This window comes from Oryzias latipes, chromosome 11, assembly GCF_002234675.1.
Source record: "Oryzias latipes chromosome 11, ASM223467v1".
In the NCBI taxonomy this organism is placed as follows: domain Eukaryota; kingdom Metazoa; phylum Chordata; class Actinopteri; order Beloniformes; family Adrianichthyidae; genus Oryzias; species Oryzias latipes.
The window spans coordinates 12,936,172-13,008,260 of NC_019869.2; the positions used below are offsets into that span (position 1 = coordinate 12,936,172).

A 72,089-nucleotide genomic window follows, 5' to 3' on the forward strand; every position below is an offset into this window, starting at 1 on the left:
TTTACATTGACAAAACTAATCAGAATAAAAGCCTGATCAGAATAAGAATGTAAAAACGCCATTCTGTATACTTTAGACTGATCAGACTCATTTGGATAACATTTTCTCTCTTATCAAGACAAGTGGGTTACGCAGATTGTTGATCCGATGGAGGTGCATGTAAACATTTCTTCTGATTGTGGGTCACTACTGCACATTTATTTTACGCCACGCGCAGACGTACCTTACGTGGCCATTACGGAACCTGATGAAAATATAGCTGGGCTGTAACAAAACAGTTTTCTTTCTGACACAAAAGCATTGCTGGAGGCTTTAACCCTTGTACTATCTTAGATGACCCCACCCTTACATTGACGTGTTTTCCCTACCATGACAAAGGTGGATAAAGGCGGAAAGATTTCATGTAATCCATGGACACCAGTGAAGATCACAAATCATTGAAGAAAAAAGGTTTAGTGCACTGACTAGTGGGTCTAGATGACCCAACTCCCAATGTTAAAGTGCCTAGGATAGCACAAGGGTTAAAAGAGCTAAAAATTCTAGAGAGACTTGATGGTAGAAAGTCTAGAAACACTGTATTATACATGCAAGGTCGGAATCGATCATGTGAAAGAGCTGCAGCGAGCTCGCAGGAGCGCCGCTCATTTAGGATTGCAACCGTGCAGTTGCAAAATGTTGGGTCCTTTACTCAGTTCCTGAATACACTTGCTGAGTTACCTTTGCGCTCGTTCAATTAATGGCAGCAATGAAACGCCATAGGAAAAGAAAAAAAGAAAGAATGTAGAAGATCTGCGGCAGATCCGTGTCCACAGTGCCTCTCTCATAGTCCTGGAACTGGCGTGGTGCAGAATATGAATTTACAGTGGAACTGAACAGCAGGGCCAAATTCCCAGCCACGCTCACGGTGTTCAAAATATGTTGCGGATTATGAAACGTTCACGTCGTGGACAGAGAGGCACTGAGGACGGATCTGCCACAGATCTTCTGGATTCTCTTGTTTTCTCTGCACACAACCACATATTACGTATGCACTTTAACCCATGAAACTGTGCTTAAGCATACACACACACACACACACCCTCCTGGTGGGTTTACAACTAAACATTAGGGCGCGGGGTGAAAACAACAAAAGGTAGGTACTGAGCTTGCCTAAAAGTCCAGAGCAAAGTTAAAAAGTGTAGCATTGCATTAATTGCATGAAGCATTTCATTAAATGCAACCTCAAGACACAAATCATGCATAAAACAGAACAGTAACCACAAGATCAAAGAGGCAGTACAGACTTATGGGCAGTCTGCCAAGACTGAACATAATGACGTAATTTGGGACTGCGCATGCACAGTGAGTGCTGGTAGAAAAATGTCAAGGGTACGAAGGATTTAAAACACATAAATGGAGCGGAGCAGGGAGCTTGTGGCTTGCTGTAGTAAACGGCATTTTTTCGTGTACTCCTGATTCACAACAATTTGTATAAAGAAATACTCAGAAATGCAATTTTAAGTTTAATTTTCTTTAAATATATGCCTTCCATTGTCAGAAAAATACCACAAGAACATGCTAAAAACACTTTGTGGGTTTTCAAAGTGTTTTACAGTGTTTTGCTGTTTTTAAAGGAGAGGAATTCAGGCCTGTTCTGCTCTTTCTCTGGTCTGGTCGGCTTTAGATTGCTTTGTCGAGTGATGGCTCCCACTGCGTAAGGCTTTGCCACCAGACATATACTCCCCACCACTTTGCAAGAATAACATGAATGGCTTTCATTTCAACTAAATTTGTAATTTTCAAGAAAAGCAAATCCCATTAAATTTTCAAAAACTTTTGGTTTAATTTATCTGCTTTTTTTCCCACTTCAGAGTCCCCAGAGGGGACTTGACTGGGCGATACACTAAGGAAATGAGGAAGAAACCCAGTTGTTGGGACCCAGACCAAAGGGGAGGGGAGGCCGAATGTCACCTTCAAATCGAGCCTAGCGGATTGATTCAGGGCCTTCAGGGAGCCACGGGAAATACCTCGCCCTGACAGGAGACATGAAAACTAAACAACCTCTCCCCCCTGGGAGGCCGCTTTACTGCAGAAAGCCATGAATTACAACCCCCTCTGGCAATTTTGTCCTACCCAAACTTCGTTTTTATATGGCAGAGAATGTGTTCATGTTTTAAACTTACATTTCAATAAACACTACGTGAAGTGTTATAAACGAGATGTTTCCTGGAGAATCAAATTATCCAAGAGAATGGTTCAAATTGAGCCAACGGGCTGGTGTGAAAATACATCGAGAAAGTTTTATTGGAGGAAAACAAATTCATCAAAGGAGCCTTTTTCACTGGTAATTATATCTTGATGAGCTTTAGAAAGAAACTAGTAAAAAAAAAAAGCAATTTGTGATTGTATATCATTCACCACTTAGTATTTGTTTCTTTTTCATCACAGAGCGACATTATTTGCAAGTTAAAGTGAAATAATCATCTTCTTATGATTAAGCTGATTTTATTTGAGCTACAAACATTTGTGAACGACCTGAGATGTTTTTGAGCATTCAATTGCAATTTTCAGTGTATAAAAACCCACTCCTATGAAAACTATAAAAAGTTTTTAACAGGTTCTTGTGGCATTTTTTCCAGATGCTGAAGGACATACATTAAAAAAAGGAGGCTTATAATTGCATTTCTGAGCCTTTCTTTATTTAAGATGTAGTGAATCCCAATAGAAAATGCAGTTGTGGCTGTATGGCAGCGGGAAAGCATGTAAGCAGAGAGCTCTTAGCGTTGGGGAGGGGAACAGAGGAGGAGTTGCTCCGCCCACAAATAAGAGGTGAATTTCTAATGAACTCCTTCCGCTTTGCATGAACTATTTCCGTGTTTTTCAACCAGTGTGCCGCGGCACGTGGAAGATGGTCAAGTGTGCTGTGGGAAATTGCCCTCATAAACGGATCTAACAACATTTCCCAACTCCAGGATATCAGATCTGTGTTCATCCAAACAGGCCCTGATCAAGCATTTGGGATTTTTCTCGTGGCTAACACACTTTTTTGAAAGATGGGTTCTTAAGGTTCAGCCATGCCAAATTCAGTGCTTGTACCACAAAATGCTCGATTTGTCTGAAATGACAACCTCTCATGATAATCATAGTAAAAAGACCCCTGGGAACAATTTAAATATAGCTCAGAAGATGAACAGAGTGGGTTTTTAAAGGAAGCCCTTTATAAGCTGGTATTTGGGTTTTGTATGAAAGAAATACTGTATTAGGAACCTTCAAACTCCTCGATAAAGCCACCTCATGTGATTTCACATCCTGTTGCCTAAGCAAAACTGGATATCACATGTTTACTCTTAAAATCGTCTGACCATACATGGAGTATAGCTGGACACATAGTGGCCTGGATAAGTTTGATTGTTTAAGTCCCCGCCATAAATAACAGTATAGATCGTAACATGCTCAAACTCCAGCTTGATTTATTTCTGTAAGAACCACTGCCAAAAGCATCTAGTCCCTTCTTGGTCTTTGGTCTGTCTTCAAATGAGAAACTAAGAGCAATAAAAAATGTGATTGGGCTCAGTTCTCAAGAGAGAGGCCACAAGGGGAACAGCTTTCAGAGTTTTCCCTCTGGAAAATACGACATGGATGTGTTCGCATGAGATCATTTTACTCTGCTTGTTACCTTAAACCCAGTGTTTAACACTTAGAATGCTTAACACATAAAAACAGCAACAAGCTCGTGTTTGTGCATAAATCATGTTGGTGGGAAAACTTCTATTTTTTTTCAAATGTATTTTCCCCCTCAACTATTTTGAGGAAGCGTGCTTCCTGATTTTTGCCGTTGCGGGACAGCACTAATCAGAAATTTTGACATCTGGTTGTTATCCATGGCAAGGCGAGAAACTGGACGGGAATTCTTCATCCTGCGAAACAGTAGTTCATTCAATCTAATCTACGTATGAGTCAGTTTGAGCCTCAAAGACAAGAGAGACACTCAAGAGACCGAAACCAAAACACGCCAATAGTTTGAAGCTAAAGTGAAAAGTCTGTTGTTTTTTTTTTCTTTCTTTTCTACAGGAGGAACATCACACACTGACAGTCACATGTGAAAACGTCAATGCAGTGAAAGTTCATTTCCTTGTTAGCACTAATCAGTCTTTATTGGAGTGGTGTGTGTCCACCCCATGCATTACCTAAGTCGATGTAGTGTAGGCAGAGATTCGAGCCGCTGATATGCTGAAAGTGGCCACACACTGGGCTTTAAGGCTCCATTTAGCAAAAGGAATGTCTATCATGTTTGGGAAATGAGGGTACACACAGCTTACTAAACAAAAGACACTTTTAATTTAAGGTTTAGGGTTTAGCACAATGCAAGAGGAGGACAAAAACACCAGACGGCAATTTGCTTTGTGCTTCTTTGGGAATATTGATCAAAGGAAGCAAACAACGGCCTTCATGTCAGATGTGTGATGGGGCAACTTCCACTCCTGTCATCCTCTGAGACTTTTGTTTTGCACGCATGAATCAGTCCCGCTTCATCATGCTGTCACGGGAGAACACGGCCGAGAAACCGGATGTAATGAAAGTGTGCTCGGCACCCTGCTGAGATTCTGATCATTCACGCTAAGATTAAGTGAATGATCTCTGCTGCAGTGTGGATTGAATCTTTCATGGCACAGCGGGAGATAAAGCTGGGAGAGCATTTATGATTCATCAGGAAATAGCAGCAACATGAACAACTTTGTAGATGGAAATTGAAAGAGACACAGAGGCCGGCACGACTATCAGAGGAGAAGAGACGGGTTGATGGACTTGTTTAAGGGGCTAAACATGGTGCAGCGAGATGAAGCTGCATGTGGCAGTATTTTATTTTCAAGGCAAGGCAAGGCAAGGCAAGTTTATTTGTATAGCACAATTCGTACACAAAGTAATTCAAGGTGCTTCACAAAACAGAAAAATGCATTAAAATCACAATACATAATAGAAATAATCAACGTAAAATTTACTTTAAAAGAAACCTTTCAGTCATATACACGGCTAAACAGAAATGTTTTAAGTCTAGATTTGAACATGAACACAGAAGAGGCCTGTCTTACGACTTCAGGGAGGCTGTTCCAGATTTTAGCTGCAGAATATTGAAACGCTGATTCCCCTTGTTTAGTTCTGACTCTGGGAATCAACAGAAGGCCGGCCCCTGTGGTCCTCAGAGTACGAGATGGTTCATATGGCACTAACATGTCAGAGATGTACTTTGGTGCTCGGCCATGGAGAGACTTGTACACAAGCAGAGCTGCTTTGAAGTCTATTCTTTGAGGTACAGGGAGCCAGTGCAGAGACCTGAGCACAGGACTAATGTGATCATACTTCCTGGTTCTGGTCAAGACTCGAGCAGCAGCATTCTGGATGTACTGGAGCTGTTTTACAGCTCGTTTGGAGAGGCCGGTGAGCAGGCCGTTACAGTAGTCTAACCTACTGGAGACAAATGCATGAATAAGTATCTCCAGGTCTGGCTTTGACACTATGTTTTTGATTTTGGCAATGTTTTTCAGATGATAAAATGCCGCTGATGTTACTGACTTGATATGGCTGTTAAAGTTCAGGTCAGAGTCCATGATTACCCCTAGATTTCTGACTTTATTTGAGGGTTTAAGAGACAGAGAATGAAGGTAGCTGCTGACACTTTCTCTTTCAAAAGATGAAAACGAAGCCAACGTATTAAAGACCCACTCAGATAAAAAATTGTGATTTTCACATATTCTTTAAGCATTTCTCTGATAATGGAGAACATGTATAAAAAAAAATCAAACTTAAAATTGTGTTTCAGAGTATTAGTTAATTCAAATTGCTGTAAATTAGGAGCAGAAGAAAAAATGCCCTTTGAAAAAATGTGTGGTATTGTCGACATAGAAGGTACAATCAGTGAGCTAGAAGCTCCATTCTGATGCATCCACTTGTAGACAAATAGATCCACGTACGTCTTTTTTTTTTTCCTCATCTGAGCTGGAATCTGGTTCAAAACTGTATGGGTGGATAGCTCTATTATTGCTCACCATTTTTGTTGCACTAGTAATATTATATTGGGGGCGTGAGGGCCTATAAGCTAGCTGAAGAACGTGCAAACAGTTGGTTGATGGGAAGTGAGGGACGGCTTGATACGCACGGTGCTAAATTTCTAATGAACTACTGCCACTGTGCAGAAACTATGTCCTAGAATACAACACAGGCTTTCTAAGTGTTAGCTAAAACAAAAAAAATGCTGATAAAATCCTGAAAATGTTCACTACAGTTTTTCCATCCTTAAGGTTTTCTGACTATGCTTCCAGTAGATACAGCAGACGATATATAATAAAAACAACAACTACAAACCATTCATGGTCCTTTCATCTAAACAGATAAAAGTGTTCCCAAGAGACATGTTTTATAAACTGACATTTTCATCTTTAGTGGAAATACCTAAAAACTCCCACAATGCATTTCTGTCTGGATTGTCCACCATGCTAACAGACAGTCAATGATGTCAGCTAATTGATCATGAGATTTTTGTAGCATTCTAAATTTCATGTTCATGATATTTTTATTCAAACAGTTGACAATATTTTAAACAAAAAGTTTAAACTTTGAAAATGAAAACCTTCACTAGCACTTTATTTTAAAGATTTAGTTACTTCCAGTGACAGTAGTACATTCAGTTTGTTCAGTTCCCACTACTCTGCAATGTGGGAGCAACAATGACATTGCCTGAAGTGTATTTTTACTACACTATGCCATATTCATTTTCAAACTCGATCTTTTTGAGAACAGATTCGAGTATCCAAGTATTCGGATACTCCATATAACCCTAGCTGTCACTACTGTTGAACCCATTAGCCCTTACTTTAAAATAGTTGGATTTGGAAAACTGGATCAGAAGCTTTTATTTTCAACCAGACATGAATTTGTTTGATTTCACACTTTTTTTGTTGGGTTTTTTTTTGCGTCCTGCCCCGTTCCAACCAAATCCACCTCCTATATATAAACACAAACCATCTAAATCAAAATCCTAATGAATCACATTGTAAGGATGAAAACTTGGGAACAGGAGATGGAGAAAGCAGGCAGCAGTTTGGCTGTGAAGACTAAAGAGAAAGACGGCAGGTCAGACCAAACCCTCCCTGATTTCTGGGAAATTGTGTTTGATATACACACAGTCAGGCTTCGTAACAAGAGCAGGGACTTTCAAATAAAATCACACAATGCAGGATATTCTCAAGAGGCTTTTGCGGACATTTATTTGACCTTTGGAATGTAAATGCTGTGAAACAATTGCTAAGTTATGTGCCATTTTTTCCTGATTTACAGCTTTTTTTTTTTATGACTCGCTGCAGCTTCTCTCCATTTTCTCCGAACTTCCTAAAATCTGAGTACAAACAGTAACTTATCATGTACACATATAAATACCAGTATGGATCATATGTAGCAAAACAGAGTTTAAGTGCTTCCATTTATTTATTTTTTCAAATATCTAATTTCATGCTACATCAAGCCAAGAGATCTGTCTGCCAGGACTAAATGTAACTGGGTAAAAACATTATAAGCAACATTAGGTCATGAAAGAAAATAGTTTTTGGTGATTTTCATACAACATTCCACTAGTGACCATATAAAACAGTTACAGTATTTCATGCACTATAAGGCACATTATAGCCTTATTTGTTGTTTTAAAAATGACAGTGTGCTTTATAATCTGGAGCACCTCATAAATGGATTCATTCTGGTTTTGTTTAATGATGTTGAAATGACTTGAGAGGTAGACGGTGCTCTGTCAAGATGTCAAGTCTGTTGTATTTTTTTGTTTTTGTTATTTTACGAGTTCCAGATATGGTTGGGGTTTATTCTAAATATGTTAATGTTGCTAACATGTAGCAGTGTTGAGCTGTGTTTTTATTTTTTCATATCACTAATAAGGTCAGGAGCTAGCATAGTCACAGTAATGATTGTTTTGGAGGTATCAGTCTGTTTTTTTTTTTTTTTTTTTTTTTTAACTTGTCCTGTCCAACAGCTGGGCAGACAGACGAGAGCTGAGGGCCTCTTGTGTTGGACATATTTTGCTTTAACAAGAGGGGTTATTAATCTTCTGACAAACCAAAGGTATGTCTGAATAAACCCCTTTTGTAATTGAGGCCAAACTTTATTAATTTCAATCATGTCTGAAAATCTTTGGTGTTGGACCGGACGGAAAAGGAAAGAGGGGAAGAAGAGAGAGGGACGCTAGAGAGAGGGGGGGGTAGGGGGTGATAATAGGAGGGGAAGGGGGATAAGACCATGAAGCAGCATACAGCAACAAGTTTACTGGTTGTTAATCATTATGGTAAGGTTCAAATGCAGTACAAAAAGGGCGGGGCCCGTCCACACACACACTCAAATGTTATAAACACACCTGCTAGCTGCAAAAATGTCCACCTGTCGACATGTACACAAAACAGATAGTGTTCACACACGCATACTTATGCCTTAAAACCAACTAGTGTGAAATATTTCAGTCATTCAGTCATGCAAGCTATTAGTGCAAAGGTGAGCTAACACCAGTGCTCAGGTGAGGTTTTATGTTCTTCTAAAATGGATGGTGGAACGTGAAAAGAAGGAGGGAGAGTGCCCAGCCATCCCCACCCCAAGACCCCCACCGCAGCAGCAGCGGCAGCCGGAATCCCCCCAACGCCACACGGGAACCGGCAGGGAACAACCGCCCGGGCGACCAAGCCCGCCCCCCAGGCCAGGGCCAGCAGGGCCGCCGCAAGGCCCCCAGAGCCAGAGGCCAGGGAAGCACGGAGGGAAAGAGAGCGCCGCCCCAGCCCAACCAGGAGAGCAGCCCCCCCGCCGCGCCGGGAGAACCCAACGCAGAGCCCCACCGGAGAAGGACGCCCACAGCCCCAAACGAGCACCCCACCACCACCCAGGAGTTCCGGGCATCCCCCCTCCCAACCCCAGGTACGAGCCAGGACCCCCCAAGGGAGACCCGCTCCGCACTCCAGGCAGCCATCCGCCCGGCCCACGGTTGGTCCAGGGAGGAGCGACGCAGGGGGCCCGCCGCCCCCGCCCAGGAGGGGGGAACCCCGGGGAAAAAAAGAGGGCCCACAAGGGGTGTTATAAATATGGCCCGACCAGGCTCGGCCACAGTTGGAAATTTGGCGGGGCCCAGCACTCAGGAGCAAGGACCAGAACCCACCCCCCAGGGACCAGACACCCCCGGCTCAGATGTAATGTGAACTCCCCCACCGCGCGGAGAGAGCACCGCCGGGCCCAGGAAGCCTGCACCCCGGGGACACGGCCGCCGTTGCAAAGGGGCCCGCACCCCCCACCAGGGAAGAGGCAGGGGACAGATGGACCCAGGTCCCACCTTCCTTGCAAAATGTGTGTGCGTGTATGTGTGTTTGAGATGGTGTGTGTGTGCATGTGTGTGTGTTTATGTTGGGATGTATATATTGAGGGGGGAGGGGTGTGTGTACTAAGGGGGGTGCAGTTAAAATTGGCGGGTAGGGCACTAAGGGGACATCTCCTGATTACTCACAGTGACGTCCCCTCACCCTCCCCACCAAGGGGCCCTAAATGTCTAATGTGCGGTTAAAATTGGCGGGTAGAGTGCTAGGAGGACATCCGCTGCTTGCTGGCAGTGATGTCCAAGCATCCCCCCTACCAAGGGCCCTACATGTCTAAGGTGCAAATAAAACCGAAAAAGGGGGGGCCCACTCCATACGGCAACCATAGGAGGGGGGCCACTGCCTAGTAACCCCCCCCCCAGGCTCATCGCAGGCTAAGCCCCCCCACCCCCTCACCCAATTATGAGGTTATATGAGGAAGGGGGTAAGTTGGGGACAGCTGACTGTCCCCCGGTGGTCAAACAGCTGCCCCCCCCCCCCCCCCCCCCCCCCAGCAAGGGGGCCAGGCCCACCCAGCCCAGGGGCCCCACCCCCGGAGGCGCCGACACCCCAGGCCCAGCACCACCCCCCCCACACAGAGAGAGAGGAGCCAGAAAGCGCCGCCCCCCCCCCGGAGCAAGCCCAGGCCCCCACCCCCAAACGCCGGCCCTAGAAGAGCTCTGGTCAGGCCTCGACGGGACCGAGGCAGCCAGCCTCAGCGGAGACCCCGACCCGTCAACCCCCCCTGCCCCGTACCAATAGTGGACCCCCCCCCCTCCCCCAGAATGCCCCCCCACAGGTCAGGGCCGACAAGACCCCCCACCCCACCCCACCCCAGACCCCGCAGCCGTAGCGGAGGACACCCAGAGCGACCGGGGGCCCCAAGAGGGTTGTCCCGTCCCGCCCCAGAGCCAGGGAAGGGCCGATCCGGACCGGTATCAGTCTGTTTTATTGTATGTTGCAAAAAAAGATTAGGAGATATGCTACAGAAACACTGGGCATATGAAGCTTGTTCAAGAACAGTTCTTGAATGTGCTTATAGCCCATGATGTTCACACTGGACAAGCAGGGAGGGGCTTCTTCTTCTTTTCCGTTATCTACTTCATCACCTACAGGTAGAAGTGGCATGGTGCGAAATGTCGAATCATTGAACATCTCAGGTTGAATCAGATATTTAACCCTTGTGCTATCCAAAGACCCCCCCCCCCCCCCCCCCGTTACATTGAAATGTTATTCCTACCATGACAAAGGTGGAAAAATATGAAGAGGATTTCATGTAAATGTAATTTGGCGCAATATAGTGCAGAAAATGGAGTAAACTAATAAATCTTTAAATGTGAAGATCAACTACACCAACTTTAGGATGTTCAATCCAAAGAGTATATATCAGTCCTTCATTTAGCTTGACATAGCATCAAGTTGGAATGTATGATTTCTGTAGTTTAAGATATATAAAAGGTCTTTATGAAGACATAAAAAATGAAAAATCTCTGGAATATTTTTCAAATTATATCTTTTTAAAAAACAAATACTTACATAAAGGCCAAAAATAAAAGGAACTAAATCCTATTTCAGTCTGATATTTTTTTTTCAATTTTGCACAATGCTCATTCATTCATTCATCTTCTTTATCGTTTATTCCCTTTTGGGGTCACGGGGTTGCCGGAGCCTATCCCGGCCACTTGGGCGAAGGCAAGGAATGCCCTGGACTGGTCGCCAGTCTGTCGCAGGGTAAGACTGGCTACCAGTCCAGGGCACAGGGCAATGCTGTTTGGTAAAAATAGTTTAAAAAAAGAAAAAAAAAACACTATTTGGGAAATTGACCAACTGTCCTAGTTAGTTATTTTTCAATTCTACCTTCTGAAGTGCTATAATCACGCAAAGGTCACAAAAAAGTCTTTCCTAAATAGACTAAAGCCAAACAAAGTAAAAGATTAAAGCCCTAAAAACTTTTTTTTTAGTTTTTTTCCAGAGCAGAATTGAAAAACAAACACATGAAATGCTGCATCACTCCAGGAAATTTCCCCTTTCTGCTCTGGACAGAATGATAACAACCCCAGGATTGGTCAAGAGTTAAATCGGGCAAGCAAAAAAAAAAAAATTTACAATAAAAGACAGTGTCCAGCCACCGACTGATGGTAAAACTGCAAATTGAACTACTTAAAGAATCAGGTTGATTATCAGACCACGAAAAATCTATGTGCTATTATTGTAAACTGTGTGGCGGCTGCTTTGGCCATACAGTGCACAACTGCGACCGTGCCAAAATAAGCAAATTTATGTTTTAGGGACACAGACTGAAGGAGAAAAAGTTAGACGGGGAGTGGGAGGGAGGTACGGTTTTTAGAGAGAGTTCTAGAGCGTTTGCTATTGCGGTGAATGGTGTGTATTTTTGTAGCTTCCTCTTTTAACCCCTGCAAACAGGAGTACGGTTGGAGGGAGGGAGGGAGAAAGTCAAAGAATGGAGGGTGGTTGACTGATTATGTGCAAAGGGGGGGGTGTGTGTGTGGGTGGTGTGTGTGCAGCCTCTCTTTCTCTCTTTCTATGGACTTTAAGAGCTTTACCGCTCTTTTTCTGCAGCAGGCCACTTTCTTCTTGTCCAGAGCAACATGTGGACTCCAGCGGCAAAAGCAGACGGCAGTGAGGACAAGAACTTTTCAGAAGAGAGTTGAATGTTTGGATGTCTGCCGCTGGGTTCCAGGGCTGAGATCCATGCACTGGCAGAGTGTTGGAGCCACAGTAGGAAGCAATCCCCCCCCCCTTTTTTTTTTTTCCCCTTTATGTGCGTTTGCTTACGGAAAACAGCTGGGGCGCAAATTGGGCTGAAGATTATTTGGATGCAACAGCACAGAGGACAACTGGGCAAAAGTGGAGAAGGGATCCAAAAACGCAGCGAGACAGTTGGACTGGGAAGACCGAAGTGGAAAAGTCATGGTCTGAAGGGAAATTTCAAAGAACAGAAACCCAGAAGATAAAAATAGAAGCATCCTGTTCCAGTTGTTCACTTGACCGAGTGGCGGAATCTCTGTCTTCCCTTTCTTCCAAACTCCTCTCTTATACTGCCGTGAAATGGGCCGTTTGATTGCTATGACCTTAGCCTACCTGGCATACCTGTTGCCCACGGCGATTGGCGCTCAGAAGCAGCAGCACAGAGTGCAGCACGGACCGTGCAGCTACACCTTCATTCTCCCAGAGGTGGACAACTGCCGTCCTTTAAAGGACTACCAGTTCACTGATGCACCGCAGAGAGACTCCCCACCTGAAGCGGAGAATGACGCCAGCCAATCCAAGCAACGGCAGGACCAAAGGGAAAGGCCTTCATGGCAGGAGAGGAAGCTGGAGAGTCTGGAGAGCGCCATGGAGAACAACACTCAGTGGTTGCAGAAGGTATGTTTTTAGCAAACCTTTGCTTCTTCTGTCCACATGTCTGGCTCCAACGTAGCTTTCCAACTGTCAACCAAACAACATCTACATCGCTGTCAAGCCTTCATTATTTCCCTAATGCTTCCGGTATCTGGCTCCATGACGATGTGTGAGCATGGTTGTATGTCAGAATGTAAGACCACTGGGATGCCAGAAGTTTCAGTTGCATGCTAGTGCGGGGTTTGCAAAGTTTTCTAATATCAAGTTGGGCGAAATATTTTCTCTGAGTAAGAGCCTCTAAATTAGTTTTCTCCCCCAAAAGGCAACAATTATGCAGGCCGTGTTGCGCTCAATTTATAAGTAAAGTCTATCTAAATCTCCCTGTACCAAACTCAGCTTACATGACTTTTTTTTTTTCTTTTCTGTTTAGATATCATAAACTCATTAGAGAGAGACACATTTGGGCATGTCTCCTCACTGGATGTTTGGCCTTTCCTGTTACATTTAGCCCGGATTACGATGGCCTGCATGACAAGACGTGATTAAGTGGCTTCACAGTTTCAACCACTAAGGTCATCTGGGCACAGGATCAGCAGCAGTTGTCTAGGCTGACATGCTACCCCTATCCATCCCTTTTCCCTTTTTCTTTTTCCCTGCTTTCTCAAAACATTTTTGGTTTACTCTAATCCCCTGGAAGATTTTAAATATTTGTGTCAAGTGTTGAGCAAATATGCCGGTTGTGTTTCCGCATTTGAGAATAGGGCATAACGGCAGTCAAAACTCTTTTCTTTGTGCTCCTGTGATTTCCCGCTTAAAACACATCCTCCGTGGTCTGGATTTCTTTCGACAAATATTCCTGTGCGCCGTTTTGCATCACTGAGTTCGTATAGATCAGACCAAAAATCTCAAATACCTTGTGTTTCCTGCGCACAACGTCTTACCTGACAAAAGATAAAAATCTTTATGTTCTATTGTGCGTAACAAGGCTGATCCACTGAGGCTTTGATGTTCACAGGATGCTCTGTGAGAACAAACTGCATGAATGAGAAAGGGGACTGAAAACACACACTTATTGATGTATGGGTTTTAAAAGCCAAAAATGTGTTATATCCTACATTAATCTTGCGCATTTAAACGATTCTTTTTTCAGATTTTTCCTCTGCTTGCATCTTTTTCTTTGTTCCCTGATGCCATGTTGTCGTCCCTGACCAGTTCACATTGACGTTGATTAAAGGGCATTGTGCCTTCAAACCCGGAGCTGTTGTGTAAGCAGCCTCAGAAGGAGATGTGGTTTAAATCCCCCTGGTAACCGGAGAAAAAGCTCTACTGACGACTTTGCTCTGTTGCCAACTTCTTCCACATCGCGTCTGGAATGAACATAAAAGATCCAACTTTTCAACACACAACCCCCAGCAGGCCAAAGTGATGCATAAATGATCGCACTGTAGGTGGGATGTCTGCATAAACCGGCCATGACCCTACAGACACCATCATTTATGCGCACAATTCCAGTACACTTTGACACTTAGACAACAAAGTCTTTCCAGCTCCTTTCGGAGCTCAATAAACCTCTAGCTCATGATTGGGAAGACGCTGGTGGAGTGGAAGCAGAAGAGCTCCAGGCATCCTTGTGTTGGTGTATCTGTGAAATTTTGCGTGGCCTCACTCAAAGCTCCCTTGGGACGCCACAACCCTCTCTGAGCCTTCCACCCAAACCCCTAGAAAGGAAACACACCCCCACGCACACAGAATTTGGAGCCTTCATACCAATTCGGCATGTTCCACAGAGGAGGCTCTGGGGACTATATTAATGCTGTACATATTTTTCCTTGGTGTTTCCAAGAAACCAGCAGTGTTCGTTTTGTTTTGGACTTAATTCTGAACCAACCCCCCCATCTTGTTCCTTTGACCCTGAAGAGTTGAAACGCGGGATGTGAAAATGGGTTTTAGAGGAAGTTTGTTGTGTTAAAGGACTAAAACTGGCTTAGCTGCTAATGACAAACTTTTGTTTTTGTTCTTGGGCAGCTATAAAAAAACAAACTTGTCAACTAAGAGTAACAGTCAAAAACATCTGACAGCTCATATCATACTGGTCTGTAGTCTTTGCTACATTGATAGTGTTAAGGACCTACTACGATCTTTTCCTCTATTAATCCTTGTGCTATCCTATGGGGTCCAGATGACCCGATCCTTACATTGACGTGTTATCCCTACCATGACAAATGTGGATAAAGGTGAAGAGGATTTCATGTAATCCATGGACACCAGTGCAAATCACAAATTATCAAAGAAAAAAGGTTCAGCGCACTGTCTAGTGAGTCTAGATGACCCAACTCCCATTGTTAAAGTGCCTATGATAAAACAAGGGTTATAAGTATTCCTAGTGGTCTTTGAATTATGATTATCTGTTTTTTAGATAACATTTAAAAAATCTGTCGTTTTCTAGGACATAATTTCTGCAGAGCGGCATGAGCTCATTAGAAATTCACCTCTGAGTTGTAGGCGTGATCGTTGTCACCTTGCACCCTTTCCCATCCCCGTGGCTGAGAACTCAGAGCAGGGAGCTTGTGGCCCACCAGTGTATTTTCTATGCCACAAATATGTTCTTTTTTCCAAAAGCATTTCTTCATGTGTTTCTGATTCGCAACAATTTGAATAAAGAAATATTTAAAAAGGAAATTTTTTAGCTTAATTTGCTCTAAATATGTCCCCCATCATCAGAAAAATGCTCCAAGAGCATGTTAAAAACAACAAAAGCACAATTTTCATCAGATTGGGTATTATTGTTGCCACTTGATGCTGATGGAGGCAGATTGGCTTCCGTCTCATAATATTTCTTCCATCTGTAATAAAACTTCACATGACATTATCTCAATTTTTATTAAAAAAATTAAATAATGCATTTATTAGGAAATAAAAAATGCAAATGAGCAATTAGATGCAAAAAAAAAATCCAAATAAATAAGGACACAAAATAGACTTCCAAAAACGATGGGCTATGGGTTGTTTGCTTGATCAGATGACTTCTTAAAATAGTGCCACAATTTTCAATAAAGAAGGATTCGTTTGAAATCTATTTATCCATCTTAAAACTGCAAAACCTGGCCCCTTAGACATAAATCAAAAATTCTTACCCCAGCAAATAAATATGTCAATGGGGTAAGAAAAAGAAGAACCAAGAATCCTTATTTTAAAAAGAAAACTTGTATCACTCTCAAAGTAAGAATATTATTCTATTGAAAAACGTTCTTTAAGATCATGCTTTAATAAACCCTTCAAAGTAAAGTATATCCACATTTATGATAATATATTACCTTTGGCACACTAAAGAAAACATTTTTAATTAGTTATTTTTGCAGCTCATTTTCCCAACCAGAAGTAATTCGACTCAATCTCTGAGGCTCCGCCTTTTGCTCCTTGTGGCGTAGTTCATACTGTCAACCTAGACTCGGCCTCGGCAGCGTGTCTGCAATTCACCCATGAAAACAAACAAAACTAACAAAACAATCAAGTATTTAAGGATAAAATACTGACAGAAGCCTTATTTTGGAGGCAGAACTTCACTGGTCACTTCTATTATTCTCAACTTTAGCTAGCAGTTTATCATCCATTTTGATGGTGCTTATTCCAGAAGTCCTCTCAAAAATTCTAGTCACTCTCCCAGAAAGTCATCACTGCAGACAATGGTCAAGCACAGCATTTAAAATAGCTGATTATAGTATGTGTCGGTTCAGTTATGACTATGAGAGAAACGAAATTGCTTTGGACTTTGAGAATGCACTCTGTGTTTTTGCAGGTCTCATTACATAGTTTCTAGTATGTTTGTTGCAAATGGAATAGAACAGGATTGCCTCAGTGTAAGTTGTTTTTCTTATGTTAACTTTTAACTTGTTGTGAATTCTATAACCTTAGAATTGTAGCACAGGCTGCATGTCAACTGGGTGTATTAAAAATGAATTTTCTGCTGCTTGATGTCTGAACTATAATAATGATAACAATAATGGATTCGTTTTTTTGGGGTTTTTTTGCGCTTTTCCAGATGCTCAAAGCGCTTACAATGTGTTTCCATTATTCATTCACACTTGGTGATGCTACGGCTGCTCTGACCATTACTGGGACATTCATACGCATTCACACACCAGTGGAGCCACGCCAGAGGCACTCCTGCCTCCTATTGCCTGGGAGCAGAAGGGATCGAACCACCAACCCTTCAGTCATTGGGTGACCTGAGCCACTGCTCAAGGACATACACACTAATTTTTTTTGTCTTCACTACAAAAGTAGGCCCTGTACGAAATAGGTCAAGAAAAAATTCTGTGCTGGCAGATTTTCTTTGACTGAGCAAAAAAAAATAAAAAATTGTGAGAAAAGAAACATGTTGTTAACAAGAATTCATATTTTTAAGAAAAAAAATTTTAATCACTAAAAAAATGGTTTCTCAAATTAAAACTATTTTCTTTTAAAAAAACTTTTCTGATTCAATCATTTTTTCTTGCAAGACAGGAAAAATACATGCTTTCTTTAGACAAGGGTCTTTGTACTTTCTTAAGATTCAATTTTGCAGTTTTATTGCCTTTAAAAACAAAAGATAAATTCCCTGAGCTGTCAGATTATTTTAACACAATGTAACTGTAACTTTACAAATCTAAAAAATATGCAAGTTATGGGCATTATAAATTGTCTGTGTTATAAGGAAAACATACCAGGTTTTACAAAATGTAAAAAGACAGCTTTTGCCATTTTTATATATGATAATGTACATCCATCTTTTATTCAAGTATTTATTGTTAAAACAAAATGTTTTTTTTTTTAACTAATCTCTCAAACATTGGATTTACTGGAATTTAAAAATAAAACTTAGTCCACCTTACTAAACACAACCCCACCAATGTTTTCATCACAAATAGTTTGTCTGTTACTGTGTCAAAGTTCAAAGAAATCTATTGTTAGAATGATTCAACCTTATGATTTTCTTGGCGATAATCCCACTTTTGTCCTTCTTCCTTATCCAAAAGATGATTTGATCTGGCCGTTTGGTGTAGCATTTGACAAAGCTGTAATCAACAATTTGGCAGGAAGAGATGAAGCGAAACCTCCAGCACAAAGGCTCAAACAGGAACACTTGTCTGTTCCTGATAGCAGTTTCAGTGCATTATTCCGATTTTGCTGTAGAAGTTGAGTCTTAAAGTTAACCCTTGTGCTATCCTATGGGGTCCAGATGACCCGATCCTTACATTGTTGTCCCTAGCATGACAAAGGTGGATTAATAACCCTTGTGCTATCTTAGATGACCCCACCCTTACATTGATTTGTTCTCCCTACCATGACAAAGGTGGATAAAGGTGGAAAGATTTCATGTAATCCATGGACACCAGTGAGGTTCACAAATCATTGAAGAAAAAAGGTTCTGCGCACTGTCTAGTGGGTCTAAATGACCCAACTCCCAATGTTAAAGTGCCTAGGATAGCACAAGGGTTAAGGTGACTTCAAACCCCTTAGCATTTACTTTTAAATATTTAGGCAAAGTTTTATTTTTTCATCCCTTATGGTCTCAGTTATTTGATGCTTCAAATGTTAGACACGAAAAAAAAAGTTCAAAAAGCTAGAGAAATGTGCCCGAAAACACAAAGAAGTTGTAGATACAATCAAAGCTGCGTTGTATGGCCCTCCCTATCTCACCTTTTGACCTACCCTCACTGGCAGAGCGGCTGCTTCAGCCCCCTCACTCTTCTCTCCTCCTCTGCCACCCTGCTCAGAGCTGCAAGTGACAAATTCATTGATTAACCCATTTATTTTTCCTTTTTGTTGGTTTTATCTCCATAGCAACCATTTTATTTTTGAGTCGTCTGGGGTTGGCGAACAGGTCTATGTCATTTTTAAAAGAATTGGCAGATTTAAACATTTTGATTAGCTTAGCAACTGCGTTTTTTTTTTGTTCACCATGCTCACATTCCTAATATGTTCATTTTATTGTGCAAAAAATTGAAAAATCGCCATAAATCACACTTTACCATAAAATGGCCACCAAGTCACAGGTCTTTTAGCCATCCTATACATTTTAAAAACATTCCTTTGAACATACCTGAGCGGTGTCGTCGGCCTCCTGGGGGGGAAAGGCGGTGCTTGGTGGTCAGTGGTGGTCTTCTCTTGGGATTGGGGGTCTGGCGTCTAAGCGGGGTTCCCATTGGGGTCTTGGATGATTTGGGCAAGGGACCCTGGCTCTGCACCTTGGGGACCGTGTCTAGCCCGGGGAGGGGGACCCCACCGGTCATTGGTGTGGGGTGCCGGGGTGGCTAGTAGCCTTTTTCCCATGTCGGTCTTGGTGGGGTTGATGGGTGGGCTGTCGGGGGTGCAGTGTGGACTGGTTGTGGGTGGCTCTGGCTCGCTTCTGGGGTGGGGGCAGGGCGTCTCTTGTATTCCTCTCGTCTGGGTGGCAGTGTATGTCTCGAGTAGTCGGTCTTGGGTCTGGGCCTGTGACACCTGGGGGGAGGCGGAGGTCCCTGCATGGCTGGGTCCCCTGCTTGCACACAGTCTGCTCCCTTCGCCCCTCGGCCAGAGGGCTGTGGGGGCATGACCTCCCGCTCTGTTCCCATGGTGGAAGTCTAGTACACTTGTGAGGCATTCAACATGATCAAACATATATCAGGAAACGCACACCTTTAATCTAAATGCTCATTCCTTCTGGTTATACGCGGGCATGGTGGATGTTTAATTGTTTTTTTTGTCGGAAGCGTGATATGTGGCAGGAAGTCTTCTATAGATACTGTGAATTTGTATAAATATGATTAAGACTTGTTAACAGTTGTGTGGATGTCAGATGATGGTGTGTACGTGTGTATATGAGTATCAACGCATGTAATGTAAGTTATATATGACACTCATCCCATGACATTTTATTATGAATCCACAAAAGAACACATCTGTTACAAAGGGTTTTATATTAACACACTGGAAGAGTATCAAACAACATTGTAAAAGCAAAACATGTCCATCACAAAAGGAACTCAGCTGCAATCTGTTTGTACATTTGCTGGATAGGAATAAAAATCCACGACCGCGTATTTGTTTTGTTAGTGGAAAAGTGTTTTGGGGAGATCCATTTAAAGTTTTGGAGAAAACAATGGTCAAACACAGCATTTAGAATCGTCGCTGTCCCACTGTGATGTCTCTTTTTTTTATTCATTCCTTTTGTCATGAAATTCATTTTCACCAGACAAGATATGTGCAAATTTGAGGAGGCTGTGAGGATGCGTCGGTGGTAAATTTTCCCTGCAGATCACAATAAGAAAGAAAAATTGCAAAAAAAAAAAAAAATCTAATTCTTGTAATTCAAGACTGCTAAATTCCATTATGGGTTTTTTACACAGATGATTCGGCATTTATATCTAAATTGTATTAAAAAAAAAAAAGTAAAGGAAAAAAAGCTAAATAACTTTTAACATTGCAACACATTAAAGATACATTTGTTCTGGCAATGCTCGTTTATAAAATAAAACAGTGGACCAAGCATTTGTTGCCTGATTTAAATTCTGTTCAAACTGGGATGGCAACTCATTAACCAGATAATATTGAGTGTCGTCTCCTGCGAGAATTCATTTTCCAGTTGTGCGGTTTAATGACTAAACTCTGATGTCTTCTCTCCAAAAGACTTATAAATATTAATGCTTTCTGGTTTGATATTCAACTTTCCTTTTTTACAAAACAAATTTTCATCATTCACTGCAGCAAAAGTGGAATTGAAATTCCCTTGGTACTTTTCACAAAAATCCAACGATAAGAGAAAGTATTTCTTTAAGAAAAAAATTAAAATCCTATTTTTGGTCTTTTTGTGACTAATTGTTTTTTTTTCTCCTGATGATATTTTTCTCTGGTTTTGTGACAGATACTGTTGAAGAGTCTGTACTTGGGATGAAAAACATGAAAATCGTGATGTCAAAGTACACACTTTTTATCAATTCTCCCTCAGATGTGTTCACTGGCAATGGTAGTGGGGATGATCAGGGGTACAGACATGAAGTTGGAGGTGGGCTAAATTTAAGTCTCAAGGGAGGCCCCTAGTTTGCATCTCGTTGACAGGGGCCCTTTTCATGGAGTGTCAAACTGTCAGAAAATTCTCCGTCTGCTTTTATGTCCCTTCAGCTGGAGAACTTCATCCAAGAAAATGTGCGCTCCGGAATGGAAGAAATAAAGAGATCTGCGGTTCACACTCAGACAGCTGCAATGCTGGAAATGGGAACAAACCTCCTGAGCCAATCGGCAGAGCAGACTCGAAAACTGACCGATGTGGAAACCCAGGTGAGTCCATCCAAAAAAATAAAAATCTGGTTAACTTGCGTTAACGTGTTTACACCCGACCCAAACAATTTGCAATGGAGGTCACGTCAATTCAAAAACTAAACTGGTTCTTCTGAAATACCAGATAAATAGCTAATTAAATGTAAATCTGATGTAACCTGCTGGGAAGCCTTGCCCAAAGGTGGCGGCAGCTGCTTTGAAACAGCTACTATTTGGTCCTCGAGGCTACAATTGACACAATGAGCATGGAGCCTGACAACAAGCCAATTAAAACATAAATATCAGTAGCACAACACAGATGTGTCTTCAATCATTCCATTGCGTTGTTATTACAGATAGAGCTGTTTTGGCCCCCATGCTTTTTTTATGGCTTATCAAAGTAGATATGAAGCTGTACAAACATCTGAACTGCCTTGTTGGAGTTTTCATTTCATCTGTAACTTCAAAACATGTTGCAGGTGCTTATGAGATCATTCTCCCTCAAAGTTTGATTATGAGATCAAAGAAGGCAAATTATTGGATTTGTGTTGCGTTGTGTGACACTGTTTATGCCCAAGGATCCTTTACTAGGGAATTGGCGCTCACAAACAACACTCATTTATTCTAGTATTTGTGCATACTTGGTTAAACTAACACCTAATTTTTCACTGATCTTAGGTGTTAAACCAGACGAGCCGCCTGGAGATCCAGCTGCTCGAGTATTCGCTCTTCACAAACCGCCTTGAGAAACATATTCTCCTGCAGACTCAAGAGATTTCCCGCCTCAGTGACAAAAACAGGTAGGACCATTACTTGCAGGACAAACATTTTGTCATCTATGAGCTCTTTGACAGTGATCCAGCCTTGTCAATATTGTTCTAATGACCAGGAAATCTTCCTGTGTAAAGTATTTTAGCTACCGGTACTTTAATTCATAAAAAAAGACCAAATTATCTGGAAACTGTTGACAATAACAACCACCTCTGATTTGGCCATAATAATAACTGACCAGAAAGAAAAAACAAAGTTTCTGCAGAATGGCTAGTTCATTAGAAATTCAACTCTGAGTAGTGGGCGATACTGTTGGTGCATTGTAAGCCCACCCCCCTTTCCATCGCCCAACTTTTTACATTTTCCCCTGCTACCCTCACAGCCCCAACCTAGTATTACCAATACAACAAAAACACTGAGCAATATCAGAGATATCCAGCCTTACAGTTTAGATCCCGATTCCAGCTCAGACGAGGAAATCACAGACATTCATGGGTCTATTAGCCCATAAGTAGGTGCATCAGAATGGAGTAGAGCAGGGTTTTTTTTAGCCTGCACAGGCTTTTAAGGGGCGTTGAAAAGCTTTCATTTTTTTTTTATAAAAATGACAATAGTCCTTAAAATCTGGAGTGCTTTAAAATATGGATGAATTCTGATTATGCTTATTGATAATGAGGTGATTTTAAGAAGTCCCATTTCTGTAAAAATGTTAGTCTTTTTTTTTACAATCTGCAAAGAGGGTTGGAGGTTTTGTAAATAGACGGCTAATGTATATTAGTGTTGGGCTATGTTTTTTTTACGTGTTACTAGGTTTGAGGTTGGCAATGTCTCAGTAATGATTATTTTAGTGGTATCAATCTGTATTTCCATGTGTTTCAAACAAGTTGGGGAGTTACAGGTTTAATAAATGCACTAACGTGGCTAACTGTGAGCTTTAATAAAGTCCCACTGACTAAATGACTTATCTCTGACTCTTAAGTCTCACTTAATGTGCCTTATAAACGTTTGAAAATAGACCATTCATTGATGGTGCGCCTAATAATCTGGTGCACCCTATCTTTTGCTCTGCTCTTGATACACAACAATTTGAGTAAAGAAATACTCAAAATGGAAAGTTTGAGCCTAATTTTCTTTAAATATGTCCTCCATAATCACAAAAATGCAATAAGAACATGTCAAAAGCACAATTTTCATTGGAGTGGGTTTTTGAACACCTTCAGATTACTTTACACTTGGTATGGCATCCTCCTCAGATTCTGCTTCTTGTTATTATGCATGAGCGTAGTTAACAAGACTCATCTTAAGGTGGGCCTGGGTTGACTTGTTCACAGTAGAGTTCAGATGACCTTTCACACCTGCTGATGGAAGGAGAACATGTACTTCGTTAACACGCTAGTTTGGAATAAAGGTTACATGCATTTTTTTTACAGCTGGATTTTATCTGCACTAAAAATCCCACTTAAAGGGATGTTGTTAGCATCATCTGAAAGAGACATTCTTATACATCCTTAACAAAAAGCCACAAAATGACAAACTCGTGCATATTGTGTAAGCATGGGTGCATGCTTCCTTCAGTTAATGTTAGGAGGGGTTTCCCATTCTTCTGTGGCAGAATGCAGGGTCAGAAAAAGGGCCAGGGGGCGGGGCAATGAGAGCAGGACTGCAACCAGTGCGAGAGGCGGAGTGTGTTTTCACTCTTCAAACCTGCTTGTTTATCATTCCATTCATCTGTACCAAGTGTGACCAAGGGAGATAACAGCGCCCCAGCATTAACACCTGTTCCACATTTGGTCCGTGTGGCCCTGCTCTGACCTTTAGGCCTCGTCCTCAGAGGTGCTGAAATGGTTATGACATGTAAACAAATTAATGCATCTGAACTAGGGCGCGCTCTGCAAGAGGCTTGCTGAAATCCAACGTGTAGCAGCAGATTTGCAGCCGTAGATTGAAATGGAAACTGTTTGTAGAAGGTTACAGCTGCTGAGCTGTAAGGGCAAGTTTTTGAACCACAGCCAAGCTAAAAAAAGGCAGAGACATGTTTGTTTTCACAGGCATTGCATGTAAAATAGGACTGGCAGGAAGAGCAGCAGAGGGATGGAGCAAAAATGCATTCATAATGCACATATTACAACACCAATGATAATAAATAGCACATTATCATCACCATAACACGTTAATAACTCAGGATGCAATGGGATCCAAAAAGGAACATTTGTCCTGCCAACTCTCCTAACTGTTTAAACATCGTTTTGCTGGTTTTATGGCGTAGTCTACACTTTGACTGATCCTCAAAGTAAAATAAGCACAATGGGGAATAATTTGTCTGCTTGTTCTGCCAGTTTTATGGAGAATTTTCCCACCACAGTGATGTGGATTAGAAGTAATGTATATAAAAGAAAATGATTTGGAGTGATCCCCCTCTTCTTCCAACATTCAACCCCATCAGCTCCTTTAAGTGGGAGATTGAGGATCCATCGTGGACAGAGTGTATGCACAGTTTAGAAGTAGCTTGTTCAATCTAGGTGGGTGGATTGCTTTATTAAATAACTGCTGCAGAGTCGTTAGTTAAAGCCATAAAGATCAACCTGCAGGGATTTATGATCTTCATTTAGGGGTGGTGGGGGAGTGCCACTCAAGGAGACGCACACACATACACAGACTGTCAGGTTATTGCCTTCTATGATTGAGCGTCTTAGCTTGCTGGGCCATCTGTGAGTGCTGCTGTGGTACAGGTGTTTATATTGTGTTAGCCCAGTGAGACTGGCACTGATGTGGATTAGTCATCCCTTGTAAATGTGCAACTGTGCGCCATATCCAAAGAAAAATTGCTGAACACTAGATCCTGCACCTGCACCTCCTTTTCTTTTAACCCTTGTGCTATTCTAGGCACTTTAACATTGGGAGTTGGGTCATCTAGACCCCACAAGACAGTGCTCTGAACCTTTTTTCTTCAATGATTTGTGATCTTCATTGGTGTCCATGGATTACATGAAATCCTCTTCACCTTTATCCACCTTTGTCATGGTAGGAATAACACGTCAATGTAAGGGTGGGGTCATAGGATAGCACAAGGGTTAAAATACATATGCAAGGCACTATTCATCAGACAAGGAAATGAAATGATGACCCATATTTGATATTTTTGGTTGGCCTCTTTTTATTTTTGTTTTTTTTACAGTTTCCTAGAACAAAGGCTTTTGGCGCTTGAAGCTCGATACGGAAGGGAGCTGCAGAGTTTGCAGAGCGAAAAGGAGCAGCTTCAAGATCTGCTGGAAAGGCAGAGTCAACTGGTTGGTCAGCTTCAGGGGGAGCTTGGAAGTTCCACGCTCAACAGCACTTTACTCCAGAGCCAGCAGGCCATGCTCACAGACACTGTGCAGAAGCTGCTGACGAAAGTCAATCACTGCAACGGTAAGGCCCTGAGAGTTTACAGAGTTTGGAGCCGCAAATTGCACTGTCAACATCTGTTATTCAAAACTCCAAGATACACACAAAAATGGGGATGGGGCAACACCGCTGAATGGGGAGGTTTTATGCTGGCGAGAGGTGATCTGCATCGGCTTGTAATTCAGATGGCAGACACACTGCTTCCATATTTAATATTCAGGCTGCAAACATCAAAGGCTTAAGGAAGACAGCTCACATGCAGCATGGCATTTGGATATGGATCAAAAGCTACGGATTTCAGTCTGTCAACATATGCTTTCATGTTTCTGCAGAGGTTTCCAGCATCCCCAAGAAGGAGCCGCATCATTTCAGGGACTGCGCAGAAATCCTGCGATCTGGAGTGAAAGAGAGTGGAGTTTATAGCATACGCCTGCACAACTCCACCCGGGACGTTGAGGTAGAAAATCTTTAACCTCTTAGCGCCTTCACTTCTATGATAAATCCAAATTTAGCTACAAACAGCTTCACATCAATCTGACTCCATCAGGTTTGAGAGGCCTTTGAAGGCTTCCGTAAAAAACTGACACTTCTGCCTAATGAAGAGTTCAAATTGCAGCCTCATAACAATAAGTGATGATGATGTTGTTGAATCCCAGCTGTGTGTTGACCCAATTTCTGTCGCAGAAGCTGAGGTGTGGTTTACATCCGAATGTGCCATGTTTATCAAACCTTCTAAAAATGACATTGGCAGCATTTTGGAGTTAAACCCACAACGTTGGGCTGCGTGGGAGGTAGATGTTAAAGAGCACTGGCCTTTTCCTGCAAATATCACCTAACTGACACTGACGTGAAACTTTTTTTTTTTGAAACCTTTTGTCCTTTTGTCTCACGGCTCTTTTATTCTTTATCTCTTTACAGGCTTGTTAAAAACACTTGCATTAAATAAGTTACAACCTAACAAATACTACAAGGTAAAACTCCTCTGATTTCATTAAAGATCCTCTTTTAAACTATTTCCATGTGTTCCCAGTAGTCTTTTCATTATGATTTTATATTTTTTATCCAAAATATGCCTACAAAATAGGCATATTTAACCTACAAAACATGCAGCCATTGAACGCACGTTGAAAGTTAAACCAGTTGAACTTTGACCAATCAGGAACTCGGATTTGGTAGTGACGTATGGATGGTGTCCTGGTGGCAGCTGTTTGAAAGTTGATCGTGAAGGACACATTAATAATTGAAGTTTGTGCCCAGGCAGAGTTAAATAACTCCAAGTCTTTCATATACAAGAAGAGAGCTGTCAAAGACAAAGCCAAGATTTGCACCGCGCCTATATTTTGCATGACGTCTCTTAGCTGTATGTACATGGGCTAGTATCGGGTAGCAACAGACCAATTTGAAAACCGTATGCTAAAAGCGTGTTCATGAACGCTCATTACAAGTGTATGAAGCAGGAGTTGTGGGCGGGACAACAAAAATGGTGAGCAATGTTGGAGCAATCCAACCAGATAGTTTTGAGTCAGATGTCAGCTCAGACAAGAAAAACAAAGGATCTAGTTGTCTACAGGTGGATGCATCACAATGGAACAGAGGAAGGTTTCAATGAAAGGATCTATGTTTTTTGTGTTTGTCCTTATTAAAAAATAAAATAAATAAATAATAAAAGGGTGTTGCTTTTACGTCACAAATACGATTTTTTTCAAAACGGCATTTTTTACAACTGCTCCAGATTCACAGCAATTTGAATAAATTAAGCATAAATGTTACGCTTATTTTTTTCTTTATATATGTCCGCTATCATCAGCAGAATGTCACATGAACATGTTAAATACATCCAAAACAAAACTGTCATCAGAGTGGGTCATTAAAACACACAAAGACTTTAACACGAACACAGATGCAGACGCCACGCTGCGTTATAGCGGGCCAAAATAATAAGAAGCAGGAGCATCAAACCTGCAGACTTTACAGTGAATGAGCGTGTGCTGCTGAATACAGAGTCAGAAAAGCCTAGAATGGACTTCCACTGATCTGAAATGCCTGCTTTCTGCTAACTCAGCCATAGCAGCCGGCAGCAGGATATCATTTCTGTGAATCACATCAAGCCTTCTTGGATGAGATCTTCCCTCTTGCGGCTTTAACAGTGTGGTGGAGGTGGAGCTGGTAGGGGTGAAACAGCTTTTTGTTATGCATTGCTTTCAGCCTAGTTTACTGTTGGCTGCCTCCCCTCCTGCCTCTGTTTCCCTCAGTTCCTATTTTTTTTTGTTACTGTGGGCAGGACAGCCAGGTGTTAGGCACATGTGCCGTGTGTTTCCTGGCCAACTGGGGCCGTTGTTGGTTTCAGCAGAAACAAGTTCCTCACCAAAACGAGGCTGCTTTCAGTCTGTGCCATTCACTTCCTGTGTGGCAGCCGAACCAGTTGTTAAATTTTTTTTTTTTTTTAAATGACCCATTTTCTAAACAGCGAGTGTTTTCTCAGACTGACTGGAGGCAAAACTTATCTTTTTGTTTTACTGGACATCATCTTATTTGTTAGTTTTTTTCTGTTCTGAAAATAAAGCATCCCTTTTAAAAATGTCATAAAAGCACAACTTTCTCAAAGCAAAAACACATTTAAATATTCCCACTCATTAAATTGAAAATTAAACCTTTATTAAACTGAGTTGATTGAGCTTGCTCTTGGAAAAAAGCTAGAAATTGTAGGTTTCACATGACTGGAGTTTAGACTGGAGCATTTGGGAATTGACTTCGATTTAAAATTCTTTTTTGCAAACCTTGTTTAGAAATGCAGAGAAGTTCCCACATGACCAGAATACTGCATGCACACATGTTTGTTTGTTCAGGGGGCAGTGTTTGGTGGGTGGGGGGCGGCAAAAAAAAAAAAAAAAACCTTTCATGTCTAAACATTTGCGATTTTTGCCAACATACTAGTCTGTGCCCAGCACAGCAACTCTTACATTTATGACAGCAAACTGTTTCATCTTCATTAACTGTTCAAAATACAAAGATTGCCAAGGAAAATAAAATCCTAGCATTTTTTTTTATATGCATATCAAGCAAATAAACTATCTAATTAGGAGGATTTATGCACTTCTCGCATTGCTTGGAAAGTTCACTCTATCAAGTCAGCACTACCTGCATTTAAGGATGCCAAAATAAGTGTCATCAGACACACAGAATATTACTAAATAAATTCCCAGAAGTTTAGATTTCAAAATTGGTCACTAGATTAATTTTTGGTGTTCTTCTAAATGGCAAAATGCGCTGCCAAGGAAGAAGGAAAGCAATCTGTTGAAATCCAAACCGCAACCCCCCCCCCCCCCCCCCCCCCCCCCACACACACACACACACACACTTTTTTCCCCCCTAGGGATAAGAGAGCATGCAGAGATGTTAGTTTTTTCTTCCCACCTGGGTCATATCATTGTATGACACCCTGAAATGTGAAGCCCCTGCCCCCATTTTGCATTCATTTCATTGCAACCCACAGAACACTGTATCTTCTGAACGACAAGGGGGATTTAAAAGACTTATTATTTGTTTAAAAACAAAAACAAAAAAAGAAGTTGTTTTATAATCCGGAGCGCCTTATTTTTGGATTAATTCTGGTTGTGTTTATTGTTGTCAAAGCAAATTTGAAGGGTGTTAGGTGTTTTGCACATAGGGTTGGGTGTCATTATAAATACACTAATGTAGCTAACGTGTGGCGGTTTCATTCTGTCTTTTTTTTATGTGTTAATTACGAGGTTAGGAGTTAGCATAGTCACAGTAATGTTTGTTTCATTCTGTTTTTTTTTACCTGTGACAAGGTTGGGGGTTATAGCTATTGTTGAAAATACAGTATGTAATTTTTTAATCCTAAATGTTACTTTTGTACGACTGAGTTTTGGGGCCACCCAAAAAAAAAAAAAAGAAAGGAAATTCAGAGATTTAAAGTTGTAAATCTATGAGTAAAAAACGTGTAAATTTACGAGAAAAAAAAAAAAAACTTGATTACAACTAGATTATTAATGATTTATTCGTTGATGGGTGGCTTGCAGGATCTCTGCAGCCTGTTGAAGAAGCCGTCGGTATCCCTGCAGCTGTTCACTTTATGCATTTTCGATGTTCTTATGCTAATATAATAGACTATTTTAATTCATCTTTGTTGTTTTATGTTGAAACGAGACATTTCATCTGGAGGAGGAAACGCTTGGAACCCTGTTTACCTTCTGCTTTGGTGATTTGCGAATAACAGTTACATGATAAAATGAGGCAAAAGGAATTCTGGATATGTGAATGAAAAGGAAAATAAAAGCTGCAGCAGTCCTCTACACCCAAAGGTGTCTCTGAGCTCCTTATTTTACATATGAAACTCAGCTTTAGCGACACCAAACACCGGAACAACGACTACACCATAATAATAATTTGATTTTGAGTCGCCAAAAGGTTCGGGATTTTTTGTTTTTTAAACCTATACGGAAATGAAGCTTTACAAAATGCTCCACATATTTCATCTTCAAGCCAGACTCCGATAAACAGACAACTTTGGTGTTTTTTCCTCGTTAATTTATGGCTTTTTTCCCTCGTAAATTTACGACTTTAAAGTTGTGAATTTTTTTTTTTTTAAATTCTTTGTATACTGACCCTAAGACTTTGTCGTACTTTTGTGTCATGTTGCAATGCAAATAAAGTCGTTTGAAAGATGAAAAAAGTTTGTTTGCACAAGATTTTCTCCTGTGAAAAAGCTCTCTGTGCTCTACAAGCCGGCTCAAACAAGCCAGACAGCAGCGGAGCTCTTAGCTGCTAAAGAGGCCAGCAGCTCTCCTAACAGCTGGCAGAGAGCGGCATTTCCCATCTTTTTTAAAGCGAACAGAACTTATCAGCCGTGGTAGCTCATAGCAAACTTTAGAATAACAGTCCTTTTCTTTGCAGGTCTTCTGCGACATGACGACTGAAGGCGGAGGGTGGACAGTCCTGCAGCATCGAAGAAACGGCTCTGTTGATTTCCATCGTGGATGGAAGGATTACAAAATGGTAGGACCTGTAATGGGGGTGTTTAGGAAGTGTTGCTCTCAGAAGCCTGCACCCCCCAGCACCAAATGTCTATGCACAGGAGGTTTTAATAATTATTCCTGAGCGGTTTGGCATTAGGAGGCGTGGGAGAGCGGCTAGTCTGTGATCCCAGGTGACCTGCGGATGTTGTGCTTGGCTGCCCTCGTGTTCGCTACCACCCCCCCATGTTTTTGCACCTGCTCTAACTGCTTCTCTCCGACTTCCACAACCTCATAAACAGAATCACGTCTGCAGGTTAGGCACTCGGGACTCGCATAACACTGTCATTTGTATCTGTCCACAAGTTTTAGCCCCAAAAAAGAATCTGACCATAAAGCAGCTCCGTCGCTGAGTCACAAGTGTTTCAACATGGTGGGCTTCTGCTCTGTTTTGAGTTTTAATGACTGTCATTGGAGCTCCATCACACAGGTTTTTTTTTTTTTTTTTTTTAAGAAAAACAACATTCCTTTTGTGCAATAGAAAAATAGAAGAGAAGTAATTGCAAAGCTTTTAGAATAAGTGACTGATGCTGCCTCTGGTTTTTCGGTGGACCGCAGAAGTTATTTGTCTCACTCCCACGCCAACAAATCAATTGCCAGGACTAGGTTTGAAAATCAAATACAGGGAGAGAAATGTGACAGCAAAACAAAACCAGCCAGACCCCCCCCCCCCAAAAAAAAAAAAAAAAGCTCAAAAACCACTTTCAAGCACAATGTTTTTACAAGTGAATGATAAACATTTGGCTCCAGCCAGAGCATGGGAGCACTGGGGCCCTGTAGATGGCTGGGGCCCTGTAGATGTACAAAAGGCCTCAGTGGCCTGCTCTGCTCCGTCCTCCATAAATCTTTGGTCAGGATTGATCAAAAGTTGCAAACAGGTCTGCCTGCTTGATTATAAATGTCCCACATACCTCCCCTGATTTAAAATGACTCAAAGAATACATACTCAGCTCAAAACTAAAAGTAAACAACTTGTGCAATTTCTTTTTCTATAAATCTTTTATTTTGCAAGTCAACACATAATGCTTGAATAGATCCAACTATATTTACACCTATCAGAATACAGTAAGGGGAAAAAAGTATTTAGTCAGCCACCGATTGTGTAAGGCTAGATGTGACAAATGCACAAACGTGTTTTTCAGCATCCCTTTTAGAAAGTATCTTTGTGATCATAGCTATATTGTGAGCCTTAAATGATAAATCCAGGTCAAATAAAACCCTAGGTTTTAATTGTTTTTATAAAGGTGGGCGAGGTCAGAGTTACAGGGCTACATGAATCAACCCTTTCCTCATGACCCCATAGGAGGAAAGAAGCTCATTGTGAAAAGAGATTGTCGCTCCAACTCCACTTTTCTTGGTAATACAAAAAACAGAAACAGACGACAGTGCTTATTGTTGTCACACCACTGACTTTGCCGACCTCTAGTCTAAATCCTTTAGTACCAGAGATTTCGCCAGTGACACCTAAATAACACAGTCTCTTTGACTTAAACTAATTCTTTGACCGTTTCCATGATCATGGCTTTTCATACGTAACACAGTACTAACATAAAGCATTGCATAAAGCCGATTTTCTCAGCTTTATTGCACAAGAATTAGGTTAATTGTGTAAATGATTCAAGATTTATGGAATGTCAACATTGGAGCTAAAACTCCGATATCAAAGGGTTAAATAATTTATAAGGGAAGTGGAAGGTTTTGAAAGAATCGTGGCAGTTACATTTCACTAACAAATCAATGAAAAGGAAGTAGATTCAATTTCCTAATGTCTACTCGAAGTCTGTCTATTCCTAAAAAGTTCCATTTAAAAAAGATGTTTCAAAGTTTTAGAAATCTTAAACAAATTGTGCCTTTTAACTGAAAATTTGAGACGAAAATGAAATTAATACAATGTCCTCTTTGCAAGGAGTTTTGCCTGATTGTTCCTAGGTTCTTATGGTTACCTATATAACAGTTTCTTATGTTTTATGTCAGCTTCACGTTTTAAGTCAAAAAGAAACTTTTTGAGATTTCTTGTAAAATTTTACAATAAATAAATATATTTTACAACTCGCATTGTTATTCATCTGTTTTAGGCTAAAATAAGAAATTTAGATCAAATCTAAAATTGAATTGATCATACATTCATACTATGAAGAGGCAGATGGTATGATATAAATATTTAAAGAAGAACTTTAATAATGCTTTCGTTTTTTCATTGTCTAGTGATAGAATCCTTCTTAGTCACATCCTAAAAGAACATCCCACGTGAAGCTCTTCTAAAGTTTACACACACTCACAGGGTTAAAGTAATCCTTCTCTTCGTAATTGGGAACATAAACATCAAAAGAAACCTAATCTCCATCACCGTTTATGAATTTATTGTAATGCCTTTTTCTTGTGTTCAAACTAAAAAGTGGGACATTTCACGAGGCCAGGTGTAACCTTAGCTTTTTTAGGCTAAAGGGGTGAGGGAGATAAATAGGTAGGTAGATAGGTATATTGACTTGGCTGTTGACTAGCCTGAAGCTTTGGGAGTGGAATATTTCAGTCAAAGTCTCACTGGACTGTCTTAAGTAATCGACGTGATAAATGTACTTTCATGGAAAACCAGCTTTTTCCATATTAAAGCAAAAATTCTGGGAGATTGTCAGTAAAAAATGTTAGAGGTTTTTTTTGGTGTGTGTGTGTGCGTGTCTCATGTTGCCATATCTTTGTGTTCGATGCAGGGCTTTGGAGAACCGTCAGGGGAGCACTGGCTGGGGAATGAGATCATCCACAAGCTGACCAGCTCCCAGGAATACAGCCTGCATGTCCAGCTCAAAGACAGGGAGGGGAACGAGGCCTTCTCGCACTACGACCGCTTCTACATAGACGGAGAGGAAAACAACTACAGGTGGAAACATAATGCAGCTTAAGGTCGTTATTATTCAAGCAAACAACATTTTCTTTAATTAAATTATGAAGTGGTTGTACCAGAAGCGGTAACAGAGGGGATGCCACACAGAGATCTGACAGCATGTTAAAGTAAAACGCTTAAGAACAATTAGTTCCACATATATGACATCAGCAGGCTGTAATTATTCTTTGAGCGCTCGTCAAGAGCCTTCTCGGGTGGAACAATCAAAGTGCAGCAAATGCCCTACAAGTTTTTTTCTCTGCTGTTTAAATGCCAGCATATTTTTATGAGTTCTCAAGTCTTTCACACACTTTAAAACACGTTTTTGTCGTCCTGAAATGTTGTTTCGAATGAAAAATTGAATTGACCCATTTGAGTTTGCTTCGGATCTTAACAGCAGTGCCCTAAAATGCATCTCTTGAAGGAGCACAAAAACGTCTGGAAATACTCAAAAGGACCTGGCTGCAAGAATCATCGAACAGACCTGGAAGTCCTCGACCAGAAATAGAAATATCCCCAATCAGCCAGAAAAAAAAACAAAAAAAACGTTTTTTTTTTTTAAATGGTGACTCTAACTCTTTTTCGTTTTAAGCTTTAAAACGTATTTTATAATCCTGATCACTTTATTCTGAAAGTGATAAAACAATTACCATTTTTTTCCCCTAATTTAAGCTTAACCTGCCCTCTAAAACTTTATTTTGTACTGGTGACTTTAACACTTCCCCCTGATTCACATTTTTAAAGCTAAATTTTTTGAGCTTTTAAGTGTATTGTAATGTTCATTTCTCTCTGTAAACACCCCAAAAGCGGTATCTTGATCAGTTTACGCATTTCTAACCGTTCCTTTAAAAACCTGTCTGTGACGACCCGCTACTTTGGGAGTTGGGAGGGGCTGTGCTCATTGTGATGACATAAAGTGTGGAACAGCCCCTTCCTGGAAGAGTCTGCACCGCCAGCACCGTCCCCAGGCTAACAGACACACCCACTTTCTCTGCTAAGGTAGCAGTGATTGGCAAGACGTGTTTATTTTATATTCACAAAATGAACATCTATCTTTGCAAAAGTTTGGATGTTATTTGTTTTCGTGGGCTAAAGACAGACACGCGGCAAAGGCCAGCTCTTGGTTGAAGTCATGTAATGGCCGCCACCCACACAGAGCCAAAGGCGGGGCCTCAAAGATCGAATTGTCTTACTTGTGGGTAGGAAAATGAGCTTAGAAAATAATTCCTATTTTTATAAAAACATTGTTCTTTAGTGTGCCACAGGAATCACATACATGGATATAGTTTACTCTGAAGGGGCTTAAGAAAAGCACACTAAAGGCCCTTTGAGCTATAATAATATATGTAATATTTCTGAAATTGTTTTGAATGTGAATTTAAAAGGCCTTGTATGTTTATTGTTATAAGATTATAAAACTTCAATTTTATTTAAAAAAAAAGCATTCCTCCACAAAGAACGGATCTGTTTCACATTAGCACAAACATAATCAACTTCATTTTCAGACCTTCAAAATAAAGCTCATTGTTTTGTAACCCTTGTCCTATCCTAGGCACTTTAACGTTGGGATTCGGGTCATCTAGACCCACTAGACAGTGCTCTGAACCTTTTTTCTTCAATGATTTGTGATCTTCACTGGTGTCCATGGATTACATGAAATCTTTCCACCTTTATCCACCTTTGTCATGGTAGGGAGAACACGTCAATGTAAGGGTGGGGTCATCTAAGATAGCACAAGGGACATTTCGTAAAATCTTTTGGAACCAGGTCACTTTACAAAGCTTTACAGTTTTGTTTGGCACAAACACAAATCCCACTCTGATGCATGTACAGTGTTCCTTTTGTTTATAAGTATAATAGCCTGCAAAATGCACTGAACAAAATCAGTGAGACAGTGAAAGGTGAATCATGAAATAGCAAGGGACCACTATCATAAATAAATTAAATAAATTATGCTTTGACCTAAAGTTGCATGCTTTACGCTTCTGCCCGATGATGTCATGTGTCATCTTGTTGTCAGCAGCCAGGTCCCTCTAAAATGCAGCTCAATCTTTACCTCCACGGTAACCCTACAATCATTAACAAGATTATCTCCTGGCAAGCTGAAGCTGTGCTTCCTTCAAAAAGAGACAGAAAGAAAGTGCAAATCAAAATAGACTGGGGTAGATTTCACAAAAACTCACTGGGATTTGCCCTTATGCGGTAAAAGTTTAGAAAGCTTATGATGTCGGGGCTGACAAATTATGATCACATGTGGGTGTTTGCTTCCAAGAGCTGTAATTGTGCAGCAAATTCAATTTGCCTGAATTTCTTCCACATCATAGCGGGGCAAAATTGAATGTTCTACAGTCTTGCCTCTTGGCTACTCAGTTTGAGGTGAAGCACCTGACTGAATGTAATCACCTCTGCGGCCTGCTGGATCTTAGATCACCTTCTCTTTAACGCGTTCAACGTGTAGGGGCTCCCACGGCACAGGGAAGACGCCGGCTTGGCCTGCGGAGTTATATTATTCCCAAGCCAGACCTGTGGCGCTCCACAGATGGTCAACTGAAGAAATTCTCATCCTTAACTGCATCCAGCGTGCTCCCTGGAGCAGCATGGAGGTCCTCACCTCAAAGTTCATGCATTAATCATCAGTGTGGCAAACCACCTTCTCATCTGAGCCAGCCAAGAATAGCTTTCCATATAGTAAAGAAAGCAGCAGACATTCCCTAAATGTAACACTATCTTCATTAGGAATGCATACAATAACAATGTAACAGACAGTCACCTTGAAAGGAGTTAGAATGTGGTCCGTGGTGTTGGTGGATGAGCTGAACCAGCATGTCTGGATGGGATGGCGAACGCAAATGTTTAGGCAGTTAGAAAAGCTGCCTTCCTCAACCTGTCCAACAGGATATCCCATAGCCTGTGGTCACCATCATGTCTAATTTAATAGTTTTGTAGCTTAATTCAATTTATTCTGAAAAGTATCGCTTTAGTTGCATGACAAAACATCCCACTTTCTCCTATTTCATCATTTTGCTTGCTTGTCCCAAGCGCTGTCACCTCAAACCTTACTTTGGCATCTCTCCGTGACGTGTTGTCCTGGCCTGTGAACTCACAAATCCACAAGGAGGATTCTTCATTTAGTCATCACAGACGCGTGCCCCGGGCTACAGAGGAGGGGGACGAGGAGGCAGCGGATAACTCTGCAGAGAGCGTAGCACTAACAAGACAGAATGACCGTGCAAAGGAGAGAGGGCCGTGCAGCAATACTGACCTCCCTCGTCTTCAAAGCCATGCAAACATGGATGGACAAAGAAAGGAGCGTGTGCAACTGCAGTTTGGGAAAAACTACTCACATGGGGGGGGGGGGGGGGATTCTTTGCGTGTGTTTTACAGACAATGCACAGCATGGAGGAAAAAAAATGGGAGGCTTTCAGGTTTCTTTTATTTTATTTTGACATTTATCAACAACGGAAATCTGGGGGAGAATTTACATTATTAAAACAAAAAATACTGCAATATACCCCTGAGTGGCTTATAAGAGCTACAGAATGCAACCCTTTTGTTTATTTACTTTTCCCTTGGTTTTCCAAAAAGTGACTGATTTTGGTGTTTCATCAAAATACAAGCCTTTCAAATGATTCATGTAAAGAAACAGCAAAGACCTTTTTTTCTTGGTTTTTGTTGATTTTACAAAGTAAAATACGCCTGCAGGCAAACCACCTTGTGGAAAATCTAAACTGAACATTAAGAAGCAGCACGTTTGCCTCTACAAACCTCATCATGTCAGTATCTATTGACAAAAGAAGCCTTTAAAACCATAAAGTTTTGTCAGGGACCTAAGAGATTCATTTTAGAAATGGTAAAAACAGCAGAGTTCAGCTCCACATTCTCCAATTTAAATGACTGCTTTTCTTTAATGAAAGTCTGTGTTAATCCTCAAACTTTCAGCCTCCACGCCGATGGCTTCAGTGGCACCGCCGGACGAACCAGCAGCCTCACCCACACTGGAAGCCAGTTCAGCACCAAGGACAGAGACAATGACAGCTGCACCTGCAAGTGCGCTCAGCTCGCGTCCGGAGGTAAGCCGTGTCTATCAAATGGTGCTGCTCATCTGCCGCCGTCTAAAGCTGTCTCTTTATAATCTCGTTTAACATTTCTGTGCACCTCCTTGTAAATGTCTTGCAGTGGATTTGCATTTCCCTTTGCGCCTGTATAAAGTTATTGCTGACTTACAGATGTGCGCTTTGGCTTTTACATTTCCTGAGCTTGAAACTCAATGGCCTTTTTTTCTCCTGATCTCTATGCAGGATGGTGGTTTGAGGCTTGTGGTCCATCCAACCTGAATGGCATTTATTATCCTGCTTCCTCTAATGTTGTCCGCTACAATGGGATTAAGTGGTACTATTGGAAGGGTCCAAATACGATGGCTACCATGACAACCATGATGGTGCGACCAGCTAATTTTTAAATGATTACATTTCTAGAAAAAATTACAGAAAAGGAAAAAAAAAACTAAAAAAAAAAAGGTACTGAATGTTTTGGGAACTTTTCAGCCTAAACATTAATATATGGAACTTGAAAAACTAAAGGCTGGTAGTTTTTCTAAATAGAATGAAAGTTTTTAATCAAGCACAAATATGAAAGGATCCCAAATCCAGTTTCCATGCTCATTGTAACTAACACAAACAACCTTTGTAGGAATCAAGATGACTGCGTTCTGGTTTGGAAAAGGCAAAAGTGTGGTCCTTTCACAGTTTGGTTTCCACAAACCAAAGAAGTAAACACAGTTGCATAATTACCGTTTATTTCAAGAAAACAACAAAAAAAGCCCAAATCCGAAGAAAAGTCAAACTGCATTAGGGATAGAAAATCAAATCTAACTAAACATGTGCTAGTAATTAGATGAATATATTCAGATGTCTAGCAGGACTAGCCAGTATTTCTCTTCTCTCATTTTGTTTTCTTTCCTGTAGGCTATTTTTCATTTATTTGATTGATTTGATTTATTTAAGTGTCATGCACTAATGTGCCCAGCCCACACGGGCTTATATGACACTGAAAAACAGAATACACAATACATAGAGATACATCCCCATCACAAAAAAAATCCAATAACCCCCCTAATCAGAGTCTAACAGAATACAAAGTGTCCATTCTTATTGTCCATGCCTTTGACACAAAATTTGCCAAACAAAAGATTTCATTTAAGTAACACTGCTCCCCAAAGTAGAATCAGGTCTAACTTTAATATTATTTTTTTCCAGACAGTTTGCCGTTTGTTGCTTTCTGTAAATACTTTATGGACCAGGAAAGGGTGTCAAATTTTTTAACACATGCCCAACAATCAAAAACACCGTCTTCCCGTTGGTTGTAGCGTTTCTGAAGTCATTTTATTGTCAATTATCTTAAAGACCCAGTCCAATGAAAATGGTGCTTTTGGTATTTTAAACATTTTTATGACAATGGAGGACATTAATAGAAAATTAAAAGTACATTGCTGAGCATTACGTTATTCAAACCGTTGAGAATCGGGAGCAGATTAAAAAAATACAGATTGTATTTGTTATGTAGAAAATAGGCTGATTGGGCCTCAAGCTCCCTGCACCGCTCCATTCTGATGCATCCACTTGTCAACAAATAGATCCATGTACGTCTTTGTTTTCCCTCGTCTGAGCTGGAATCTGGATGTTACTCACCATTTTGTTGCACTGCTAATGATAGTTGTGAGGAGCTGTAAGCTAGCGGGGGATCATGTAGACAGACAGCTCAGTTATGGGTGACAGGAAGGGGCAGGGGGGTTGTTCAGTAACAATCATTCTGCCATCCACTCAGAGGGGAATTTGTAACAAACTCCTGCTGCTCTGCAGAAACTGGCCTAGAAAACGACACAGGTTTTTCAGATTTTGGCTAAAAATGGCATAATTTTAATTAAAACCCCACTGGGATCAAAATAGATCAGAGCGTGTCTTAATACCACCATGTCACTTTTTTTCTCAATAACATCTAGATTTTAAGATTTATTTCCACATTGGAACTTTTGTACTTTTTCTTGTGTTAGTGAACAAAACAAACCCCGTATCCAAGTGTCTCAGTTTTTCTTATGCAAGAATGTTTTTGTTGTAAAGTAAAACTATTTGTAAAGGGATGTAATTTAAAAAAAGAAATCAATCAAATTCAAAAATGTATTTCCTACTAAGGCCTTATAAACTCTTTGCCTTTGTGTTTTAAAGTGTTTACAAGTATAGTTGAGTGTATATAGGTCCATATACAATGTCGTTTAGGATAACCTAAACTTGAGTGGTTTACCATCCTTCATGACATAAACACAACAATAAAGAAGAGCAGCTTGACCAGCCTTTTCCTTCTGCCTCCCAAAGGGGTTTTCATTAGGAATATTCTCGCCACACACACACCTCTCGTAAAGAACATATTTGTGGGACTTTTTGCTCATAAAAGACCATCATACACCTCTGCTGATGTGATTTACTCTCACAAATGAATCATAACATTATCTGGGTACTAAGCAGTAAACTTTGTTTGGATTTTGTTCAAAATGTAACCTGACAAGGAGTTTTGTTGCCCGTTACCCCACCGAGCCAGGTGTTTATCTTCATGTTTGCTTCGCCTGCTTCAGCGACTCACACAAGCTGGAGATAGGAAGTCAGATGAAGAGCGCTTTGCACCGCTGATCTGATGAATCATCCAATAGCACTGATCCCCGTGGTTCCCATTAGGAAGCAGATGGATTGTACCTCAACTAACACTAACCTGCATCTGCTGGTGCACGCCAGGGACGGCAGCCCTTGCTAAGTGGAGGATGACTCATGGGGATGTCGGCCGGTCATGTCCACAATCCCTGCAAAGGACGGACAGAGGGAACGATTAAACGTCTCATCTTCACTTCTTCTGCTGCTGCTGCAAATTCATTACAAATTCAGACATTGCAACCAGAAATGTTGTTTATTGTACAAACATTTTAAGCTGTGGCTTATATTTGCTTGTAAAATATTTGGAAATTGTATTCAAATACATAAAAAAGGAGACTTTTTATAGAATGTTTTGTGCTCAATAAAAGACTCTTTTTAATGTACTGTCAAACGGTTTCTTAGACTCAGTCTTACAGTAGTGTCTAAAATATTTTGTTTTCCTGTGTAATTAATGATAGAAACGTTTTAGAAATTCGAAGTACTAGAGTATTTGGAAGTGGATGTAATGCAAATACAAGTGAATCAAATGACAGGAGCCTTAAACGATAGACCTTAACCGTTTGCCACCAGATATGTCGCTGGTGAATCCTAAATAATACACACTCTTCGACATACTCCTCAATCAATTTTGCGTCAATATGCAACACATTACTGACGTAAAGTGTTGCGTAAGGACCCAAAGAGGCTTTTCTTTGCTCCTGAATCCACTGGATTTACGTTAATTGCTGAAGAGGGTAGATAAAAGAATGTGAACAGTGGAGCTTTAGCTCTGGAGTTGAAGGCTTACTTAAATAAATAAATAAATAAAAACCCTGCCCAACACGGTGCATGAGTCATCTGACACCACTGCTAAACAAGTTTACAGCCTCCAAGTCCTGGACAGGCGATGTGTCACAGCAGAGGGGGACGGAGGTGAATCCATCAAGGCGGCTTTAACAAAGACCACTCGACGTGGTTCACTGGCTCAATAAATGAAACGGTTTAGTTCAGGCAGAGTGAGTCAAAGCAGAACCTGGTCCGCTGTGCTTTCAGACTGGTCTTAAACTCTGTTGATCCATTTGGAGGCACGTTTTAACATTCAGTAACTTTGACAATTTATTTTTTTTCAAATGGCACTATAAATACATTCTCATTGTATCAGTCAAGATAACTGAGCAAAATCAGATTCTTCTTTCATCCTGTTTTTCTTTACAGTGGGAATGAGGCATGCCATGATTCCCAGTTTAAAACCAAACAAGTTACACCGAGGGCAGGCAAACGTTTAACTTAGAACAAAGGGTTCTAGTTTGCAAGTTGACAAAAGGGCCCCATAGGAGCACATGCGTGGAGTGTTTTGGTAATCCACCTCATTAATAAAAGAAATAACATAGAATCTGGATGAAACCTGCTTTCATTTTGACTGACAACTCACACAATATATATATATATATATATATATATATATATATATATATATATATATATATATATATATATATATATATATATATATATATATATATTTATATATATGTAAGAAGATATATGTAATAAGATGTAATAAGATAAGATATATGTAAGAAGAGAAATGCTGCGTTCATGTAGTGTAGGAAAAATGAGTGTCCGACTTGAAAAACACGCATGAGTGTCAGAAAAAAAACAAATTATTCCAATGAATGCAGATTAACTTTCTGCACCTAAATAAAGGTCAGTTTATTTTTACAGCACCATCTATGGTACCACAGCAGAAAAAAAAAAGATTTTTTTTTTTTTAATAAAGGTTATTAATATGATTAATTCTGTTTGGCGGGCCAGATTAAATAGATGAACACATAGACCCTGGGCTGCAATTAAGTCATGTTTGGTCCACTAAGTGGTTTTTTGGATCCCAAATCACTGAAGGACAAGGCAATGGTTTAAAACAAGCAACTACTTGAAAACAGTTTGAACCAGGAACAGTGAATTGTTGCATCCCTACTGCACACTAATATGTGTACATTGGAAGTTTACATACCCACAGGGCAAGTGAGCCCTAAACACACATTCTTGACTGTGCATTTAGCCCATGGTGTTTACACTGGACAAGCAGGGAGGGGCTTCTTTTTCTACTGTTTACTGTCATATGGCCGCCACCTACAGTTGAAAGAAGCTTGGAAAAAATTGTCTGAGTGGTGCAAATTTCGCCTCTATTCTGATATGTGAAAGATTTGGTGTGATGTAATTCCAGCCGGGCACAAACCGCAAGTAATCATTTCTCCTCCATGATCCATATTTAAGCAGCTGCATTTCCGTGAGTTAAAAGTCCAAACGTCACCACCAAATCCGTGTCCCGATTGGTCAAAGTTCCATTGGTTTGACTTTCAATGCGCTTTCAATAGCCGCACGTTTTGTACGTAAAGCCCGAAAATGGTAATAGACACTTATATAGCATAAACGCTGGAATTTTGAACGTGGAAGACCAAAATGCGCACTTATTCGTGTTTGAGTGCGCGTTGCCGGGGGCAATGTGAAAGTAGCTTAAAACGGATTTATTATTTATTATAAATGACATATACTTTTATAGAGCTTTGCTACCTTCCTTGAAGGCCCAAAGCGCTTCACAGTCACAAACCCATTCACACATTCACACACTGACGGCAGCTCCGCTGCCAAATACTGGTACCAACCTTCCACCAGAGGCAACATGGGGTTCAGAGTCTTGCCCAAGGACACTTTGGCACATGGGCAGGCAAGGTGGGAATTGAACCTGCAATTTTCTGATCAGAAGTTGACTACCACTGTACCACGGCCGCCCATGGTTTATTGGTATATTACATTCATTGATACTTGTTAATTAGCAAATTTAAAAAAAATGTTTTTTTTTTCTAATTATAACTTTTCTGTCAAAATCATCACTCAAAAATTGAGGTTTGAACCGAATGAGAGGGACATTTATCAGTTGCATCTCTAGTTGGATCCATGTCTGGACCAAGGTTTGGAAACTAAAGTGTTGTGTCAGCAGATTCCCCTTTAATCTCCTTAATGTAAATACCTCTATAGCATCTAAACCTTTCACCTCCATCATGATAAATGTTTATTGTTTATACTTATCTATAAATATCACAGATACAAAATAAACCATCATTTATCATCAAATATACTTTGCAAATATGAAACAAATATATGATTTGTTGTAAAAGCTTCCAAAACACTATATGCACAATATTTGTTGGTGTTTCTTTCCCATTTGCGCCATCAGAGCATCAAATGTCCAGACATTAAACAAGCTTGAAATGACTGTATGACCGCTCAGCATCTAAATGACCTCTCCAAACTCCTCAAATTCACCTTTCCTCTGATTCTGTTCATGGTTGTGAAGTCAGGGAAGATTTATGTAGCTCCCGGCAATTTCACGTCTAATTGCATCTTCTGACATTCTGTGCAGCTTCCTTGCTTCTTCAAAACGACTATTTATTTCTTGTGGCAGATTATCTTTTGATTCTGCCTGACTCTGCTCAATGACTGTTAGCTTCACAATTGTTTGGATTTGGTGGGACAAAAGGGTGACTTGCTGGTTCCTTCTGTTTTTTTATGAGCATTGTATTGATTGTGTGCGGTTTTCCATGCTGTTTCTGACTGGTGTTCTTTGCTGTACCGATATAATTTCTCAATAAAGTGTAATGTACTTAAATTTCCATTCAACTGACTGTTAAGTGTCTGTCAAGCTAAAACTCAATCCTTTTTTTTTGCTCAATACTTTGAGCACAACTGTTTAGTTGTTACCTGTCTAAATTAACCAAATTGAGACAAAGAAGTGAGACAAAAATACAAAATAAATAGCTTGCCAGTGAGTGCAAGGGCAAAGGAAAAGCTGTACATCCTCATACACAGTCTGTTGACCTGCCCTGTATATTAACCTTTGTGAGCAGAGCGCAACCTGGGCAGTTTCTGCTCCGCTGGTGCTTAAGAGCTGCCTGAGGATTTATCATCCAACCCAGCTAGATGGCTAGATGCAGAAGAGGCGGAAAATGTACCATCTGTAAAAGGAGAGAAGGAGAGCGAGGGGTAAAGAAAAATTGGAGGCAAAGCCAAGTGCTCGTAAGTCCTTGTCTCCCTCTTGTTTCTACCCTGTCTTTGATTCATAAGGGCCATGATGGCCAGCCAGGACGAGGGCCAGGTACTGCATTTATGGCAGGCGAGGGCAGAGGACTAATTTGTACTACAAGTCCTTGCTGTGTGGTTTACTGTGTCAGCACGTTGAACAATCAACAGCATTCATTAAAAAAGCAATCCCATCCGTAAATCAGTCTGTCTCACCCCATACAGTAATTCCTATGTCTGCCGGATCTGCCGAAAAAGGAGAATGAAGACGGGCAGCAGTGTGTCATGTTTGGAAGGCAAAAGAAATGCCTTTATTGCCCATTTGGGGGCACTGGTGGCTCAAATAATTTCAACCTCTCTTGCGCTTCCTGGGGTGTGAAGCGATGTGGGCTCGGATGCTGCTGTTCTTCCTGTCTTTTCCTACAACACACGTTTGGATTATATAACTATGCATTCATTAACTCCTCCAATACCATGTGCTGCCCTCAGAGCAGATGGTTCACTAAAGGCTACGGAGGACATTGTGGAAGATGGAAGAGTACTTCGGAAGAAAATTTGAATAAAGCAACTTAGATCAACTGGTGATCTAAAAAAAATACAGTAGAAAAAAACAACAGTGGAAAAACAAAACTGAAAGCCCAACAGAAAACAATGCCATTTTAGGTCACGTTCACTGTAATCAATACTTGTTTTTTGTTGAAAATAGTCTTCTTTTTTAATGGAAACCCTTTTGCTACAATCAGACAGTTTTTATTTAAACAACAGCTTATTACTCCAACCCTTTTTTCTCCTTTTTGTAAATTTTTACCTGATAAGAAAAAAAAGAAAATCTTTTCTCTGTGTCTTGTTTCTACGACAAAGTTTTTTTACATCAAAACTATAAAAAAATAAATACACTAATGAGAAGAAAGTCGTAAAGTTATGAGGAATTTGTCGTAATTTTAGAAAAATAAAGTCTAAAAATCTCAAGAAATTAGTCATAATCTTATGAGAAAAAGTTACAGAATGATGAAAATAAGTTTTATTTTCACATTAAAACATTGTAAATTTATGAGAAAAATTTTACGAGAGTAAAGTTGTAAAATTATGGGAAAAATCACAGTTTTACGAGAAAAAAATTGTAAATTTTTGAAAAAAAAAGTTTCAAGAAAAGTCGAAAAAACTATTAAGAAATTGTTGTTTTTTTTCCGAGAATAATGTAAAATTTTGAGAAGTCATATCTTTACGAGAAAAAAGTTGTAAATTTATGAGAAATAGTTTACAACAATAAAGTTAAAAAATTATGAGGAAATTAAGTTGTTAACTTAAAATAGTTGCAAACCTACGAGAATAAAGTAATACAATTATGAGAAAAAGGTTGTTTTTTACATTTAATAAGGTTGTATATTATTGAGAAAAAAATACATAAATAGTTGTAAAATTACGAGGAATTAGCCGTAATTTAACAAGAATAAAGTCGTAAAATTATGAGACGATTGTCACGATTTTACGTGAATAAAGTTGCAAAATTAGGAAAAAAAGTAGTATTTTTACAAGAAATAAAGCTGTAAATATATGAGAAAAAATTTACACGTACAAAGTCGTAAAATCATGAGGGAAAATATACTCACCAATGACTTCCATGAGCACAGCACCACAACCTACCCTCCAGGCGTTTTTAAAAGCAGAGGCAATCTTCCGAACAAAAATGCATCATAGATGATGAAAGTTAAAAGAGAGTGCAAAGATGTGTTCCTGCTAACAGAAGAGGAACAACTGTTGAATCACTCTGGGAAGCAATGATGAACAATGATGTCAATTCATAGGAACATGGAGCATTAAAACAAAACTAAAAAATTCAAAGAATTTTGAAATACAATTTTAATTTAAAATTCCCCCAAACTTTTGTCAACATAGTTTTGGAATAATTGTATTTTCACACAATCGCTAAAACAATGTTTGTTAACATCAAAACATTCAAAAGTCTGCAGGTGAGTACTGAAATCAACCCTTTAACACAGGGGATGTCACTGGTAACACTTAAATAGCACGCCCTTCACCTACACTCTAACCAATTAAACTAATAAGGAGCCTCAGCTCACTGACATGAAGAAAAGCAGCTTTTAATATCATCTTTGCGCTGTTATGCAAACTTACTTTAGCTTTTCTCTTGACAGAAGGGTCAGATTGCGTTAATTACATTAACCTTTCTCTAGAGTATAGTTGCATATACATTTATAAATTGAGCATATGCTTTGATTTGCTGCTATGTTGGTCTTTAACCCATTTACACTGGTGCTGTGGCCAGCGACATTTTAGTTTGATCGTTCATGCAATCAGCGTCAATCAGCTGATTCTAACGTGGAGAATCCGTTGGAATTACGAAATGCGCAGTCTAAGAGTCTAAAAGACACTTAACCACACAGTGATCTAGTTTCAAAGAAACCTGTAAGTTCCTTTAGATGTCTACTAAATTTGGTATAATGGTTGTCTTATCTATCAATAAATGATACAAGCAGTTGCTACACAAAAATATCTCAGCGCAGATTCTGGCTGGCCATTTTTGATTTCATCTTAAAATTCCTCCATCATTCAAACATTGTCCGATACTACTTTCTTCCCAAGAGGGAATGAAAAGGTAGATCCCTTTAAGTCCTGTCACTTACTAAGGTTTTTTTTATTTTTAACCGGCATTATATTACTGTTAGTCTTGCTCTTTCAAAATATGTTTAAGACATCCACTTCTGTCCTCACATTAGACCGTAACTAAACACATTTATCGAGTTTGAAACACTGCTGCAAAATACAAGACGAGAAATTGATGCGGCATTTATCAAATCATGCACATCCGTTAATGTGTCTCTGCATTTCAGAACCAATGGATGTGAATTGTAAGCATGAAGAAAGTGGCACCTTGAGTATTAGGCACGTACTCTATGTGGACAGAACACAAAAGGGTTGCTCTGATACAACTGTCATAGCTGTGACAGGTGCTACACAGTGAGGGAGCTTTGCCACAACATGAATGATCACATTTTTTCTATCAAGATCAATTTCAGAGCCAAAGACCAAATGTCTGGTGTTAGACAACAAGCACATCATTAGGCTTAAATTGTGCTTTCATACCAGTCAAAGACACATATCAAGGGGTAGTTGTGAGTCCAAAATTACAAATATTATATATACATATGAAAGCACATTTAGAAGATAGTCTCCTGCAGCTTCCCGCTGAGTGCGTGTTGGTTCAACCAGCAAACATTTAGCATGGCGATATCTGCTCGAGCTGTTGGGCTCCACCTCCAGCTGTCCTTGAACAGCAAAATCAGCGCGAAGCTGCAGGAGACTATCTTCTAAATGTGCTTTATTACTGTTATAATTATTATTTTTATTAAGCGCCTGCTCGCTCATCTGTTTTTGAATCCGTGCAGTCAGGGTTTTTTTTCTTCACTGCAAGGAGGACCCAAAAGACGGGTTAGCATTAGGCTAATATGTGCTAAAAACATTAGCCGTAGAGGTACTTAAAACTCTGTGCAGGCAAAGAGCATCTTGGATGTTAGTGTGTGGGAATTAAATCAGCCTTTATTTTGTTCTGGACACCACTGGAAACACAAATTCATACGATGGTTTAGAGTTTCTCAGATCTGCGTAGCAGCACTTCCGCCTTCGGCGATCTGGAGCTTTGGATCGTGGGGCTTCGCACTCCGCTATGCGAAGGCGCTGCCGGTCCGAAGACAAAGCAAGTTTGGGGGACGTTTCGACCGAACCGCTGTGTGTCCGAAGGAGGACCGCGGAAGGCTGGAATGCTGCTGCACAGTCCCGAGAAGCTGTGTACAATCATCGGGAGAGGACAACCGTCACAAAACCCTCTCCCCTGCCGCTAACACAAGGCTACAAGCCTGGCCCCACTGCTCATAGCATGTCTCTTAGCAGCCAGACACACGGAGATAGCACTGACGTCATCGCCCCGCCTCCCCCTCTGGAAATGCTCAGTCGAATCAAATTATGTGACACTATTCCCAAAGTGGATGTGAAAATGAAAATGGAATGAGTATTGCATACTCATGGTTGCATAAAAGTGCAACCAGAGCATAGTCAACTGTCGAGTGTGTAGTGACAGAGAATCAGTGGCTTATGTCAAGTCTGTGTGTTGGGGGGGGGACCTCACAGCTCTGGGGAAGAAGCTGTTTCTCAGTCTGTTCTTGTGGGTTCTGATGCTGCTGTATCTGTGCCACCAAACCATGGTTTCTGGTTTGGGTACACTTTGATGGACTCTGTGGGCAGAACAGCATCTGTGCCAAACTGCACATAGCTCAGCACAGATGTTGTGTGGGCCTCAACGTCTGAGCAATCTTTAAACCCCTCAGTGAGTTCAAAACAGTCCTGTAGTGCTGAAGAAGCCTCTTCGGCCCATACCTGAACTGTTTTGGCGGTTGGTTTGGTCCTACAGATCAGAGGTCTGTATGTGGGGATTAGTTCCACAGAGATGTGATCCGACATGCACAGATGAGGAGCTGCTGCAGCCTTGTATGCACCTGAGATATTGCAGTAGACATGATCCAGTGTGTTGTTGTCTCTGGTGGGAAAGTGTATAAACTTCTGAAAATTGGGGAGCACTTTGAGTTCCACGTGATTGAAGTCTCCTGCCACAATCACAGCTGCTTCTGAGTTGGAGTTCATCTGCCTGCTGATCAGAGAGTAGAGCTCCTCCAGCGCTAGTTTAGCATTAGCTTGAGGTGGGATATAAACAGCTGTGATCAGGAATGAGCAGAACTCCCTCGCTGTTAGAAATGGCCTACATTTCACCACCAGGTATTCCAGGCCGGGTGTGCAGCGCGTTCCGATGATGTGTGTGACTGCACACCAGGAGTTGTGGATGTAAAGCGCCAGTTCGCCGCTTTTGCCCTTACCGGAGTCTGCAGTCCGATCCGCACGGAACAAAGAGCGGGCCGCTAGCTCTACATGTTAGGTATGCTTTCGTCCAACCAGGTTTCTGTTATCATAGCGACACAGCTGTCCATCCTCTGCGAGACAATCCGTAAACGAAACTCGTCTATTTTGTTGGCGAGTGATCTTACATTAGCGAGGAAGATACTTGGGAGAGCTGATCAATGCGGGTTAGCATGTAGCCTAGCGCGTGCTCCCCTTCTCTTCCCACTGCTTTTGTTTACGCCGTCTCCTTTGTCTCCTTGGCCGCGGGGGGGTTGGGCGAAGGCTGTGATAGTCCGTTGGATCTCGGGTGGTATGAAGCCCGGCTTAAGGGAAGCATTAAATTGCCAGTTCCTACCAATTTGAAGTAATTCCGTACTGCTGTACTGAACAAACGCTTCCAGTGTCTGTAGTATCAACAAAAAAAACAAAAACAAAAGCAGAGAACGCTGAGCTGCTGCGTTTACAGGCGCCGCCATCTTGAAAAGAACAAGATGGCAAGTAACTATAGGCTAGATTCCTGATTAGGCTCTTGATGCGGGTCTCCTGTTAAATTCCCACTTTTGAAACGTCCCAGTGGTCTTTTAATTGTGATGATGCTGTTTAGCCAAAATCAAAAACTTGTAACGTTTTCTATGGACATAGTTTCTGCAGAGTATCAGGAGTTCATTGGAAATTCACCTGACTTGAGGGTGGTGCTGGCTATTATCCTTTCCCCACTTCCCGTCATCCATCTGTTTACACTCTCTCCCACTAGCTTACAGCCTCTCACACCCCCAACCTTACAATACTGGTACAAGAAAAAAATGGCAACCTGTACAGTTTTAATCCAGATTCCAGATCAGGTGAGGAAAACAAAGACATACATGGATGTATTTGTCTGCAAGTGGATGCATCAGAATGGAGTACAGCACATAGCTTTTGGCCTGCCATTGTAGCATCACGTCACACCTACAACTTTTTCTCAATGGCATTTTTTTATCTGCTCCTGATGCAGAAAAATTTGACCCAAGACATGTTTAGAAATACAATTTTAAACCTAATTTTCTCTATTTATCTACTACATCTTAAGAAAAATCCCACTCGAGCATCTTAAAAATACGAAAAACACAATGTTCACCATTTTACTTCTATACAACTAATTTCCCCAAACAATTTTTTAAACATTTGTATGCCCCTCAGGTTGTTCCATGCCCTTTCAATGCCTCACTTATAAACTCACACAGATACACATAGAAGACAGCAAATCGGGCTGTACTCTTGCAACTTTTATCCATGCTTTGTAATGGCTTTGATCAATTATTGATCAAGGGAAATTTCTAACTGTTCAAAGACTGTAAGGAGCATGCAGAGGCAACTGTTTTCCATTTTTCCCCCCAAGACCCACACAAAAGGAAAGTCTCTTCATGTAGGGCTCTACAGCCACAGCAAACAGCGGGATACTGCAGTAGTTCCAGAAATACAAACCACAAATACTCTGCCTTTCTGACATGACCCTAAGCCCCATGACCTGCCAAGTTACATACATAAAAGCTCAGACAGCAGGCTAAGATAATTCGCCATCTACCGGGATCGTAAATGTCTCCCAAGATCCAAAATGTCAGTCGCCTCAGGGTTCAACTGCGTTCCTATAGTTGTGTTGTGGAAACCCATCCAGATTGACTTGCTACCTTGTGTCACTGTCAGTCGACAACGCAGTTTTGTAAGCCATCAAAAGGACACGTCAGGTCCTAAGCACTGATGGTTTTGTCTGTTGTGTGCACATGGATGCCTAGGGGATGCATGGCCAAATTTGGGGGAATTTCTTTTTTTCTCCTTTGTCTCTAAATGTTAACATCATCCCATGGGATTCACTTATCCGTTTACCTTCAGAATATATCAGTGTTTGCAACGATTTTGTAGCTGCAAACAGTAAGCATTAGAAAGGGAACAGGTTTGTGAGTGCTGGCTTAGATAAGTTGTGTGATGCAGTGTGCAGTCTCTGAAGTAACAATGCTCAATTCCAGAGAGCATTACCTTTTGCGCACTTGTGTTTTTCTAACAATACCCTGCAGAACGGATTCCTCTGTATTCCTCTGCCCCCTCTCCACAGTGTCGGCCTCAGGGACGCCAGAAAGACAAGAGAATAGAGGAGGCCAAAAGAAAAGATAGATAACAGAAAGTAGAATACCAAGTGCTGCTGTCTAGGAGCTGTGTGCTCAGTCTACATGCTGTGTTTGTACAAGGAGGAGTGTGTGTGTTTTTACCTCGTGTGTTTGCACAGGTATCAGATGTGTTAGTGCAAAATGAGCAAGAGACCATGCCTTAGAATGAGAGAGGCAGCAGTGTAGTAGAATGGGAGATAAAGAGGGAAAGGGGGTGAGAATTGGCAGAGGGAAGTGAATGAAAAATTCATCTGGCTGCTGGTCCCCAAAGCCCATCTGTCTTCACCAGGAGTCCTCATCTTCAAGCTGCTGGGCAGGGGTGGTGCAACGGTGCCAAGGAGAGGCTAGGCACACACAACAAGCAAATGGAGAAGTATAAGATGAGAAATCAGCAGTGAGCTTTAAGCAGTCAACAACACAACAAAAGTATCTTTAACAACAGGGTTGTGCCCAGAATTCAATTCAATTCAATTCAATTCAATTTTATTTGTATAGCCCAAAATCACAACAACAGTCGTCTCGATGGGCTTCGAAGTAAAACATGAAATCAAAAGGATCACGAATACAAAGAGTTCAATAGAAAAATACTAAAATGAACTAACAAACTGACTAAGCTATACTGGCATCCCTGCCCTTAGACCCCCCTTCGCGGTAAGGAAAAACTCCCAAAAAAACCGGATTCCGGAAAAAACGAAGAAACCTCAGGGGTGCCCACATGAAGGAGGGATCCTCCCCCAGGACGGACAGGCGATTTACCAGAAATCTTAGAGAAGAATTAACTTATCTAAATCTACAACTACATATATAAAAGTCCAGCAGACGAGCTTCATCCAGCCGTGGTTATCGGGACAGTCAAAGGCGCGAGTCGAGCCGGAGACAGGAACCACAGCCAGGTGTAGGAGCAGGAGCAGAGACGAGGTACTCGGTCAGGTACAGAGCAGAGACGAGCCAGAGATGAGCCAGAGGCAGGATCCACAGCCAGGTGTAGGAGCAGGAGCAAAGGCGAGGTAAACGGTCAGGAACTGGAGCACGGATGAGCCAACTGGAGTCTGGAAGCACTCCCACTCCCCAGGAGGGGAGAGGAAAAGAGGGACAATACATGAATCGCACTGCACCAAACAGAGGCATGGAGAACTAAATGATAAATTATGATCAAGAATAGAGGAGAGGAAGGGTAGAAGTAAAAAAGGAAAGAGGACAGAACCCCAGTGTACCATAGTTACCCCAGCTTCAACTTCTAGCAGCCTTTTAAAAGAAATAGTTATTATTAAGTTTAATTTAAACAAACTAACATTAAGTTAAATAATCTCTGAATACTAACTAGTCTGACAATAAGCCTGTCCAAAGAGGAATGTTTTCAGTCTAGCTTTGAATGTAGAAACTGAGTCGGCCTCTCTTATATGAGCTGGGAGTTTATTCCATAAGACAGGGGCTTGGTGGCTAAACGCTCTACCTCCAACCGTACTTTTACCAATTCTAGGAACCACAAGCAGTCCTGCATTTTGCGAGCGAAGTGTTCTGATTGGTTGGTAAGGGACTATGAGGTCCTTAATATAGGACGGGGCCATTCCATGTAAGGCCTTATAGGTTAACAGGAGGATCTTGAACTTAATTCTAGAATCAACTGGGAGCCAATGGAGCGAAACTAACACAGGAGTGATGTGATCTCTTCTGCTGGTTCCAGCTAACAATCTAGCAGCTGCGTTCTGAACAAGCTGGAGACTTCTTAAGGAACTCTTAGGACACGCTGCTAACAAGGAGTTACAGTAATCCAGCCTCGACGTAACAAATGCATGGATGAGTTTTTCAGCATCACTCTTAGAAAGTATATTTCTGATCTTAGCAATATTCCGCAGGTGAAAAAAGGCAGTTCTACACGCCTGAGATATATGAGCCTTAAATGATAAATCCTGGTCAAGTAAAACCCCAAGGTTTCTAACTGTGGAATTGGGGGCTATACTTATACCATCCAGGGAGACTATCTGAGCAGACAGAGCATCTCTGAGGTTTTTAGGACCAAGTATAATGACCTCAGTTTTTTCTGGGTTCAAGAGGAGGTAATTAATTGTCATCCAGGTCTTGATGTCACTGATGCAGGCGTTCAGTTTCTCTATCTGGTCATTCTGGTCAGGCTTCATGGATAAATACAACTGCGTATCGTCGGCATAACAATGAAAATTAATGCTGTGTTTCCTGATTATGTTTCCTAGGGGTAACATATAAAGCGTAAACAGGATCGGTCCCAAGACTGAGCCCTGTGGGACTCCATAGTTGACTCGAGTGCACTGAGAGGAATGGCCATTTACATTAACGAACTGATACCTATCAGACAGATAGGATTTAAACCACTGGAGAGCAGATCCTCTGATCCCTATGTCCTGCTCTAATCTATGGAGTAAAATACCGTGGTCGATAGTGTCAAAGGCAGCACTGAGGTCCAACAGGACCAGAATAGAAAGTAGTCCCTTTTCTGAGGCCAATAACAAGTCATTAGAGACTCTAACTAGTGCAGTTTCCGTACTGTGGTGAGGTCTAAACCCCGACTGAAAGTCTTCAAAGTGGCTGTTGTCCTGTAGGTGGCAGTAAAGCTGCTTAACTACAACTCTTTCTAGGATTTTAGAAATAAAGGGCAGGTTTGATATCGGTCTATAGTTGGCCAAGATGCTAGGATCCAAACTGGGCTTTTTCAGAAGAGGTTTAACAACTGCATATTTAAAAGACTGTGGCACGTAACCCGTTTCCAGAGAGGCATTTATCATTGTTAATATGGGATCATTAATTAGGGGAAAAGTTTCTTTAAAAAGTCTAGTGGGAATTGGGTCTAACAGACACGTTGAGGATTTGGAGGACGTAATAATTGATGTTATTTCCGCTTGATCCACAGCAGTGAAGCAGTCTAATGTTACAGAGGTTTCTATGGATGCCTCCATTTCTACCGCTTCAGCCTGTTCTGGGCTGATAGTAGGAATAACTTGATTTAACTTATGTCTAATATTTGAGATTTTACTATCGAAAAATGTAAGAAAATCATCAGAGCTGAGAGAAACAGGAACATGTGGTTCTACTGAGCTCTGACTGCGAGTTAATTTAGCTATAGTGCTAAAAAGAAATCTTGGATTGTTTCCATTCTCTGATATTAAGGTTGAATAGTACTGGCTTCTAGCTCTACACAGAGCTTTTTTATAATTTAATAGGCTATGTTTCCAGATATCCAGAGACTGCTCTGAACCGGAGCGGCGCCATTCTCTTTCCAACTTACGGGTTTCTCGTTTAAGAGAACGAGTTTCAGCGTTAAACCACGGTGCTACTCGGTTTTGTCTGACGAACTTAGGTTTCAAGGGGGCAACAACATCGAGTGTACTCCTGAGGGCTTGTAAGGCATCATTAACAAAGTGGTCATTTATACTAGGACTGATACTATGGGAGCTGGTCTCAGAGTATTTTCTCAGAATATCACTAAGTACTGGCTGAACTGTGTGTTTAAACTCAGACACAGAACGGTCAGTTAAGATTCTTCTAAGCTGTTTCTTATTCACTGGGGCAGAAGGATGTTCCAGTGTAAGCTGGAAGGTAATCAGAAAGTGATCAGAAATGATGGGGTTAAGAGGAAGGACACTCAGCTGGCTGATCTCTATCCCATGGGTTAGAACAAGGTCCAGGGTGTGCTTATGACAGTGAGTGGGTTCATTCACACTTTGGGTGAAACCAACATCATCTAATAAAGCTGCAAAAGCCTTTCCTAGGCAGTCACTGGGGTCATCAACATGAATATTAAAATCCCCTAATATTATAATTTGATCAGAATCTAAGACAATAGTCGATAGGAAGTCGGAAAACTCAGTTAAAAATTCTGAATATGGGCCGGGGGGGCGATAAATAATTATGAGTAAAACAGGTTTTCGAGTTTTCCTGTTTGGGTGACTTAAAGACAATATGATGCTTTCAAATGAATTATAAGCATTTTTAACTTTAGGGCTGAGAAGTAAGCTAGACTGTGATATTACTGCCAAACCACCTCCTTTCCCTGAAATCCTGGATTTCTGATAGTTAGCATAAGTGGGGGGGGTTGCTTCATTCAATCTAACATAGTCATCCTGATGGAGCCAAGTTTCTGTTAAGGCTAAAAGACTAAGATTGTTATCAGTAATTAACTCGTTGACTAAGAGGGACTTGGAGGAAATGGATCGAATGTTTAATAAACCGCATTTAATGACATCATAATTCTGCTTGTGAGAACTGCTGTCTGTCACTGTAAGGTTTCTATGACGCGCTCCTTTCATTTGTCTTTCAGCACATAAGCTAAAGCTAGGACCTGCTTGACTTTCCCTGCATGGGTTTTGCACCGGCACTAACCCTAAGGGAGGCTCAGAGGAGCGTTTTACACTGCTGCTCTGCGCCCGGGTCTCGTCTCTGGATTGTCAGGTTAACAGACTAAGGCTAGCAGAAATGTTTCTAGAAAGAAGAGCGGCACCGTCCCGAGTGGGATGGACGCCGTCTCTCCGCATGAGACCGGGCTTCCCCCAAAACGCGCTCCAGTTATCCACAAAACCAACGCCGTTTTCTGGGCACCATCTAGAAAGCCAGCAGTTAAATGATGAAAAGCGGCTGTACATTTCATCATTGACTAAGTTCGGCAGGGGACCAGAGAAAATTACAGTGTCGGACATCGTCTTAGCCAGTTTACACACCGAAGTTACGTTTAACTTAACCACCTCTGACTGTCTCCGTCGGGCATCATTACTAATATCCTAATAGCCTTCCGGTGAGTATTATAGAGACAGTTGAGCATGGTATCCTGGTCCCAGTCCAAACAAGCAGACTACAGGCTAACATTTGTATCCTTCTGTGCCACATACTGATATGTATAACAATGGTAATAGATGGCATGAGTAGTGAGAAATAGGCCCAAAACCACAAGTATCTCCACATCAGGGGCCTTTACAACATCTGTTATACAGGACACAGTGTTGACATCTCCAACGCTTCAACCGCAGCAACTACAGTTACTACCCTGCTTTTTCTAACACAGCAAGGTTTTGATAAGCTAGCTGTAACAAACTAGGTCAATTGGTGATGCAGATTAATAACAGCAGCAGGAACGTAGACCTTCAGGCAGTCCGGTGTGTGCATGTGTGTGTTTGACAGATAGAGGGAGGAGTAAATGTTAAGAGATGGAGTAGTGATTGCAACCTTTCTTGGGGCTCTATTTCTATACATTACTAATCACTTTGCTGAAGTACTGTTTAATGTCAATGTTCCAATCTCCTGTGCCACTGATTTGGCCTGTTTCTGCATTATAACTGAAAAAAACTTAAGGAAGGGAATTTAAAGGATTCTTTATATCACAGATTTTTTCCACATAAGCCACAACGGTAAATTTACGGACTTGTTTTTTATTTGAATAGTGCACAAACAATAATTCTCAGCGAGACAAAAGAGTCAGTTTGTCAGTGAAACTTAATTAACTGCGTTCAAAGTAACACAATTTTTTTTTTCTCTTTGCTTTTTCCAAAATTAAGCTGTAAAACATCCTGATTATGACTCAAAAGCCTTGAATGCAATTAAAATAGTCAAGAAAAGTGTTGAAATCTAAGAGGATTGATGATCGGATCCCTTAAAAGGTTTATTACCCTCATATAGTGGTTTGTTTGACTTATATGTGGTCGATCTGTGGCTTAATTCCCAGATTGTTGTATTCTTTGGATGCCTACTAAATGAAAAATTCCCATCAATGTGCCCACCAGCGTTTAAAAGCACTGCAATGCAGAAGAGATGTGAGAACATTGGTTCCTTTAGAAAAAAAAAACTTGATAAAGAAACTAGGTAAATGTTAGGGAAGCTCAGCAAGTGTGAATTAGACACAACTTCAACATTCAAGAGAAAAGAAGTCCGAACAAGGTTGGGATTTGTCTTCATTCCTTTTCCCAATAAGAAAGTGGAGAAAATGATTCTATTTAAAATGAAAGACAAAATGCAGAGAAAATTCCAACACACTGTAGTAAATTAATCAGGAGATAGAGATCTTTGTCATTAGAAAGACAATATTAAGATGCATATTTGAGATGCAGCCTTGAGCAACGAAACACCCAAAGAAGCACTGAAAGAAAAATAACCAAGAAGCAAGAACAATAAGGAAATGTCACCTATTCCATTCACCGCTGCAGCGTTGCCATAGCCACCACTGCATCCGTAGGTGGAGGGAGCTAAAGGCACAAGAAGAAAAAAAATACAGCAGAACTTTTGCAGCCCCACCTTTCTCACTTTGTGAAAGTGGGTCATGTACACACAGTGAATAGCAGTCATTCAGCCAAATGCTCATCTGTGTGCCAGGATCAAGGACTCAATCAGGTGGGGTTGTAAAGAAATCTAGCTTTTCTCCAAGGGTGCATGAAACTGGCTGCAGGGGCAAAGCCAAACACAATGTGTTTGACATAGATTTTCTATTGCCTGTAAGATATACATGAGCAGTAAATCCTTTAAGGCTTGTCAACACACTGTGCATGACAATATTGGTTGAATATACTATTTTCGCACAGGGATTTGGAAAAAGTGAAAAGGAGAGTCAAGGTCCTCATTTAGAGTCAATAAACAATATAAGCCCTCTGTAAAATTGTATGAAAATAGAATGATGTCCTTTTAATTTTTATTTTAATGACATTGTTTGGATGTTTTTTGAATATGTTTGCATACTTTGAATTTATAATTGAAATGAAAATATTAATATAACATGGCTATTGAAAAATTAAGGAATTGACAATAAAATATTTTGTGAAAATGTACTTATTTTAATTATTACCTATTTTTATAGTGTGTGTAATATGCATTTGTGGACAGCAAAGTAGACCATGGACAAGTTTAAAAGAGATTTCCTTATTTGTATATGATGCCGGTAGCAATGTGACACAGAGTTTCAGTTTGGTACCTATGTCAAGTAAAAACTAAGTAGTACATGTCTCATAATAACATAATCGTGAAACATAATCTCTTCATGTAGTTGTTTTGGTGTGTTGTAGAGATGCTCAAAGAGACTCAGTGTGTTATTATTTCAACTAGCGGTTGAGGGTTTGAGAGGAAAGCAAGAGTCAGAAGCTGAAAGATGTTCATATATATTTAAACAAATATTGTTCTGACTGCATTTAAAATCGGAAAATGTATAGCCAAATGAAATATTGCGATATAACAAATCAATTATTCCCTACACCTCTATTAATTAGTAAGCAATACTTGAATAGTGTACTCAGTACCAAAATTGGTGATGTATGGGTATTGATTGTGTGATACCTTTGTATTGATAATCCTGGTGAGGAACCAGGAACAAGCAGCAGCTTGGCTCTTCCTACAGGTGATTTCAATATTTAGAGATCTTGAAAGTGTGATTGAAAGATTTACGTGAAACAGGGACTGATAATGAATTGTCCATAGTCTGGGCCAGAGACATGTTGCATGGTTGGAATGACCTTGGACCAAGTGAGGAGACCCTTGAGCCCAGATGCTGATAATGGTTAAGGCCAGAGCCAGGCGTTTCTATCTTCTACAAACACTTGTTAAATATCAGTTTATATTTAAATGGGCTGACGATGTGTCCACATTTGTGTTTCCATCCTCTTCCCCAATATCCATTGATGCTCTCAGATAATCCCAAATTTGAGGTGGCTGGGGGTATTTGTATACATTTTTCTGAGATTTTTGAGATGTTGGGCACCATCACACTGATTCCACAAAAAGATGTCCTGTATGTCTACAGACAGGTTCAGTAATCCAAATCTCTCAGGCAGAATTTGGAATAACCAAGAAACATAATCTAACTGCATCTGGATTTTCCAAGAAGATAACCACAAGGCCTAGAAGGCTAGAACGTTTACTGCTTTGCATGAAACCTGTCCATGTTTTGAAGAAAAGATTAGGCCGTGTTGATCTAGAATCGCCAACAGAATTCCCCTTTTTTAATTTTCTTATCATCTGTCCAAAACAGTAAAAATGTTGATGTGTTGTGGTTACCCATGAACAGTGTTGGTATGATCTTGAGGCTTCTGCATGTAAAATGGGCATCATAATGGAGGAAAAAGTGGTATGGACTTGTGGATGAGCCCCAGAGTTCCAAGTTCATTGGTGGTTTGGATGTAGGTCATGCAGTCCTTCCATCAACAAGAGTGCTGACATCCATCTGGAGGCGCCGTTGGTTCCCCCTCATGGTCAGAGTGGTCGTTTCTCTGTCACCGTAGAATCAAGCCCTGCAGATCTGCTGGGACTATTTACCAACATTGGAAAGACATATGGCGCATAAACACATGAGAGCTTCCATGTGCACATACATACACAACACTGAAGTCATTAACTAACATGACATGAACAGAAGAGTGATGAGAACAGACCCAGATGTCAAGGAAAATCACATTTGAGTAGAGGAACTACTTTGTGTGGATGTGCCTGCAGGTTCATCTCTGGTGCCCACATCTCTCTTTGGGACAAGATGAGCATGTGACTGGTTCAAGGGAGTATTGAACTGACTTATACTCTCCAAGTGACAACCCTGATGATCAAAAGGATCCTTGTGAGAAGAATTTAACCGATTTCTGCTCAATCCTTCAGTCATCTCATGCAACTACCAGTGAGTGACCTGGTCTAAATTTATTGACTCCATCTTCTATTAATATACACTGGATGTCAAGGAGGAAACATATATCATATAGCATTAGTCTGGTAGAAATGCCAGTTGAAGTGCATGGTCCTGAAATTTAAATCAAAGGTTATAAGAAGGACAGAAATAACCTTATTTGTTATGATGGTTTTTTGTTCACTTTTTTCCCCAGTCCACCTTTTCTTTTTTCCCCATTACCATAAAAGTTCTTACATTTCATAGGCTTATCCATCCACACAGATATTTCTCCTCACTCTTTTCTATGACTTCCCTGACCTTTTCCAACTGTGATGTCCACAGTTCAGACGTAAGAGCTCAAGTACTGCTGGTAAGCACCCAAACAGCAGCTGTGCATGACACATGTTCATCAAAGACTCCCGTTTTTGCTTCATTTCCTCCTCCTTACCCTCCATTGCATCTCTCTCTAGCAGAGCCACCTTTTCCCTTTTCATTTGTCTCTCACCATTCCTGCTGGAACAGGTTATGCCCCCAGAGGGCCAGTTTTACACCCTTCACTTACCCTCCATAGTGCTTTCTTCTCCAGCAGCCTCGGCCCTGCCTGAAACCCTGCTGTGAGTTGCAACCAGAGACATCTGTCTCAAGATCCAGCAGTAGTGTCAGCAGGTCTAAGCTGCGTGAGAATGTGTTACTGTGCAGAAATGAACTTTTTAGGTACAAAGGTCATGCTTTTAAAACTATAAACCATCTATGATTAATGTGCCTTTGCAAACATGTGAATAGTTTGCAGATATTAATAAAATATAGGAGTCAAATAATTATTTCTTGAGACAGTTCAGAAATGAGATCTGAATTATGTCTTTGCTTTCTTCTATATGTATACATGTAGATTTTTTTCAAAGATTATTTTAAGCACTTGAGAGTTTTAATTTCACTTTTAGTTTATTTGATCTGCTTATTTATTCTATTAGTTTTAACACATATTATTTAATGTATATATTTTTATAGTATGCATTTAATCTTATTCTCAATTTTGTTTTTGTTTTTTAAATCTTTTGTCTTCAATTTTAGCATCTTATCATGATTTAAGCCCCAGTGTTTCTTGTGAGGATCTTTTCTGCCAGGACGTGCTGGCTTGGTCGGTGGTTGTTGTCGCAGTTTTCGCCCTTTCTGAGGCAGCTGGAATTCAACATTGCAGCTTCCCGGCTGTGAAGTGGACCCCCTTGCTGTCCCGGTCTGGGTTTGCACTGTGTCGATGTTCCTATGGCCGAGCTGGCTCCTGGTATGAAGAGATTCCCAGATATTGTTTCCTCACTGTCGAACCAAGCCTTAAGTTTCTTATAAAATTTTCTTTTATAAGTATTTATTGCGTGTGGGGTCATGTGGGGAGTTGGAAGGGTGAAGGGTGGGTTGGGTTTTTATTGTAATATTGTGTGTGTTTTTGGTTTTAAATGTTAAAGTGCTTCGAGTTGCTCAAGGCATTAGAAGTGTTTTTTTTTAAATAAAGTTTGATTTGATTTGATTTAATAAATACCAGTATTAGCCAGACAATGCTGAAGTTGATGTCTGATCTTTTCTGATCTTTTAGGTTCCACTTTGACAGTTATGGATTAAATGGTAAAAATGATGTACACTTGTATAGCACTCTTCTACTTTTCTAGAAGGCCCAAAGCGCTTTACAGTTACAGTTCCATTCACATACTGATGGTGGCGCCGCTGCCAAACAGTGGCACCAAAATAACCAGCAGGAGCAACGTGAGCCTCAGACTGTCACCCTAGACACTTCAACACATGGGCGGACAAGAGACTGCAATCTTCCAACCAGAGGTTGAATTATCTACCCCTGCGCCACGGACCCCTGGGAAGGAAAAACAATATCACATTTTAACATGATATAAAATTAAAATCTAGTGTACGAACAAAGTTTAAACCAGCTGTAGAGGTTTCACAGAAGATGAAGATAAACTTTACCCTCCAAAGTTAAGAGAAACTGTAGGCTGGGGACACCCACGACAGCCTTGTACAAGCCGCTCCTTAAAAAGATTATCTGACATTAAACTGATACCTGGCCGGAAAAAGGTTGGGGAATACTGGCTTAGAGAATTTAAAAATGCTCTCCAAACAAGGATAAAAGACCAATTTTACAGCTAATATTTCCTATCATCTCATTGACTAATTAACACTATTTTTTCCCCCCAATTTTTAGACCTTCCCCTTTTCTTGATATAATCATGATTTTCTGCGATCGGTAGCCTGTTTTGACCTCATCTTATACATGTCTGAATTGTGAAGCAATCTGTACATTTCACATATTTATTTACAACCTGAGACAAGGTTTTGAAAGATGACTTGTTACTGAAAATAACATTTATGACCAAAATATAAGGCTTTATAAAAATGTTATGTTTTGCACAAAAATACACGCAAAGAGAAAGTTCCATTAGTGTTTCATTACATTTGGTTATGACTGATCCTTTATATTTAGTAGTACAACAAACACCAGGATCTGGTTGTAAACCCATATCAAAGAGCTTCATCACTCTGCTTTTAAATGAAATCCATCAAGTCTAAATCTGCAGTCGATATCTCCCAACACTGGGCCCTGACTCCAGCAGTTTGTTCCATTACCATTCCTGCGGGTTTATCTAGAATATGCCTTTTCCAGCTCATTATGCCCACTTTAGACTCCCATAAGGTCATTAATCCCAATCACAGTGTTCACTTTCACACATGCCAGACCATTATTCCACACTTGGCATATCTTTTTACCCCTCTGTAATGCTCTCTCGCACACTGGTGTGCACATCCAGCCACAGCCGCCCTTCGACTTAGATATTCTGTTTGTGACAACACTGTCTTTCATAGCATAAAAACATAAAATACTGGCAAAAGTATCATGATCCGATAATGATCAGAGAAAATCATGCCAAATAGATGGTTACAGACTTGAAATGTGTCTGTGATGACACATTTCAGCACTTTCAATCCTGTGGGTTAGATTTGTGCAGCAGCTTGCTCGAGTACAAATTATTTGCACTCATCCAGAATATTTGACATGCTTTGAGCTTTCCAATGCTTTCTTCTTTAGAAACTACTATTGGAGAAAAAAAAATGTAATCCACGCAATATTGTTTTGCGCTGACAGACCAAAAAAAAACATGTATATACTGTATATTTAAAGTATTTATCCACACTGTAGGGCAGACCAAATTATTTGGGACATTGTCAATAAATGGATTTCGAATTACTGTCATGCAGACGGCGCACCAAACTGTAAGACGCATAAAGTGAGACAAAAAAACTCAGACATAAGTCTGTCAGTCAGCTCTTATTAACTGCGATCTCAGTTACTCTAGAACTTGTTTGTTACATGCTACATGTTAGCCAGGTTAGGAGTGTTAGCCGATTTAAAAAGTGTTAGCTGTGTTAGAGTATTCGCAACATCTGCAACTCCGAACCCTGTTTGCAATACATCACTACGATACTTTGACCCATGCCAACTCCACACCTTGTTGGTAACTTGTAAAAACTAACAAAAAAAAACAAAAAAAAAGCACAGTTTGACACTGCTATACATTGGCTGCATTAGCGTATTTACAAAATCACCCAACTTTGTTTGCAACACGTAAACAAACTATAGGATGACTATGCTAACTTCCAACCCCGTTGGTAGCACATAAAAAAAAAAATAAAAAAACACAGTTTGACACCACTACACATTAGCATTGTGTTTGCAACTCAAAAAAATAAAACAGTCTAACATTTTAATGGAGCACTGTGTACCTTTCATAATCGCTTTGACATGAGTAATAACAACCAGAATTTAGCTAATTTTCCATTAGAACCCCTTCAAAAACCTAAGGCTTTTTTTTAATTGTTTTCTACATGTTTTGCATAATGCTACCATCACATTCGCAATTTCAAAGTTCAGTTAGGTGGGGTTTTGTTTGTTATTTTGGCCTTGTTTCATCCTGAAGCCTTTTTGCTTCACTTTAAGTTCTTGTTGGTTTTCATTAATTAATTTGTAAATAAACGTGTTATATTTTTATGGAGACAATGCAATGGTGTTTTGTTAATTTAAAATGGGCAAAAACATTTACTTATTATTATATGCCCCTCCAATTACCCCTAGACTTAAAAAGGGGTGTGACAACCACAAAATAAAATAAAATATATAAATAGATAACAACTAAACAAAATATACCATTAAAAATCTGATATTTAATTACATATACTACTTTGGTTTGTGACTAAACCAAACAAAAACATGAACGGTATGAATGGGCATCTCTGATCCATACATATACAAATAGGCAGCATACACTGAAATCATATAGTTCATGGTGTATAAAAAATGAGTTGCATTGTGGGAAGTCTACTTCATTTTCTCGCATGGACGTTTCTACATAATATACTTAATTCTGGCAAATAATATAATAATACAGGCAAAAATTTAGTTTTATGGTCCAAAAAATTAGCTGCTGCCGAGAGCCAAGCAAGGCAAAATTTTATGTGTGGCCAGTAAATTAATTGTGTCCACTGGCCTGAAAATATAGTGATTACCCCTAAAGTATTAATTTAAACATGTTTTCATTTCTGTTAAGGGGTTTTGCTCAGTGTAATATATGCCAGGAGGAGAACTCCATTTTGTCCTTATGACAACATGACCAATAATATCAATTATTCTGTTTATTAATTGTCTTTTTTTATATACCTATATACCGGTAACTATGGCTACTACTTTGACTATTTACATTAAGTATTGTGTTAATTTTGTCATAAAACCAAATATTTTGTTTAAAAACAAGTTGGTCTTTGTCCAAAGTGAAGGATCAGATAAAAAAAAAACAATACTCTGTATTGTAAAATATGAGTAGAGATACTGTATAAATAGCATGTGTCAGTAACAGCTAACTTCCTCTTAACCTACGTTTCTTCGTTTTTCTTAGTTATATAACATTTGTAAATTGATGATCCCTGCCAGGGCAGTCAGTGATGGGAAATTAGATTCTGGATTTCAGAAATGCTAATGAGCAGAGTAACACAAAAGGGATCACAACACCCAATCAGAGAAAGCAGATAAAGTGGGAAGATGATCAATCAGCGTTATTTAATTTGGAGCTCTATTAGGAGTGCCCTGTTCGGCTCAGTGGGATTGATCTTTGTTCTTCTGGGTATGCTGCAGACTTTTCATGTGCCTTTCTTGAACAGAAGGTTCAGAGGGACATGATAAAGAGGTGTCTTTGTGCTTTAGCAAAATAAGAGTGTAGTAAGAGTCACCTTCTTTTGTCTTTCATGCTCACGTACGCATTGATTTTAGCAGATTAATATTCTGTCTTGGCCAGCTGGTTGTGACAAAATATCCCTGCAATGGATAAAGAGAAGAGGCAAAACAGAAAAGCTAAAATCTAAACCATACTCAGCGGCAAGCTAGAACGAAAGACCATGTGGACGTCATCACATGGTGGGTATGTGAAGATGCATTCACATGTTGAAGAAAGAAATATTTGATGAAAATAAATAAACAAGCTGCCAGCGAACACTTGAATTACCCACGCTTTTTTAACTACCGTAGCTCTTCGGCCGTTTATGCAATTAACGTACATCGAAAGGATTCTGACATGGAAGAAAGCGGCTTTGCGTCTTCCCAAAAGAATCAGCTGATTCACATTGAATGGGTAAACACTTCACTACTGCTAAGCGTCGCACATTAGTACAAATCACATCAAGTCGGTAAACTAGGGGTGTTATGATTAATCAATGAATTGATTTATATTTCTGTGATCCAACCAGATCAATCTGTCTGAGGCAAGTTGTTAATCCAATTAAACTTTACCAATATAAAATCATATGAAAAAGAAATAATTTGATTAAATCAATATTGGAAAATAACGTTTGGATTGAGGCATGGTAGGGTTATTTGACTATAACGTAAAAAATGACCAAGTGCATCACAGTGGACAACACATATGTAATGCAGCAACCATGTGTCAGGTTCTGGGCCAGGGCGGTTGTTGGGTTTTGTTTTGACACTTCCGGTTTGTTTTTCTCTGCTCGTTTGTTCTGTCTTTACCTTATCGGGTCTCACCTGTTGATGAATCACCTGGAGGGTATTTAGCCTGCACTGATCCTGTCCCTGTCACGGGATCGTTTTGGATTGTTGTTACGAGTAATACGAGTAATATTAAAACCTACGATTTGACTACTAGTCCCTGCGTCTGCGCCTGTGTCCTCACCTACGAGTTCCTGACACCATGCAGTCTGCTGTGTAGAGCGTGTGCAGCAGATGACTCAGCACACATCCCTGTGGGGAGCCTGTGCTCAGCATCCGGGTGGAGGAGAAGTAAGGACCAAGTTTGACTGTCTGTGGTCTGTTTGTATAGAAGTCCTTGATCCAGGAACAGAGTGGGTAGAGTCCTATGTCAGACAGTTTGCTGACCAGAATGTCAGGAATGATAGAATTAAAGGCAGAGCTATAGTCCACAAAGAGCACCCTGGCGTAGGTGTCTCTGTGTTCCAGGTGGCTCAGCGCAGTGTGGGGGGTGAAGGATTTGGCATCCTCTGTTGATCTGTTTGCTTTGTCATCGAAATGGTGGAGTTCGAAGGTTGGAGGAAGGCAGCCGTTCCAGACACTTGGTGATGACAGGGGTTAGTGCAACTGGACGGTAGTCGCTGTAGATGACCTTTTGGGTATTGGAATGATAGTGGATGACTTCAGGCAAGCAGGGATGGAAGCCTGAGCTAGCGACAGGTTAAAGATTTTTGTGAAAACCTGGGAGAGCTGGTCGGCGCAGGCCCACAGAGCCTTCCCAGGAACTCCACCAGGTCCAGCCGCTTTCCTGGAGTTTACCCTGCGGAACATCCATGCCACGTCCTGTGTCTGCACAATCGGGTTTGGAGCTACAAGCAGAGTGAAGATGAGGTGATGGGATTTCAGACTGCAGTGGTGTGGTCTCGAAGTGTTAGAAGAACGCGTTCAGCTCTTCCGCTAGTGCAGCACTGGAGTGTGCCTCGGTGTGGAAGCTGAGTGGCTTTGTATGCATGTTTAATGTTTGTGTAAACATGATCTAAGTTTTTTTTCCCTCTGGTTTTACACTTAACATGTTGGTAAAAGTTAGGCAGGTTGGTCTAATTAAAGTCGCCAGCTATTGCGTGAAAACCGTTGGGATGAATCATCTTTAGTCTGTGTATTGTGTCTGTTAGCAGTGAGAGAGCTATCCTAGCGTTAGCAATTGGTGGTATGTAAACAACTGTGATTAGCACGGCTGATAGCTCTCTGGGTAGGTAGAATGGACGCCATTTAACTGAAAGGGACTCTATGTCCGGCGAACAATGTTTGTGGATAATTTGGCTGTCTTTTGACCAGTTATTGTGTACTTACATGCACAGGCCTCCCCCTCTGCTCTTACCGGAGCCTTCTTTGTTACGGTCGCTGCGGTGAATGGTGTCGGGAATCTCCGGGTGTAGCCAGGATTCTGATATAACCAGAACACAGCAGTCACGGTCATAGCGGTTTCCTTCCATGAGTAGTTCCAGCTCGTTCATTTTGTTGTTCAAGGATAGTGCACTGGCAAGGAACATACTTGGAAGAGGAGGCCTATGGAGTTTTTCCCTCAGTCTTTCCTGCAGGCCTGAGCGGCAGGCCCGCTTCTGCTTCCTGTCTCTCTTCCGTTTTCGTCTCCTGCCGGCACCAAAAAGAAACCAGGGGGAACCTGCTGGTCTTGCTATCTCCGTGTGAATGCCGTGTGCGTGGCAAAACTCTTCCGTGTTGGTAAGATGCAACGTAAAACCGATGTCCAAAAGCTTCTGTCAGCTGAAGTGGTTGTTTACTTGTGCAGAGGGGCACAAAAAGCAGCACAGGAAACACAAAAAACACGAAAGTAATACCACTATCCAAGAGCTGCGAGACGCTGCGTCCGTACGCGCCGCCATCTTAGCCATTGGTATTCACTCTGTGTATCAAACATAAACACACACCCCCAACACACTTTAGCTGCTCTTGCCCTCAGTCCCTCTCCCTCTCACTCCCTCTTGCGCCGCACGCGCGCTCTCCCCTCCTTCTGCTGCACACGCTCCCTCCTCCTCCTTCTCACACACGTGCGCGGTTTCAGCACATACACATCCTCAATCCACAACACATGTTTTAATGTGGGCACATGTAGCTTATAGACAGGTGCAGCTTATGTATGTACAAAATGGTTTATGCTTCAAAAATGTAATGGGTCCGGCTTGTAATCAGGTGCACTCTATAGCCCGGATATTACGGTACTTGTATGTTTGTACTCATATTTAATTTACACTTTATTGTCTTGGAAGAAATACAAGGAATCTGAAAAACTTTACCTGCACTATTCAGTAGGTATTTATCTCTGAGTCACACTGTTTGAAGTTTTGGCTAAAGATGTCCTGGATCCATTTTTGGTTAGTGAGTCTAATAGTTCAAATTGAACCAAAATCGACTCTGAATTGCATTGTCAATGACAAATTGCGATATAATTGAATTGTTGTTGAAACAAATTTTTTAAACCCCTACCATAAATAGTTAAAGATTTATGGTAGTTCAAATAATGTTTATCACTGGAGATTTAAGTTAAATATGGCATTTAGGATAAAGTAATGGGAGCACAAATTATAAAGAACAAACTATCCAAATATACAGTTCATTTTTTTAACATCTTTCAGATAGTTTTGTCCTCTTATGACTTTTTTTTTTCCTTCTAAATGTTCTGTGTCTAAAAGCCAACCAAACCAGACAAAGATGTGAAATTCAAAAATTACCCTTTTCCCTGTGAACAGATTCCACTTATTTTTAATTATGCTCCAGAATTACTTCCATAGATGATTTTGTGTAACAAGTTTTGTTTAAAAATGTATGTACATGCTAGCAGAATGTTCTGGAAATCTTCCTGGAAATTGTACAATTGTATTGTCATAAAAGCTGTTATTTTCAAAGCCCACCTTTGAACCAATATTGTCCAATAGCTATTGGTTGTGAACACTAAGATGCTAACAAATTATTGCTACGATGCATTATCTGCTGTCTATTGTACCTGACCCCATCCACTAAACTTTATATTTAAATATTTATTAGAAATGATTTAGAAATTCATTCATTGGAAATTTCTACTGCAATAATGAGGCAGTGAATCTAGATAACACAATCATAACTTTTTTTTTAAATGTTTTGTTCAAGTGTAGGAAATGTTTGCTTATTTCCTTCAAAGGTCAGTTTAAAGGTCATGTCACTAAATGGTTGACTTTTCATCTATTTTTCAATGACCTACAGTTAGGGCTCAAAAAAGCCCAACTTCTATTACTCGAAATGAGCTTCAATAATCAATTCCTGTGCAGAGTTCCTATTGAGTTTTAATCAAGATTTCTACTTTGTCCTGTCTTTTCCAACGGTTGCCTGCCCAGCAGATTAGGCAGGTCAAGGAACCATTCAAAAAGCTTTAATTAGCTTTCTCAAGCTAATGAGCTCTTGGGCATCATACAAATTGTTCTGTCAAAGCTGTACTTTAAGCCAGTTCTTACCAGCCTTGATTGTTTGGGTGTAAATTTGACAGAAAAAAAAGACTTTTAATCATGTTCACATTCATTAACTTCCAAATGAGCAATATTTCATTCTTCTCTGCCATTTGGCAACTACCCCTACTTTAAGCTGCTCCTTTAGCCCATAACAGATTCCGACCTGCATAGTCATCATCATTACAGCGAATAGATGTCATGTGGGTGCCAACTTCTAATTCAAAGGTAAAATCTACTAATAACTGCAGACTGAAATTTTTAGAACGTTGTTTTAGGCTTAGAGTCATTTCCAACATTGGCTGCTTTCACAAAGACAGCACGGCTGTAAAGATGGACACATGAGCTTTGGTTTCAAGCATGAATTATAGAAGTATGACCCCATTCTTTTGCCCAATGTGTACTTCGGCTAGGCCTAAATGAAGATGCATACAGCCAATACAGATGACTTTGAGGACCCAAAGTATCTTTTCGGAACCAGTTTCCAGGGAATTGGATTTCAATCGTGTAAGGAAGAAATGAAGCTGAAATTTATGTGGCTGTGCATGGGAAAAGGGTATAACAAGACGGCAGCCGTGGTAGCTTTACACTTTGTCAATTTCACAAAAAGGGTATTAGGACTTTGGCTTACTTTAAGCAGGAACAGAATAATGCTGCGTGTCTTTAATGCTAGCATAATGGTCCTCATCCTCCTTGTCAAATTCAGCCTCACTGCCATTGTGATAATATTTAAGAGTGAACTTGTCCGCAAGACTTTTGAATAGTCCAGCCTCAAATCATACACTATGCATGACTATAAATCCCATGTCATGCTAGATCAGAGATTGATGTCATTATTACTTGGGGACTGGTGTTTCAGAGAGTAATACAGTTAAAAAAAGGGCAGCTGTTATTTACCTCGCTCCTTCTCTTTCTCCTTAGTTTTCCATCTCTCATTCCCCCCACAAGCTTCTGATAAAGGACTGATAGAGCTTGGAGCACGGCCACTCTCTGTCAGTCTTCGGCTAATGGAATCAACACAGTTGACGGATAAACCCACCAAAAATAAGTTGTCAGGGCTGTAGACCCTTCATCAACCCCTCTGCCATGTGTGGCACTGCCTTGACCCCTCCCAACACCATATCAGAGGGGCATTTTATCTTCACTGAGCTGAAATTACATTTCAACTTTTTTTTATTAATGTATGTTTTTGGTCTTGGTGACATAAACTATCAGGGTGAGGTTGCTTTTGGGGAATGATCGTGTCTACCTTACATCCTTACCCTCCACAGAGTTTACATACAGAGCTGAATTTGCAAGTTTATTTATTTGAGTCATTTGAGTTTCCACCGTTGTGGAAGGGTAAGAAACTGTGAGCCATTTATCCAATGGCTGGAAAATTTCAAACTGTCTTCAATTCCCTAATGGTATTGTATAATGTAAGAACCAAGATCACACATCTGCAGGTGGCTAGATCTTTTTGAAACTAAACCAGACACTATTAAGTTTCACATAAGAAATTATTGGTATAGCTTCTGGATATGGATCTTAACTCTAGTGCTATTCAAGGCACTTTGACATTGGGAGTGAGGTCATCTAGACCCACTAGACAGTGCGCTGAACTTTTTTCTTAAATGATTTGTGATCTTCACTGGTGCCCATGGATTACATGAAATCCTCTCCACCTTTATCCACCTTTGTCATGGTAGGGATAACACGTCAATGCTCATCTTGACCCCATAGGATAGCACAAGGGTTAATACTTTCTGATGTCTTATTTCTTACAATTATTTGCAATGATTGATGGAAAATATTATTCAGTTGGAATAATCAGTGTTCTCTGTGTGCCCGCGGGCACCGTGTTAGTGATCCATGGTTTAAATGGTCCATCCACTCAATCAGTGGAATTAGTGAGCTTGAAAGCTTAGAGACATTGTTCCTCCCCCTTAAGGCTGATTTCCACTGGTCCGTCTGCGGTGCTTCTCTGTTGTGTATAGACAAAAAAATAGAATGTCTATTTATCAATCAGAATGTTCCCATCACCCGTGTCATGTCTGTGTTCCACGTCCATCCCTCTGCACTGCAACGCAAGCTTTCCATTGCATTTTCAAAATAAAACTTGATTTCATATTTACGGTGACGGACGTGCTCATGCGGTAGTGCATGTTAGCACCACGGATAACACCACCATGGAGGATAAAAGTTTAATTGTGGCAGTTCAAAAACATGACATCATATATGACAAAAAACATTTTACAAGGATTCAGTTAGGACTGTTTAAAAGTTAGTTGAGTGAAAAGAGCAGGACAAACTACATGACACAGGAGTGACAAGACAAACTACTCCTCCGGGATCCAGGGGAGAAAATTAACTGACGGTCATGAGACAGACTCCTCACGCAACTCAAAAAAGACAAACTGCAGAAGGACCAGTGTAAATTGGGGGTTATGTTACTTTCACACTGGTCATGTGTGCATTCAGGAACATACTGAACAGAAGTTCTTGAACACCCTTTTCCCATATTACGTTCACACTTTACTGTTACCACCCAATACTGGCGCATGTACTCCCAGTTGGAAGAGGCTTGCTGTGAATTGTTGCTCTAGGCTTTTGTTTTTCACAGCACTTTTCTGATGAATGAAATATTTGTTGTCTATTATGATCATTTTTCATTTTTTTTCTAACTTGTCCTGTCCAACAGCTGGGCAGGCAGATGAGGACTGAGGGCCTCTTGTGTTGGACATATATTTTACTTTAACAACAGGGGTTATGAATCTTCTGACAAACCAGAGGTATGTCTGAATAAACCCCTTTTGTAATCGAGGCCAAAATTTAGTCATTTTAGTCATATTTGAAAATCTTTAGGAGGGAAGGAGAGAGAGGGATGTTAGAGAGGGGGAGTAGGAGGGTGATTATAGAAGGGGGGGGGGGGGGGGGTAAAACCATTAAGCAGCATAAAGCAACAAGTTTCTAGATGGTTATACTAATTCCAGTGAGGTTCAGATGTACTACAAGTCTATAAAGGCGGGGTCTGTCCACACACACCCAAATGCCAAAAACATACCTGTTGGCTTCAAAGACGTTCACCTGTCAACATGTACACAATACAAAT

The 72,089-nt window shown here is 40.6% G+C and overlaps 1 protein-coding gene across 1 annotated transcript; it reads left to right on the forward strand.

Annotated features, from left to right (window-relative positions):
- The first annotated feature begins 11,861 nt into the window (after window positions 1-11,861).
- Window positions 11,862-38,169, forward strand: LOC101154790 (angiopoietin-2). The gene is made up of 9 exons (XM_004074025.4): window positions 11,862-12,752; window positions 20,868-21,023; window positions 21,681-21,802; window positions 24,949-25,181; window positions 25,490-25,614; window positions 30,075-30,176; window positions 32,902-33,068; window positions 37,011-37,141; window positions 37,370-38,169. The coding sequence occupies exons 1-9, from the start codon at window positions 12,435-12,437 to the stop codon at window positions 37,528-37,530; spliced, it is 1,515 nt and encodes a 504-aa protein (XP_004074073.1). The 5' UTR covers window positions 11,862-12,434; the 3' UTR covers window positions 37,531-38,169.
- Window positions 38,170-72,089: the final 33,920 nt, after the last annotated feature.

Bases quoted from the DNA above. Each gene is read 5' to 3' on its own strand.
- LOC101154790 (XM_004074025.4), top strand. From the start codon at position 12,435: ATGGGCCGTTTGATTGCTATGACCTTAGCCTACCTGGCATACCTGTTG. The intron at 12,753-20,867 runs GTATGTTTTTAG...ATGTCCCTTCAG, and splicing joins ACACTCAGTGGTTGCAGAAG to CTGGAGAACTTCATCCAAGA. The intron at 30,177-32,901 runs GTAGGACCTGTA...TGTTCGATGCAG, and splicing joins GATGGAAGGATTACAAAATG to GGCTTTGGAGAACCGTCAGG.